This window comes from Rhinolophus sinicus, chromosome 8 (assembly GCF_057876585.1).
Source record: "Rhinolophus sinicus isolate RSI-liver-muscle chromosome 8, RSI-T2T, whole genome shotgun sequence".
Classification (NCBI taxonomy): Eukaryota; Metazoa; Chordata; class Mammalia; order Chiroptera; family Rhinolophidae; genus Rhinolophus; species Rhinolophus sinicus.
This window is the reverse complement of record NC_142508.1, coordinates 78714481-78785720: the sequence shown is the minus strand read 5'-3', so window position 1 is coordinate 78785720 and position 71240 is coordinate 78714481. Positions and strand designations below refer to the sequence as shown.

At 49.1% G+C, this 71240-nt stretch overlaps 1 protein-coding gene across 2 annotated transcripts; it reads right to left on the bottom strand.

Moving 5' to 3' along the window:
- Positions 1 to 30073: 30073 nt before the first annotated feature.
- On the bottom strand, positions 30074 to 69535 carry N4BP1 (NEDD4 binding protein 1). Of its 2 annotated transcripts, XM_074314945.2 has the most exons (7): positions 69216 to 69531; positions 50373 to 52066; positions 43144 to 43274; positions 41496 to 41592; positions 39226 to 39333; positions 36171 to 36278; positions 30074 to 34428 (listed from the first exon to the last, which is right to left on the bottom strand). In XM_074314945.2, the coding sequence occupies exons 1-7, from the start codon at positions 69411 to 69413 to the stop codon at positions 34092 to 34094; spliced, it is 2673 nt and encodes an 890-aa protein (XP_074171046.1). In that variant the 5' UTR covers positions 69414 to 69531; the 3' UTR covers positions 30074 to 34091. The 2 variants fall into 2 exon arrangements, with proteins under 2 accessions (XP_074171046.1, XP_074171045.1); XM_074314944.2 differs by lacking the exons at positions 39226 to 39333; positions 41496 to 41592; positions 43144 to 43274 and having other exon boundaries at positions 69216 to 69535.
- Positions 69536 to 71240: the final 1705 nt, after the last annotated feature.

Sequence of the window (71240 nt, the reverse complement as noted above, 5' to 3'; positions counted from 1 at the left end):
GGGGCACAGACCAGGCAGGCAGGGCACCGAGGCCCGAGGCAGTGAGTGAGGACGCTGGTCTCCATTCCATCCTCTTCCCATCATCTGATAGCACCACGAACATGTGGACTGGAAGGCAAGGCCCCTGCCTCTGCCTAGCCCCACCTTTCCTGTTCTTTGAGAGTGTTTTTTGTTTTGTTTTCTTCTGTTTTAAAGAAAATACCCCGGGGCGGCCAGATGGCTCAGTATGTTAAAGCATGAGCTCTCAACAAGGTTGCCGGTTCGATTCCCACGTGGGCCAGAGAGCTGCGCCCTCCACAACTAGATTGAAGACAAGAGCTGCCACTGAGCAGGATGGCTCAGCTGGTTAGAGCGCGAGCTCTCAACAACAAGGTTGCAGGTTCAATTCCCGCAAGGGATGGTGGGCTGCACCCCCTGCAACTAAAGATTGAAAACGGCGACTGGACTTGGAGCTGAGATGCTCCCTCCACAACTTGGTTGAAAGACAACAACTTGGAGCTGATGGATGGACCCTGGAGAAACACACTATTCCCCAATATTCCCCAATAAAATTTATTTACAAAAAGAAAACACTGCTAGCAAGAGGGAAGATGAAGAAAGTGGCTCCTGAGGAGGGTGGCAAAGAAAGACCTTCCCCTGCTCAGCCTTCGAGGCGAGGTGGAGAGCAAGAAGAGGGGTTAGTGCTTGACGGTGGACGTGAACTCTCAGTGACCACCTGCGAGAATCAGATAGACAAGGCGGAAGCCCCCAAGGGTTGCTCAGCCCAGAGTTTCTGCTCCCAGCCTCGGTCTGTCAACATCCAAGTTGCTTAAGAAAGGGCCCTTTTTTGTCTCCCATTTCTGGCTGATTCTGTTTGACGGAGGACCACGCTGAGCAGAGGTGGGATGGCTTTATCTAGTGGAGGAGCCTGCTCTGAGAGTCCCGTAACTGGTGACTTTGTATGAAGTTGACTTGTGCAAACATCGTCCGTCATCGACAACCAACCCTATCTCATCGGATTAAATGGACTCTTTTTTGCAAAGAAGTATTTGTATGAATATTTACCTTGTATCTTGTAAAATCATATGGAAATCAGATAACGATGCTGAAAATAGAAAAAGTGAATCCCCAGAGAGAATGTGGCTGAGACAGCTGTACCTACTTCCCAGGCGGCCTGGCAGGCCCAGGGAACCTCCTCCTCCACCCTCGCCCCCAATCCTTTCTGTGTGACAGCGCAGGGCCCAGCAGAAGCAGCTGGCAGACTCCATAGGCTACGCATACACTCACACGGACAGGTTTTTAGATTTAGACTCCGCCCGCTTTTCCCCCACGAGGTTGTTTTTTGTTTGTTTGTTTGTTTTTAACTTGCTAAGAAATCCAAAAGAGGCAGTAAGCAGTCGTGCGGTTGTAGAAAAACTGTTACCAGTAAATATTAATGGAAGATAATGGGGAAAATTACTTTGGTTGTTTTCTAAGTGGTGTGCCTATTATTAATCATTTTATTCATCAATTTAATTATCAAATATTTATAGAGCGCACACTACACACTATATTGCACCCTATGCTAGACAACCAGGGTTATACGTGTTCAACTATACATCCATCTATTCATTTAACAAACATTATTGAGTTTGCTGGGTGCCAAGCACTGAGTCAGGGCGTGGGCATGTAAACGGGACATTGCTCGAGCCCCCCACGATTTTGCCTTCCTTGTAAGAGGAAATAATGAAGGCCTCACTTATTCGGTTGCTCCTTTCTGTGTTAATTTACTCCATATTTCTTCCTTTTTAAAAAAAATCATTTTGTGGTCTTTTTTTTTTTTCTTAAAGTTTTTATTGGGGAATATAGAGGAACAGTGTGTTTCTCCAGGGCCCATCAGCTCCAAGTCGTTGTCCTTCAGTCTAGTTGTGGAGGGTGCAGCTCACTGGCCCACGTGGGAATCGAACCGGCAACCCTGTTGTTCAGAGCTCACACTCTAACCAACTGAGCCATCTGGCTGCCCTGTGCTCTTTTTTATTGAGGTATAATTGACATATATTAGTTTCAGGTGTACAACATGATTTGATATTTATAAACACTGCAAAATGATCACCACAATATATCTAGTTAACATCTGTCACCACGTAGTTACACATTTATTTTCTTGTGATGAGAACTTTGAAGATCTCTGTTAGCAACTTTCAAATATGCGATACAGTATTATTAGCTGTAGCCACTATGCTGTATATTACCTCTCCCGGGCTTATTTATTTTGCAAGTGGAAGTTGGTACCTTTTGACCCCCTGCACCCATTTTGCCACGCCCACCCCTTGCCTCTGGCAGCCATCAATCTGTTCTCTGTATCTATGAGCTTCTTTTGTTATTGTTTTATCTTTAGATTCTACATTTAAGTGAGATCATACAATGTCTTTCTCTGTCTGACTTATTTCACTAAATATAATACCCTCTAGGTCCATCTATGTTATTGCAAATGGCAAGATTTCCTTTTTTATGGCTGAATAATATTCTATTGTATATGTGTACCACCTCTCCTTTATTCATTCAGCCACCAATATCTTGCTGTTTCCATGTCTTAGCTATTGTGAAAAATGCTGCAATGAATGTGGGGTGCAGATATCTCTTCATGATAGTCTTTTAGTCTTTTTCAGATAACTACCCATAATTGGAATTGCTGGTCATACGGTCGTTCTATTTTTAATTTTTTGAGGAACCTCCATACTGTTTTCCACAGTGGCTGCACCAATCTGCAATCCCACCAACAGTGAAGGGGGTTCCCTTTTCTCCACATCCTCGCCAGCATTTGTTGTGTCTTGTCATTTTTTTTTTTTTTTTTAATTTTTATTGGGGAAGGGGAACAGGACTTTATTGGGGAACAGTGTGTTCTTCCAGGACTTTTTTCCAAGTCAAGTTGTTGTCCTTTCAGTCTTAGTTGTGGAGGGCGCAGCTCAGCTCCAGGTCCAGTTGCCATTGTTTGTTGCAGGGAGCGCAGCCCACTATCCCTTGCGGGAGTTGAACTGGCAACCTTGTGGTTGAGAGCCCACTGGCCCATGTGGGAATCGAACCAGCAGCCTTCAGAGTTAGGAGCGTGGAGCTCCAACCGCCTGAGCCACCAGGCCAACCCCTGTGTCTTGTCTTTTTGATGATGGCCATTCCATCTGACGTGAGGTGACATCTCATTGTGGTTTTGCTTTGCATTTCCCTGATGATCAGTGCTGTTGTACGTCCTTTCATGTGCCTGTTGGCCATCTGTGTGCCTTCTTTGCAAAAATGTCCATTCGGATCTTCTGCCCATTTTTCAATTGGGTCGTTTGGGGTTTTTTTGCTATTGAGTTGTGTGAGTTCTTTATATATTTTGAATAGTAACCCTTTATCAGACATAGGATTTACAAATATGTTCTCCCATTCAGTATGTTGCATTATCATTTTGTTGATGGCTTCTTTCGCTGTGCCACATTCATTTCTGAATGTCCCCTACTGTCACTAAGATGTAGGTGTGAGCTATTTCCCTGTCCTCGGGAGCTCACAGCCTGGACACACCCCAGAATCGCTTCCCAGCTCTGTCACTATGAAGTCACTCACCATCCATCCACCAGAGGGAATGAGGGACACACATGGGGTGTGAAACAGCAGCCAATAAGATGGAGCAATTGACCAGTGAGGTGCTCGGTGACTGGCCTGGGCTTTGGCCCCGAGGACCTGGGGACCTTGGGGAAGGTGGGCTTTCCATGGTGGCTACTCTCCAGTGGCACCCTATGTACCCCCTTTTCTCACCTCCATCACATTTGCAATTGTTTAAAGGCAGCAATGTAACAGTGTATTTTTTTTCAGAACAGTGTCTAATACATAGCTGGTGCTCAATAGATATTTGTGGCCTGACCTCTTCTACCAGTTTCACAGAGCAGCAGAGTTTTCGTGGAGGAAGGGGGCTTTTGAACAGCATTTCAGAGAAATTCTGAGGAGCCTTGGTGCTCTGGAAGAGGAGGCACTAGCATTCAGAAAAGTGCCAGGTGTGTAATAAATGCTCAAAAGAAGCATTGGTGATGATGATGGTGATGATGGTGAAGGTGGTGATGGTGACTAGTCAGGAGTGGTTAAGAGGCTGGGTTGTCTGAAGAAGACGGAGGTTGGAGCCAATGGGCTTCTGAGGATGGCGTCCAGCTCCGGAATCCTAAGGGATGCTTCTGAAATCCACGGACAAACCTGTTTCTCTGCGTCTCTTTTGTCCAAGGGCCCTGTCCCAGAAGTCCACACCACAGGGTCATCCAGGAGCCTGCCAAGGTGGGACTTCACCTGGCAGTTCATGGTGGGGACTCCAGGCTCTGGGTTGCTGAGGGAGGCGGGAGGCCAAAGGCAACCATGGACAGAGCACCTGGCAGCACCCACCAGGGCGTCCTAGTTCCCTCTGTAGCTGGACCGGGTTCTTCCCTGTGCGGCTACTGGAAGAGTGGGTGGGGCTCTATTTACCCTTCAAATGACATAAAGGAAGGGGGGGCTCCTTGTTTTGCAGGATGAGCAGGGCGGCTAGCTCCACTGCTATTTATAGTTGAAATATCATTTTGCTTTGTTCCCCTGGCCCCAAGCATTTCCCTTTCTCACTTCCTCCCTGTGCATAGTCTTCCTTTAGTTTAAAATCTTGAATTCCTGATGCCAGTTTCCCCATAAATTCCCAAGGGCCATGGGAAAGTAACAATTTAGTCACATAATAATCCAAGCCCACAATCCCTGAGGGCTGGCTGTGGCAGGGACACTGGTCTAGGCACTTCTATGCATTCGCTTGTCTAATCCTCCAGTTCTTGAGGTGCATGCTATTAGCATCCCAGTTTTACAGATGAGGAAACTGAGGCTCAGTGTATATAAATCACCTCTCTAACGGTATCAGGTGGTAAGTGGCGAAAACAGGACCCCATTTCTTAACCACAAACACTTCAGTGTCCAAGAAAGGCACGTCCTATTTCTGGAAATTGAACTGAAAGAAAAGACAGGAAGAGCTGTTCCTTTGCAGGTGACAGCTAGTCAGAGGACAAGATGTTTGCTGGTGGCTGGAGAAAAAAAAATTTTTTAATGTAAACAAATGGGCTGAAACATCGCTTCAATTTTAGCTGTAACTACTACAAGCGAGACAGTTTTCCCTGTTTGTAACCGCCCTCATCCCAGGGTGCAGGAAGCAGATGGTGGCCAGGAAACAAAAATCTCTGAGCGCTGGAATGAGAGAGCCGAAGTAACCGGTGACGGATCTGCCGGTTCCCATTTCCCAGTGGCCGCCACAGCTCGGCCATGTCCGCGCCCCTCACACAGGGCCTGGCACGCAGAACAGCTCTGTGCAGCAAGGCCACCTGCAGAAAACACTGATAACTTGCCCAGACAAGGGCTGCAGCCAAGAGCTGGAGAGCTTTGGGTTTGCTTATTTGTTTTGTGTTGTTTTAATTATTAAGGAGGGAACCAGATGAAGAGACAAATATCTGGCACAGAACAGTCCAGAGGGGATCCCAGGGCCTCAGCAGGGAAGAGCTCACCCGGACCTGCTGTGGCTCCTTTTGCAACGAAGCCCAGACGTGCTGGACACCTCGGGGGAAGGATGTGATGAGGCGAAGGAGAAAAGGTCCTTTTCCTGGCTTTCGAAACTCAAAAGCTAGTGCCTTTAGACAAATAAAAAGGACACATTCAATGCTTAAAGATGGAGGTGGGTCCATGACGAGTAAGACCTACACCCTTCCCCCAAGGCAGTGGGATTCCGGGGTTGGGGGAGGGGCAGGGGCAGGAGGGCAGCCCTGCAGTGGATGCTAATGGTCCTGGGAGTGGCTCTGACCCCGGTGCCCAGTATACACCTCAGGCTGAAGGCAAAACTCCCAGCAGAACAGGGGAGCCAACACCCAGAGCACCCAGTGCCACTTCCTGGGAAGGGCCCTAGGGAGGCAGCAAGACGCAGAGAAAGGGCTGGGGCCCAAGAAGCTTCCAAGAGTGGGCTCAGCGGAACGGTGCAGGCTCCCCACCGGAGAGGCCCTACGCCTAGAGCACTGAGGAGGGGTGTCCCCATGGCAAACTTGAGGACACAAGGGACACTAGGCCCTCCATTACATGCCCTTGATAAATGCCCCAGAAATTAGAGACGGCCCTGGGGAAAGGGGTGAGCACCCCAAGTTGCCTGAGATGACATTTCTGTCATCTAGCAAAACAGGCTCGGAAGAAAATTAAATTGAGATATAAAAAATGTCAGTCCCATTTCACTCCAGTAGGGAATCCCTGAAAGCCCGAGTTTGGGGTCTGAGAGCCTGGGTAGTACCTCGTATAGAAAGCACCTTGTCCTTCCAGAGAGAGCACCATCACCTTCCGCGAAACCCCGGCTTTTGTATCTCCATGAATGTCTCTGGGGAACAGGCGACAGAACCACAGGTCACCTCGGGAGGCCGGCTCACATCACTCAGAATCCCCTGTGGTCTGGGGGAGGCCTGCTCACGTCCAGTACAAGGGGCTTCCCAAGGGACACCCCGTGGGCTGCCCTGCCACTCACCCTCCTGCCTCTGTTCAGTTTGGAATTTCGAATCCTGGACAACAGATGTTTGGTGCTCAGGACATGAGTTCACAGGCTGGAGGCCGCAGGTCTTAGCTTGCCCCCCAGGGCCCGCTATTACCTGGCCCCCACCAATTGCTCTGGCTTCATGGCCTGACGTGGCCCCTCTCAGAAGAGACACTCTGGTAGCGACATCTCAAACAAGGGGCTCAGCAGTATGACCTTCCCGCACGTCTCTGCCCCCATCCCTCACCCCCACCCGTCACAATCCACCTGGCCCCTGGCAAGCAGCCCTGATATGTCAACCTTTAGCTCAGGCATCACCTCCTTCGTGAAGTTTGCCCAGGTAAAGCTAACCACACCCTTTCTCTGTGACCTCACTGGGCCAGGTACAGACAGATGTCTGCCCTGGACGCTCCTGCAGCATTTCAGTGAGCTTGCAGGTTTTCATGTCATTTCCTTGCATTCCAAGACTTTTGGGTTTTAGGATGAGAGAGAGAGGGAAAAGACAAGAGAAGAGAGGGAGCAGAGGAAGGGGAAGGAGAGAGAAATGGAGGGGCCATCGAAGGAGGCTGGTGTTGATTTTGCCATGTAAAAGGTATTTATGGAAATACCCCAGTTCCCCTACCATCACCATTATTTTATAAAATCAAGATACAAAAGTAATAGGATGGTCATGACCACAGAATTCAGGATGGTGCTTCAAAGAAAGGAGTCTTGACAACTTGTACATTTGTGTGCATCCGTTGGCCTGATTCTTCTCATTTGTCCTTAGGCCACAGGGGAGGACTGACTTTTTAGAACTTCTGTCCTGAGTGTGACCTCTGTGATCTCACAGCTCCGGCTGCTGCAGTTTCCCTGGCAACCAGAACCCTAGAGGTGGCCTTCACATGCTGCCTGAGCGGCCTGTGTGCTCCAAGCAGGTGACTTCTCAGCAAAGCCACTGGCTCCGGGCTGCGGCCTCCGGCTCCTGCAGGGGCCGAAGATGTGGGCAGAGCCCCAGGCAGCTGCCCGCAGGCATTGCCTAGTGCTCAGGGGAACTCCTCCTGCCAGCATCTGTGCTGCCGCTGTCTCTTAGCAACTGTCAGTGGTGTCAGCACTAAAGGGCAACAGCGAGGCTGGATCGCGTTTCGGAGCCTCTGACGTCTTCAGATGGGGTCCTCTTTCCCTTGCCTATTGGGTGCCCCTGAGCCAAGGCCAGGGTGCAGGCAAGGGCTCGGCAGTTCAGTGTCGAGCCCCCTCCCCCAGACAGGTGGACGCCGAGGCGGCCTGCTCCTCCCAGGCCTTGAGCCGGGCACCAGAGCATGTGGTGCCAGCTCTGGGACACTCCTGGTTCTAATCCACCCAGGATCCTGGCAGGTGCCAATTCTCTGCCTTGGGGGAAACGACTTCAGGGCTTTGGATGTAGCTGGCAGGCGAGTGCCCAGCTGTAAGGGCCCACGCGGCAGGCACCTGTCCCCCGAGCCGGGCCAGTCTCTAGTCCTTCCCTTGCTTTGGACCCTCCAGAAGGGAGCTGAGGGTACTGGGGAAGAAGACAGGCTTGCAGGACAAGGTGGCCTCAGAATTTCAGAGCCCCGTTTGTGAGTGTTTAGCGCCCTGAAGTCTGAAAGCCTCTTCCTTCTTGGGCAGGTGGAGGAAAGTAGACCTGCTGGGTGGGCAGCAGGGCTGAGAGAGGCCTGAACTAGACCCTCTGCCGCCCCCAGGACCTGCCACTAACCTCTCAGTGAGGGCTGCTCTCAGTGCTGCGCTGTGCACACTTTCCAGGCCTGCACCCTCCCCCCCACCCCTGTGAAGAGTGAGACGGTTCTGTTAGGCCCATTTTTGCAGTGGAGGAAACTCAGGGTTAGAAAGGTGGTTTGTGATCCGCCCAGAGCCAGGGCCCAAAGCTGGTACAAACAGAGCTTGGTCTCCTTGCAGGTTTAATAATCGTTCCACGAGAACCCAAAGCATTGAGCCGTTGACAAGCCGGTTGCTGTAAGAGAAGTCATACTGTGGGTGTGTTCATTTTAAATTTTTTCATGGAGTCATGTATGTACTCATTCATGCATCACCGATATTTATTAAGTAGTTGCTGTGAGCTCAGCTCTTGGCTGAAGTTTGGGGGGATTCAAAGGTGAGGCAGCCCTCGGGGCTCCATGGCACAGCCCCCCAACACCAGCCCCAGACTGGAGGGGATCAACTGGGAGCAGAGGCTAAGACCCCAAGAGAGAGTGCCCTGTGGCACCGCCTAGACCTGTGGCCTCGAGGGGGAGCTGGGTACAGCCAGGCTCACTTCAACGCACCCCTCTTTTCTCCGGGATCCTGGCTCTTTCAGCCCTACCTGTCCTTATACAACAACAAAAAAAAACACCTTTGAACAAGCTTTTATTTTGGAATAATTTTTTAATTACAGAAAGTTGCAAAATAGTATATAGAGGTCCGGTGTATCCTTCATTGTGACTTCCTTGATATTTTGGTCTTAACTAACCTTGTCGCGTTGGTCAAAACCAGTGAGTCTGTGTTGATGCCGTGTTATTCAGCGGCCTACAGACTTCACTCAGATTCCGCCAGGTTTCTCCGGATGTCCTTTTCCTGTCCTGCTGTCCACCCCAGGGCAATGTGGTCTGCACCAGTCTTTATTGCTTGTGGGCCAAACATTGACAGTTTTGAAGAGTCCTGGTGCGGCATTTTGTAGCATGGCTGTCAATTTGAGTTTGTAAGCTGTTTTCTCGAGATTAGACTGGATTATATCAGTTTGGAGGGAAGAACAGCACAGATGCAAAGTACCCCCAATTACAGGACATCAAGGGTACATGTTAGGGACTGAGTTGCTTGTCCCCCATATTCATATATTAAAGCCCTCACCCCCCAGTAGGACGGCATTTGGAGGTGAGGCCTTTGGAAGGTAATTAGGTTCAGATGATGGGATCAGTGGCCGTATAAGGTTAGATGCCAGGGAGCTTGCTTCCTCTCTCTCTCTCTCTCTCTCTCTCTCTCTCTCTCTCTCTCTCTCCTGAGAACAGCAAGAGGGCAGTCGTCTGCAAGAGGGCTCTTACCAAGAACCAAATCCTCCATCACCTTGGTCTTGGACTTCCAGCCCCCAAAACTGGGAGAAATAAATGTCTGTTGTTTAAGCCACAGTCAAGTATTTTGTTACAGCAGCTGAACTAAGACAGTACGTGCTGACACGATGACTTATTACTGTGATGCAAACCTTGATTACATAAGGTAACCTCTGTCCGAGTCCCCACCACAAAGGTACTGTGTTCCCTTTCTGTACCATACGCTCTGGAAGTGCGTCTCTAACAACAGCCCACATTCATGGAGAATTAAGTTTACCTGCTGGAGGGACCAGTCTCTACTTAGGTAATTTGAAATTCTTCTGTATGGAAGACTTGTCCCTCAAGCAGATTTTTACGTTTGTTTCCATTAAACCGGCGTTTCTACTTGTTCTCAGTGCAACAGTTGGTTTAATAGAAGCTAGTTTTTGTTGTGGCTGGAAACAGAAGTGTGCTGCATTTATTTTTCAGAACTATGTATGTTTAGAGACAGTTATTACTAGTGATTAACTCTGGCCCTTATGGCAAATACATGGCTGTGTGTATGTGGGAGGCTTTCCCTTCTGCAGGCTGAGATCATCTGCATATTTTATAATAAGCATGGACTTTATTTTACAATTGGTCAAATCAGTGATCCTTTATCTATTTTGTAAAAATAACAAAACAAAACAGGGGACTTTGTGTTCGCTCCAATGACCTATGACTCTTTCTCTCAGTGAAGGGAAAAACTGAGTTCCCTGTCTGAACCATTGAGCCCCGAACCAGAACTTTCCCCATAAAATACGCTGTTTGGATGTTTTGGGCACTCTTGGGGCAGCACACATGATGCCAAAATACCAGGGTCTGGAGTTCAAATTCTGGACCCACCTCTTACTGGCTTGTGACCTTGAACAATACGTATCTCTCTGTGCCTCTGTTTTCTTGTGGGAAAACGGAGGTAACCATGAAATTTACCTCTGGGACTGCTATGAGCAATAATGAAACAATGACTATGTGACACTTGCTCCATTCGGGTTAACGATGGTGGTTACTAGGGGCCACGTGCAGGCTCAGAGGGGGCTCAGCCTTGAGCTCAGCCACTCCGGACCCTTCTCCGCACTGTATCTCCTGCTTGTTGTCATGGGTCTTTCAGGTCTAACGGTCGCTATCATTTCAGTTGCTAAGCAATAGTACAATTCTGCATATCAGCTAAGCATTGTAAAATATGTAAGTAAAATGACGGAGGCAGGAACAGGTCCAGGCCCAGGAGGCTTGCTTGTCACTCTTTGTTCTGTAACAGTGGAGTTTTTTTCTGTTTTTAATCAAATAAACAAGTCAGCCAGCAGTCTTCTGTCTCCCTACGATGTCTCACAGCCTGGAGTTGCGTCCGATTCCCCATGAGCCTGGAGGCAAGCCCAGTCGCTGGAGGGGGTCCACCTGTGGCGGCTAAGGATGCTGCTGTGTCAGAAATCAGCAGGTGTGGGTGCGGGCAGATGATGACCCACACGCGCGTGAGCGCCAGGCGTCAGGGGATCGACCCGATACCACATGTGCTGTGGAAAAGCACCGAACACCCTTTGTGACGTTTCCTGGCTTAGTTCACTGGGAGCTCGTTCTGTTCCGACTCTGGACACCAATCATGTGTTGTTTGGAAGCGTTAGATGTTCCAGCTCCAATAAGGACCTCAGTGACTGTGAATAAATGAAATGTGTTTGTGTTTCCAAGTCGTGGGTCGAAATTTTATAATTTTCTGTTTCCCCAGCAGTGTCTCATTAGCACGGAGCACCTGCTTCTTTGTTTGCTGGATTCTGGGCCCAGGCTTTCATCAAAACGAACAAGTTTTCAGGCCACAAAAGGAAAGGAACACTGAATGTTGGGAGTCAAGAAACCTGGGTCTCTCCCCTCTGCCTGTGATGACTACAGGCCTCGTACTAGGAGTTCTGTGTACATGGCCTCGTGTCCTCCTCCCCCCAAATCGGCGGAGATCACCCTTATTTTGTACCAGTCCTTGGCTTGGTGATTGGATCCAGCCTTAGTATGTACCCAATTGATGTCCCCTCCTGAAGGCATGCGTTTGCTTTTCCTCTTAAGAGTTTACAGAAAGTAAACATAGCAATCGTCAGTATCTGTCCCTTAAATAGGAGATTTTAAACCAAAAGATTGCTTGTTGCATGTGAATTCTGTGCTGCCAACAGAATGGGTCCTGCCCGAGTCTCACCTGGCCCCATCTCTCTTCTTCTCCCCTCTCCTCCCCTCCCCTCCCGAATAGTTATTAGACCCAATAGTTATTATTTTTATATAACAGCTGGTGTCCTCCCGTCAGCCAGAAAGGGTGGCAGAGGCTGGCGCTCTGACGGAGACGAGCCTTGGGTCCTTGATCCCATCTGTTGCCTTATGCTTCTTTATGCTTCTAGCTTCTCCAGAAAGCCCCCTGGCTGCGTATTGGTCAGTCCAAGTCCGAGAGTCATTCCTCCCGTAAGTGCAGCAAGCGTGAAGTGCAGGGCAGTCAAGTTTGGTGGAATCAGACAGCAGGAAGAATCTGTGATTACAGCTTGGCTTCTACAACTTGGGGTGAAACCAAAAGTTGGCACAAGGAGTAGGTGATTAAAATAAAAGTTTCAAATAGAAGCCACAGGTGGAACAACACATCTCTGCCCTTCGTCTTTGGTGAAAACATTTCCCCAGTTTTCTTTAGATTAAGAGCGAGACCCCCTTCCTCATGATAGAGGCAGCTGACATGCCATCCTGGGTGCTTACACTGGCAGCCAGCAAGCCTGTGTGTACATTAGGAGTTTAACCCAGTTCTTGCAGACGAGCATAAGCACCTTTTGTTAACCACACTAATTGCTTAACTACAGTCCAATAAAAAACTATCAGGACAGGGAGAAGCTTCAGAACTTCTGAGGGTCTCATCAAACAACTTGCACAAACGCCTCATAGGGTGCTGGAGATGGAATGGTGGCGTCCCCCACCACCACCACCACAAAGCTTCTATGTTGAAACTAGTCCCCATGTGATGGCGTTTGGGAGGTGGTGAGGTCGTGAGAGCAGAGCGCCATGAATGGGATTGGTGGTCTTAACAAAGGGACCCCAGACAGCTTTTTTGCCCTTCATCGCGTGAGAACACAGAGACACCGTCCATGAACCAGGAAGGGGGCCTCACCAGACACTTAATCCACCAACACCTGGATCTCAGACGTCCAGCTTCCAGAACTGTGAGAAATACATTTCTGGTGCTTATAAGCCACCCAGTCTACGGTATTTCTGTGAAAGCAACCCAAACAGACTGAGTGTCAAACTAACGTATTTCACCCTGTGGAATACCTCGGAATAACTCGTATAGAATAACTCGATTTTCTCATTAACCCTAAACGGTAGGCCCTTTTATTACCACCATTTGACAGTTGAGGACACTAAAGCCGAGAGGTGTTCAGTGACTTGCCCGAGATCACACAGCTAGATTGTGAAGGAGTTAATCTGGCCCAGGCAGCCACGGACGGGTGAACACAGATTGTCCCTGGTGAACTGAGCACACGGGAATGGAGGCAAAGCCTGGGCACGTCTGTCACCACGTCCCCAGGCCTCAACCTCAGGACCACGGGGCCGAGATGCTGCAGCTGGGGTGCAATTAGTCCCCGGGTCCCACTGACTCTGTGTTGGCCAAACACAGAATGAGCCCCTTGCCAGAGCTGTGGCATTGCTTGGACTCCAAGGCTGGGGGAGTCACTTTGGGTTGGAGGTCTGGAGGACAGCAGAGGTTTGGAGGGGTTCTCAGCTACTAGATGCACACACCCAGGTAACACGATTATGGGATTGGCCGGTTTCCCTCTGGCTCATCCCCTCTGTCCTTCCTAATGTTCGCACACCGCAAGCTTGGCCACTGCCAGCACTCTTGCTGGGTCCTTATCATTTCTATACATTTCAACTGGTTTGCAACTAGCCACTCAGAAGCCACAGTATTTCACACAGCAATCCCCTTTGGACACGGGCGTGGGAATCAAAACCGTTCACACAAAGTGCTAGGAAAGTCTGTGGTTTTCAGAACTAAATCCGCACCGAAGCCCTCTGCTGTCCTCCATTTCTGTGATTTTCATGTTCCTGGACATCGGCCAAGCGCGTTGTCAAAAATCACGCCAAACAGCATGAAGGTTGTAGACACATGAAGTTGTTTACCTTTCCTTCCTTGGGGCTTCACCACTGGCTTATTCTTTTTGTTTCATTTTGCTTTAGAACAAGTAACAGGTTGTGAGAAAACAAAGTGGCAGGTCCCAATGCAACTCTTATCTTGAAGATACCAGATCTAGGCTACTTGGGTGACAAATAAAATAGTATCTTTTTCAGAACTGAAAACAAGTGTCCAAACAAAGCGGGTACAGGAATGTTCACAGCAGCACCACTCATTCCGCCAAAGGGGGAGACAACCCCACACATCCATCAGCAGACGGGTAAACCAAGTCTGCTGCACACATACGATGGAATATTATTCAGCCTTAAAAAGAAATGAAGTGCTGTTACAAAATGGATGAACCTGGAAAACATTATGTTACGTTAAAAAAAGGCCACGTACTGTGTGATCCCATGTATATGAAACATCCAGAATGGGCAGGGGTTTGGGGGAGGGGAGAAGGGGAAGTGACTGCTTCATTTGTATCAGGTTTCCTTTTGGGGTGATGAAAATGTTCTAGAAGCATGTGGTGTGATGATTGTACAACACTGTGAATGTACCAAATGTCACTAATAGTAAAATTTATGTTGTGTGTATTTTACCACAATTTAAAAAAACAAAAACAGAAAAAAACCTTTCCTCGAAAGCGAAAGAAAAAATCTGTTTCAGAGATTTTTGGGTACTACTAGCTCAAATTAACATTTACCTTAAATTCCCCCAAAGGAAAATGAGCCGATTGAGATGTTGGTCACACAGGTGTATGCATGTGTCAAAATTCCTTGCATACTACGTAACACCTGTGCATTTCCCTGTATGTAAATTTTACGTTAATTAAAAGGAGACCATCGAAAACAACAGAAAATACAAGTACACGATACAACGTAGAGAGGGACCCTGTTCAGCAGCCTGGAGGTGGCCGCCTCGCCGATGTCACAGCGCTGGGGAACCTGCTTCCTGGTCACAGGAAGTCTGAACACAGTCTCACCAAGGTTCTTTGGCTGTAGAATGGTCAACGACAAACGTCCACTGCACATAAAAACATTTACAAAGTTACATGGTTAACTAGCCCACAGCTATCTGCTTTGCTATGTCCCTACATCACCACTGCCTGCTATAGAAAACCATGTTCTTACAGCTGACAAACACATCAACGGATATTTTTCTCACATTTAAATTAAACGCATCCAGTAAAAAGACTGTTCTCAGATGCAAATATTTCACCAACTAGTTACTGAACGTAGGGTGCATAGGATTATACCATGAGCACTCAGTACGATTCCCTACTGTGTTCCTATTTCACATGAATGAGATTCCTCTGTTGTTTTCTCATCTTTGACAAAGATTGTGAAAGTTTCCAGTTCCCAGGCCACATGGTCAGTTTTAGTGCTTATCTCCTCCTTGCTCATCCTTTTATACCATAGAGATGGGGTTACATGGGGTTTCATAACAGAGGAAAAGTGAGGAGTGTCCTAACTCAAAAGTAAATTCCTCTTTAAGAGCTTTTCAACGATAAGAAAGGAGCGTGTCACACAGCTTGAAGCTGTCACGTCCATCCAGGTCTCAGTTCTAAGCCAGGGGGACCGACACACATGCTTGTTAAACGCAGGGGTCTGCAGACACCGAAGCAGAAGCCTACACTCCCAGGGGGTGACCTGTGCTCTTGGGAAGGGCACTTTCCCCCGGCAAATGGCTATAAAAGGCTGTACTTCCAGACTTTTTATGTTTTAAGATTTTATTGGGGAAGGGGAACAAGACTTTATTGGGGAACAGTGTGTTGTTGTTTTTTCCCCAGGACCCATCAGCTCCAAGTCAAGTCATTGTCCTTTCAATTTTAGTTGTGGAGGGCGCAGCCCACCATCCCATGTGGGAGTCGAACCGGAAACCTAGTTGTTGAGAGCTCACGCTCTAACCAACTGAGCCATCCAGATGCCTGGGAGCTCAGCTGCCGCTCATTGTCTTTAGTCTAGTTGTGGAGGGCGCAGCTCACTGTCCCGTGTGGGAATCAAACCGGCAGCCCTATTGCCCAGAGCTCGCGCTCTAACCACCTGAGTCACCCAGCCGCCCTGTAATTTAACCAACTGATGAATCCACAGTCCCAGCGTCTCACAAGATGCAACTCAGACTTAGAGGAAAACAATTTAGACCCGTTTCCATGAGGTACCCTCTGATTTCAGCGCCTGATTGAGTGTTTAATGGCTGAGAGTAAACACGCAGGAAGTGGGAAACTGCGTGTCTCCCCCCAGCCCCCCTACCTGGGTCTCCAGTGATTTCCACCAGATTCATTAGCAGAATCTAAAACAAAGAGATTTACAAGTGTATTTGGTCTCTCTTGGCTATTCTGGTGGTCGCCCAACCCAGAAGATATCCTTCTTTATATCCTGCTGTTTTGCACAAACTACACATTGAGTAAGGAACAAACGTCTGGCTTCTAACTCCACCCAAGACTCCTTTGAAATCCATCTTTGCATTTGTAGTTCCTCAGGCCCTTCTCAGGCAGGGTCTTCTCTCCTTTGACCCACTTTGTCACATTTTCTCTCTACTGTCCTAAAGCGTGCCGACCCTCCTGTGCCCTCGCCACCCTCACCCACCCAAGGGGATGTTTCAAGGCTCCAGTGTCACAGGGGTGGACAGAACTTGGATGCTGCCCAAAGCCATCGGTGCCTGATGTCCCACCTGGAGCCAGAAAGCTGACCTTCCTTCCCGTGACCTCATCTCACTGACCTCACTGGAGTCTGAGCTCCTGCCTCAGTGTTATTTTCACCAAGCCTCACAGCCAATGGGCCCAAATGGGAGGGTTCTGGTTCGTTTGAGTTATTAACCCATTCCGTGTTGCTCGTGAGCACTGCCTGAGCCAAAGGAACAATGATGGTGGAACTTCAGATGCTGTGGTTGAGGGTCAGGGGGAATTCAGCTCCCACGAAGCACCCCACCCCCATAATGAGGAAGCGGGCACGCCCGACCTGGGAGCTGGGTGGCAGGATGGCTGTCCTGTTAGCTTCATAACATTTATGGGAAAGGGAGTTTCTTTGCAGTTGTTCCAACAAAGGTCTCAGAACCAAATCCCATTGGTCTGCTTTGAATCATGTGCTCAAATCTGTACCAATCACTGTGGCCACTGGGAGCGTTCTGATTGGCGCTGCCCGGGTCACATGCCCACCCTGGATTACACGGACTGATTGTGGGTGAGGGAAAACAGGGTTGTAGTTCTCAAAATAAGGGGGATGAACGTGAGAGAAAAGAACAATGGCTTTTAAAGACGGCTACTTAAAAAAAAGGTGAAGACAAACACCGAGAACATAAGTCACTCATGAACCCTAGGCAGATCAGTCTCTACAGTCCATTTTGTAACTTGCTCTTTGTTACTTATTTATGGAGCATTTAGTGTATCCAGTGCTCTAAGCTCAGCGAGGGCCGCACAGTAACACCGGATCAAAAAGCAAGCACATTGGAAAAGTTCTTGATGCAAATGACCGAGTCACCCCAGGAATATTTCATCTATGTACCCCACTCCCGGGGCCTCAAGCCCTGCTTCCCACCCGTGCTCCAGCCCAGCCCAGCCTGAAACTCTCCTCCCACAGAAGAGATATCTTCCTAGGAAGGCATTTTCAGGAGCTTCAACTGCCAACTCGCATCTCTGAGGCTGCACAATTCAAGGTGGGAAAGGGGTCCCTCGCCTTTGCTCCCCTAAGGTGTTGGCTGCCTGGTTTACGGCAGGACCTTTCCTGGGTCACTTGCATTTTAATCCCAGGACCTGGGGAGTCAGGCAGCAGCCCTGCAGTGGAGGAAATGCTGTAATTCGATGTTATGCAGACCTGAGTTTCACTCCCAGCTCCGCCACTTAAGTATGTGGCTTTGGGCAACATAATTAACCTTACCAACCCCCCAGTTAGTTTGAAGATTAATTTTTAAAAATGAACATACTTCAAATACCCATCAGGGGGTTGGGTTTCAACTAGGCACCCGGTAAACATAATGTCACATTATGATTAATAAATATTATTTATTCACAGTGGAGTGCAGTAAGATCGGGGACCTGCTTTCTTGGCTGACCTTCGCCGAGTCCCTGCGTCTCTCTGGACAATGTGCTCTGAGAGCCTGGGATTTCCAAGCGGAGGCATGATGGAAATGCGGTGCTGCAGAGTGGCACACGGTGCATGCGTGCCCGTGTGTGTGTGTGTTTGGAGGGAGTATGAGTGTATGTGTATCCCTTTTCACCAGTTGGAGATCTTACCCTTGAACCCAAAAGCCCACACAGGCAGAGAGTCTTCCAGCTGCTGCCACCATGTCCCCATGGTATCACTTCCGTGTTTGGGAAACCGAGAGGCACGGAGACCAGCCTGCAGGGAACAAAGGTTGGGTTGGCAGCAAATGCTGGTCACTCCCTCTCCTTCCTCAGGCTTCTCGGCTGGGGGGGCGTGGGAGTGTCCTCAGCAACTCTATCTCGTGGAAAAGGGAATGGCAGGCTCAGGCCATACTGTGCAGCGCTGGCTGGTCGCCAGCCCTCACCCTCAGTGTGCCCCAGCTAAACTGGATCCAGCTGTTGCCCAGGAATCTGATATTAACAAACGTGGTCCTGGGGCAGCTGGCCTAATGCAGGAAACCTCAGACCCCGAGCCTGAGTCTTCAGCCGGATGCAGGTTTGGGAGGAGCCACCCAGCCAATGGGGTCCAGGTGGTGGCTGAAGAGCAGTTTGGGGGCAGAGGGAAGGACGCTGCTCGTCTTGGAGGTTAGGGAGTACAGGAGTGGGGAGTATGCTTTCAAAGATTTCTCCAGTGACAGCATGGAGGCCGGTTGGACCGGCTCTGGGAGCACAGCAGGGCTGAGCAAAGCCCACCCCAGGATGGGAGGAGCGTGAGCCCTTCTCCAGGAAGAGGGAAAAGGGCTGATGGGGCGGGAGCTGGTGGAGAGCCAAAGGAGCCCAGGTGGACTTCCTTCAGCGCTCTTGTGACTCTGGAATTATCTGAAGGTATTTATTGTCGGCCTCTCTCTTCCCCACCTGACGGGAAGCCCCAAGGAGCCAACGACGCTGTCCTTTCTGGTACTCTTCATCGCTCTGTCCCCAACACTCAGGGGCTCAGGATTTTTGAATGGATGAATGAATGACAGGGGCTGTATTCATTTCCTAGGGCTAACTGAGCCTCCCAGGCCACCTGGTGTCCAACGAGGGGCGATCATGGAGTTCCTTTTTGGTCCCTGTCCTCCTGATGAGGTCTGGCTGGGAGGACTAGCTACACACGAACAGCCCTGCAGGGAGCCAAGGGACAGGGTGCCAGCCCAGCGGGGGCCACCAAGCCTGGGGTAGGCTGTGCCCACACGCACCGTCCCTGCAGAATGCCGCCTGGCTGGCTGCTGGCAAAGTGCCCCTCAGGTTGCACCAGTCCCAGCCCCGTCCCTGGGGACACCTGGGCTCTGGTTCAGGATATGTCAGTAAGACGGGCTGGGTCTCTGTGGGCCAAGGCACCTCTCCTCTGTGGGCCTCAGCTTCATTTGCATAAGAGAACAGTGATTACAAACCAATGTGAGTGCACGGGGTCGGAGAGGAAGCCTAGAGCAGAGTCAGGGCAGGTCTGGGGTCAAAGCTCCATTTTTTGACTTCTCAGCCTTCTGACTGGGCAAGTCACGTAACCTCAGTGAGGCAGTTTGTCATCTGTGAAATGGGCATGATGTCAGCCCCTCCAGGGCCCCTAACAATAGCACTTACCTTAATGCTGGTCACTGAAGCAGCTTTCCTAGTGATTCATTTTGTTATTAATAACAGTCCTTTGTAAGCTCTGAAGGGCTGCAGACATGCTCGTCATCAGTTAATAGTCAACTAAAGGCTTTGAACTTGAGTCACTTAGGAAGGAAGCCTGGGGGTGGGCATTCCCCTACAAGGCTCCCAGTCTGGCCTGGGAAGTTAGCTACGTACCAGGAGGGCCTATGGGAGCCAGATTCCCTTACGGGAAGGCCAGGTCTTGCTTTTTCCCCACATACTAGATGCCACCCCTTCCAGAGGGGCCCACCCCTCACACCATAATCTAATAGTCTAATCATGAGAAAAACATGAAACAAAAGACAAATCTCAATTGAAGGACGTTGTGTCATATGCGTGACCAGTTATTCTTGAAATTCTCAAGGTCTTCACAAGCCAGGGAAGCCTAAGAAACTGTCACAGCCAGGAGGGGCCTGAGCAGACACGATGACTCAATGTAACGTGGTGTCCTGGGTGGGATCCTGGAACAGAAAAAGGACATTAGGTAAAAATGAAGGAAATCTGAGTAAAGCATAGACTTCAGTTAATTACAATGTGTCGACATTGGGTCATTAGTTTTAACAAATGTATCATACCATACATACTGAAGTGGTTAACAATAACATCCCCTGCTTGCGGGTTACGGGGGTTACGGACTATTTGTGTCCCCCCATTCATATGTTGCTAACCCTAACCCCCAATGTTGTGGCCGCAGGTGGTGGGGCGTCTGGGAAGTGATGAGGTCCAGGGTGGAGCCGTCGCAAAGGGGATTAGTGCCCTTCCAAGAAGAGCCGCAGAGCTGTTTCCACTTTCTTCTCTCTGCCATGTGAGGACACAAGGAGAAGATGGCTGTCTGCAAACCATGAAGAAGCCCTCACCTGATATTGGATCTGCCGGCAGCTCAATCTCAGACTTCCAGCTTCCAGAGCTGTGAGAAAGAAACGTCTGTTACTTAAGACCCCGGTCCGTGGTATTTTTGTTACAGCAGCTCAAACAGACTCAGACAGGCAGAGGGGGGCACCGGGAACTCTCTGCGCCATCTTTGCAAATTTCCTGCAAATCTAACTCTATTCTATTTAAAATAAAGAGTTCACTTCTTTAAATGCCTGTTTTCAAAAGAATAAGAAGCTTTTCATTACAATGGTAAATGTCCTGGTTATGTGTGGGGGGGACAGTTTAGATGTTTTTTATTTTCTTCTTTATTCTTTTGGATCATTTTTGGTATTTATTATAATAAATTTTTACATTTTAAAGAAGTAAAGGAAGGGCAGGGGGTAGCAAGGGAAACAGAGATGGGGTGAGAGAAAGGAAAGGAGGAAGGAAGGAAGGAAGGAAGGAAAGAAGGAAGGAAGGAAGGAAGGAAAGAAGAAAGGAAGGAAGGAAGGAAGGAAAGAAGGAAGGAAAGAAGAAAGGAAGGAAAATGAAAAGAAGGAAAGAAAGTCCAAGCACATTAGGCAAGCAAAACCCAACCAGGTCAGTCTAGGGGTGGGAGGCAGGGAGAAGTGGGTCCCTTCTTGTTAAATGTCCTCAGAGGTGCCTCGTGCTCCCCCACGCCCACCTGGGTTCTTCTCCAGCCCAGTGCAGGTTTGCCGAGGACCTGCTGATGGGCCTCAGCTCCAGCATCTCAGTCCCCACTACAGCTCCACCTGTGGCCTCACCTTCCCTGGGAAAGCTGCCCCCCTGGCTAGTGGATGACTCAGGGGTGTTGAGAGGACCAAAACATTCCATCGCCCTGGCCTGGGGCTTTTCAAGTTTCCCCAAATCCCTCTCCGAGCCAGTGACTCACCCCCAACCCCCACCACCCAAGAGAGGCAGCTCAGAGCCGTGTCACCTACTGTTGTGGGGGAGGGGCGTCTGGCCTTTGGTTCAGACAAGCCAGGCTTGAACCCCCACCCTGCTCTGGGGAGTGCAAAGTCCTCCTCGAGGTTTGGGCAGGCTCCTCACTTTCTAACAACTGGTTGTGGCCTTGGCTCTTCTGTGTCTGCTGTCCCTTCTGTGCCTTGGGGACTCCGAGAGAAGTTCAGCTCTGTCAGTTTCTATGGAAAATAATAAAAAGCCCTTCTCAGCCTGGGTTCACGAAGACGGGCTTGTCTGATGCCTTATGAGAAAGGGTGGCACAGTGGGCTGCACCCCAAGCCCTTAAAATAATCAAGGGCCCTCTGGGGGCCTCTTTGGGCCCTGCACCACCCCCTTCCAGAGCTCCCAGGTCTGCTCCCTCACTTTGCTGGCCAGGGGGCTCTCCCAGGTCTCTGTTCTCACATATACCACCCAAGACCCTGGACATGCACGGCAGACAGCCCGGCCGTGGGTTACTGGCACCTCTGACAGCGGCAGCCGTTTTCTTCAGCCGCGCATGTGGAAGTGAGCCACACGAAGTGACCAGTGCACGTGTCATAGGTGTTTAACCTATGTTATGAACCTGGGTGATGAATTTATAGCAACTGAACACACCCATGTGCCTGGCACCCTGACCAGCACGCAGAGCCCCGCTGCTCACCTCCCGCCCCAGGGAGCGCTGCGGCTGCCCGCTCTTCCCGCCAGGGGCGTCACAGCGCCGGGCTCTGGGTCTGACCTGTGTCCTCATTGCGCTTTTGTAGCTGTAGATCTCTATTCCATCATGTGACTGCGTCACGGTTGCCCTTTCTGCTCTTGATGGGCATTTGGGTTATTTCTGCTTTGGGGCTGTTGGTGGTGATGGTGTGTCTTTCGGTGACCACGGGCGTGGATTTCTACCGGGAGTGGAACGGCTGGGTAGGAGGGCAGGCGGTGCTGTGTCCAGTTTCCCACAGCGGTCCTAACAGCCTGCTCTCCTGCCATCCGTTATGGCAGCGAGTTCCGGTTGCTCCAAGCCCTCACTGGCACTTGATATTTTTTTCTGTCAGTTTAGCCTTTCTGTTGGATATAGCTGCAGTGTGTTCTCAAATTTATTTTTTCCTTTTAATACCTGGTGACCACAGACATTTCCTCCACCCCCAACCCACTGCCTCTGCCAAGCCTTTATCTGTTCTCTGTATCTATGAGTCTGGTGTTTTTTCCCAGATTCCACCTACAAGTAAGCTCAGCGTCTTTGTCCTTCTCTGTCTGACTTATCTGGCTGAGCATAACGCCCTCAGGGTTTATGCCCGGTTCCTCCTCTTTCATGGACAACTAACATTCCATTGCACATACTCATGAACACCACACTATCCATTTGTCCACCGGTGGGCGCTTACGTGGTTTCCATGCCTTGCTTATTGTGAATAATGCTTATACCTGCGCTTTTCAAGAGCAAACACACACTTTGGTTCAACAGCATCGTCACAGGTGAGCTCTAATCAGGAGTGGGCACCGTGCCATTCACTTTCCATGTTACTGTCAACACCGCTTTTGGGAGCAAGAGTGAAGCCCATGGTGGCCGGTGTGGCCTGGCCCTGCCTCACCTCACACCACGCTGCCCCAGCTCTGCCCACGGCCCCCCTGGGCCTCTTCCATTGTCACTCCTGCCACAGGGTGCTTCCTTACCTGGAACTGTCCTCACCTCCCCACCTCCCGGTAAATCCTCTCACCCCTCAGACGGCTGGTTTCGTGTGGTTTCCTCGGGAATCTTCCATGCCCCTGATGAGGTCACGTCTCTGCGCTGCCCATCCTCTGGCACACGTAATTTTTCACTTCTGCACATGTGTTCGGTGTCTTACTTCCCCCAGCCTGGAAGCTTTGCGAGGGAGGGGACTGCATCTGGCTTTGCTCTCCATTGTATCACATAAATTACTCTCCTATCAACTAGGATTGGGTGAAGCACCGAGTGACAGGAAACTCAAAATAATGGTTACATAAAGAAAAGCACATTTATTTTGTCTCATGTAAACCAAGCCCAGTGATAAGGGGTCCAGTGGCTTACCCAATGGTTTGCACGGGGCCCCAGGACGATCGGAAACCTAGACTTCTGCCACCCTCTCCCCTGGACTTGAATGTCATGTCTGTGATGGCTGCTCCGGCTGTCACTGCCAAACCCCAGCAAGCAGGGAGGAGGCCGTGCGGGTCATGCTTCCTCCGTGTGGGGCTGCTTCCCAGAAGTTGCACGGACCACGTCCACTTATCTTTCTGCCTCCCCACTACGTGTGCCAGGCAGATGGGGAGATGTCATCTATTCTGGTGACTGTGTTCCCTGCTAAAAGTTGGGGTTCTGTTTCCGAGAAGGGGAGAATAACTAGCAGTGCCTGCCGTAGCCCTCACTGAATATTTCTTGAATGGAGAAATGATTTCATTTAATACAACAGTCCTTTGAGGTAGGTGTTATTATCCCCATTTCACAGATGAGGACACTGGGGCTTGGAGAGGTTTAGGCAACTGCGCAAGACAGTAAATGGGTGGACCTGGAACACTGGGACATCAGGCCCCAAGCTCAGGTCGTCTGCTGGCTTCCTGTGGCATCCTGAACACTGTCGTAGCCGCTCTGGGTCTGCTTCCCATCTGTACACTGAGCCTGTGGGCCCTTTCAGCTCTGACCATCTGCGTTCCCACAACAAATCTGAGGTCCAGCACTGGGAAGAGCCAGAACCTTCTGGTTCCCAGCCTGGGGCACCCCCAGGGTATGCGGGAAGTTCAAGGCTAGCTCCGTGGGGGGCCTGGCCCCACTGCTGTCCCCGAGGGCTCCAGCCACCCGGGGACGACCTGCCCCTGACATCAGGCTCCCACGATGTCCTGCTTACAAGGAGTTCCTGACAGCCCACTGTCCAGGATCCCAGCAGGGCCCCTGCCCAGAGGCTGTGCATGAGTCAGGAACCGCTGGGGACACCGACCCGTCCCTAGGTGTCTGGTCCCAACCAGCTCCTCCTAGCAGGGCCCGCCTGCCTCTGTCTGCCTTGCACACGAGCACAGGCAGAGCACGCTCCCTGCCGTACCAACGCATCTGCCTCCACGGGAGACACACGCCTTTGTGTAACCCACAAGGAATCTGGCCTCCAGGTGCAAAACTGTCTTGATGACGGTCTCCCCAGAACCAGTGAGTTCCTAGACAGGGCTTTCCCTGCTGCCACATCACGTGACATGGGCTCCCACACATGTCGGAACCCCTCTGCTGGGGGAGGGACTCAACTCACCTCCCATCGTCCACTTAGCCACTCGCCAAGTATTTGTTGAGTACCTACTATGTGCCACATTGTGCTATGTGTAGGGCATATATTATAGTTATGAGGAAAGTGAGTCCTCGTGGCCTAGAGAGGAAGATGGTCATTATATAATCACCTCAATGAACATTTGATTACAGCGGGGACCCCACCCAGTTCTATGCACTTGTTTTCGCCACAGAGATTGACTAAAGGCTTTCTATGTGCCAGGCTCTGTTCCATGACAGCGTTATCAGAAAATCCCAAACGAGGCCAGGGGTCAGGTTGCCAGAGCTATTCTGGAGGATGGGAACTAACTAGGAAGGTTAGGAGGGAGCCCAGGTTGGGTGCGTGGGCGGGAAGAGTGCTGTGTACTACACGGGTACAGGTGCTGGAACTCAGCAGGTGTCTTCAAGGGGAGCCGTGGGCCAAAGCATGGAGAGTAGAGTGGACCGGGGGGTGGTGCCAGTTCCCTGTGCCATCTGCTAGTCCATTTCCACTGGTCAAATGTAGCCCCCCAGCACGTCCTCTTCACTTCCTGCCTTTGCGGCCCCAGAGTCACCTGCATGGGCCTGTCCATGAGTGGGGAGGGGCTGCTGGGAAGTGAGCATTACAAGGCTGAGGATGGGACTTCGGCCCCGGCTGTCACCCCCTCATTAGCTCAGTGTCTTACCTCCTGGGGCCACATCAGAGCAGCAGTGACTCTGGCACACGGAGGCCAGGGCTGGGACCCGGTGGTTCTGGCCTCTGAGCAGGGCTAACACTACAACATCGGAGGGCGGTTACGTCGGTCAAACTGGTGTGCAGTTTCTCACAGTGCTGGGCACGTAGCAGGCGCTCAAACACGAGAGCGGTACCAGCTCCCAGGGCTGATGGGTTGGGAGGGTGTGGGAGGTGCTCCCGGGAGGACTCCTGGACGAGGGGGCCTGGAGCTGACGCCTGCAGAAGGACTCTCACGTCCGTGGGTCTCACGGCAGCCAGGCCAGGCCAGCAGCAGGTTGGAGACTCATTTGTCTCACATACAGGGACACTGACACCCAGAGAGGGTGAGTGCCCAGCCTGAGGGATCCCCAGCAGAGCTGGGATAGAATGGGCTGTCCTTGACCTAAGAGGAGATGGGCTTGTGGGTGGCAGGGGTGGGGACTTCCTCCCTCTACCCCTAGAACATTCCCCCAGAGAGCATGGGCCTGGAAGCGGGAGTTCCTGCTCTGCATAGCTGGATGCCATTGCCAAGTGCAGGGAGTCAGGCAGCCCAGCACCCTCCCCGCAGAGGATGAGGGAAGGCAGGCCAGCTAGACAGCCATTCTTTACATGTTCCCACTGAAAAATAAAATGAAACCGTTTTTTTGCTGCTTGCTTTTCACTGGTCCACCAACTGCTTTTCATGTGATTCTGAAAAGGTCATACAATTTTTAAAGAAAAGGAGAAAGTGCTCTTTTCCTTGGAAAGCTGTGGTCTTCTTTAGATTTGCTCTCCAGACATGCCTCCGGGATTCCCCTCGGCAGGAGCTGGGCGATTAAACACTGGGGGACGGGGGGACTTGAGGCTTCCGAAAATGCCAACGCCTGCTCCTCAGCCCCTGACTCAGACATCGGGTAACTGGGTCTTCCTGCTGTGTCTCTGTTTTGTTCAGGGGACTGGTCTGCCAGGGCAGCGTCCTGAAAGCCCATTAGAAGTCAAGGCTGTGGTCCGTGCGGGGAGGAGGGGCCACAAGGAGGGCGCTGGGTGCCGGTGTCACAGTGTGCTGGCTTTGGGAACGTCCAGAGGGCTGCCTGTTTATGATTTGTATACTCTTCTATATGTCAACCACACTTCAAGACGTCAAAGAAAGGAAAAAGGAACTTGTTCACCTTGATTATTGCAGGGCTGACAACAAGCGTTTCCTTGTAAAACAGGGATGACCACGTGTACGATGGGGAAACCGAGGCTCAGGGGACGCTCCAAGCCCGAGTGGAGGCTATACATTAAGTCAGGAGTAGGAGTGACTCTCTTGCCCCTAAAAAAGCCAGCTTCCCTTTTCCCCAAAGAGGAACAAGTGCGTTTTCCTGACACCAGGGAAGGCCCTGGAACTGTGGTCCCAGGTGGCAAGACAGATCCAGGCCTGGGTGCGGGAAGGTCTGAGGTGGTCAGTCACCTGTGCAGCGGCCAGCTCTGGGTGGACGAGGGCCTCTCCCCACCAGCCATCCCGGAGCCTTCTTGGAGCCAGGGTTCCGGGAGGAATGGAGGGGGGTAGCAGGTGACGCCGGCAGGCACTGCCCATTGTCCCCACCTCCCGGCACTGCCATCTGCCTGTGGTGCTCAGGCTGACCTTCAATTCCAAGGGCCTGGCATGGGGGATAAGCCGGGAGCTGCTAGACAACTGGAACCCACTCCCAGGGGAGTGACACCCGTCTCTGCTGGGAATGCGACCTGGGCCTCACCTCAAGGGGGATGGTGCGGGGACGCAGGACAGCAGGCCTCTGTGCTCTGCGCTTGTCCTGCCCTTCTCAACAGAGTGCTGAGCCCCTGGGCCCCCTGGCCCCCTTCGTGTTGTGTGGGGCAGTGACTGGGGTCTGCAATGACCAGTTTGGTGTAAAGAAGCTTGCACGCTCAGTGGGGGCCAGTCACTTCCCTCCCCCGTCCTTTTCATTCAGGAATTCCTCGGATGCAATGAGACCTAACTGTTGCCGGGAAGTGAGGACACACAGCTGGGCTGGGGGGGTGGGGTGGGGGCAATACCTAGGCCAGCCCAGCAGGGGTGCAGGAGCTGGAGGGGCTCCTCTGGCCGCCCCTCAGTGCCCCCGCGTCCTGCCTCTGCCTCCTTAGACTTGAGAAACACCTCAGTTCAGGGGGGGTCCTGGGGAAGGGCCCTTACTGGAACTAGGTGCACCCTAGGGGGGCACCGGCCAGCCTGGGAGGCTGGAAGGTGGTCTCAGGACAGTGCAGGACTTTCCACGGGGCCAGGCCCATTCCTGATTCATCCTGGTTACCAGACCTCGTTATAGGGTGTTAGTTCTCAACCTGAGAGCACATTGGGGTCACCAGAGAGTTAGAGAAATTCTGGGGTGTGCTCAGGGGATGGGTATTTTAAAAGCTGATTGTCCGGGTGACTAAGGCACAGCCAGGTTTGGAAACCACCAGCTCTAGGGCCAGCAACACCACTTCCATTCCCAGAGAGGCTGAGTAGCTTTCTCAAGGTCACACAGCACTAGGTGCCAGGGCAGGGCCCATGCCCTCATGGCCAGGGCTGGTTTGGAAAAGGGGCCACTCTGGCTGTCCCTTGCCCCCAGCACTGCCCCCTGCACACAGCAGCTGTTGAAGGACAGCTGGTGAACAGGGAAGTGCAGGGCTCAGAGGAGCTGGAAAGAGGAAGCAAGCAGGCGACGTGGGTGGTTGGGGCAGGTTCCTTGTGCACAAAACGCTAATCAGCACAGATGCCCCGCCCACCTGCGAGCAGAGGTGTGGCCTGTCCTGCCTTCCTGAAGGGCTGGCAAGGGCAGAAGGACCTGCTGGCCAGGACAGAGACACTGGTTTTGTGAGCAAAACAGCATCTGCAGCTCCTTGCTGCAGCCTTTTTTGGTGGCTGAAACCTTAGACTGATCCCGGAGCCAGACAGGCGGGCAGACAAGCACATTCTTTTCAAGGGAGGCCTCCTCCTCCTCGCTCTGGGAGCAGGGAGGGGGAGGGCAGGGCCTGCCCAGGCCTGACCCCAGACGGGGTTTCAGGCAGTGGAGCCCAGCACGGCTCCCTGGGGACTTGCTGGGGGTGGGCAGGAAAGCCCCCAAGCGTCTGTGCTGCGAGTCCTGGGGGAGGAGCCGGGAGGGGGCGGACTCAAGTTGCCCCAAGGCTTTCGGCTCCAGCACTGGCTGTGGCCTGGGCAAATCCCGGCTTGTCCAGCCTCAGTTTCCCCAGTGACTGCCACCAGCCCTGGAACCAGAGGTGTCAGAGGACTGGAACTGGAGTTGTGAAAAGGCTGCTTTCAGTTTTCAGAAACCATCAAAGGTCATTTCACTGATCTCTCTACCCAGTGAAGTGGAAGGTCGGGGTGATGCACACACGGGCTCACTCCAGACAGAGCTTCTGTGTTGCGGGCCAGTCCACTTTCTCTTTTTAAAAATGTGCTCTCGGCATCCTCCCACAGGAACAGGGCTGGACGTGGGCCCCTGGACTACGCAGGAAGGTGGGAGGTGGGAGGTGGGAGGCTTCCTTCCACAGCTCCCCTCTGCAAGGTCAGCTGACACCCTCCACCTGGGTCTGGGCTCCGTTCTGCTCACTGATGGGGGGAGGGGACTGTCTGAGGCACCATTCTGGCTGCCAGGTCACCTGCGGGGGCGGGGGGAGTGTGCCTTGGGGAGGTGGGTGGCATGGCTCTTGAGTCCTGCACACACTGGCAGCCCTGTGCCCCAACCCCTCCCACATGGAGCTGGAGAGCTATGGGGTTCAGAGAGCGCTGTCGGCCCTGAATCGGCTTTCCCACACATCCTGGGGCCAGGCAGGTTGGCTGGCTTCCTTCTGGTTTCCCCTGGCGATGACACCTGAAGGCTCTCCTGGGCGCCATCCTTAAAGGAGCAAGGCCCCCAGGTCCTACTGGACTTCCCCAGCCTGGGGGAGTCGCAGGCACAGGATCTGGACGATGAGATCTCTGACCGTTGGTCAGGGGAGATGTGGGATGACCCGTGTCCACAGGGCTGCAGACCGGGCCACGTGGGGCCCTGATCTGGGTGCTTCCCGGTATGAACACAGCAGGAACTGCTATTCTTAGACCATCCTGCCTGCTTCGCAGGTGCCGACCAGGCCTGGTCTCTGCCTGGCTAGGGAACTGAGCTAAGCAATTCACATTAGGGCGTTTTAAAGACAACCTCCAGAGAAGTGAGGCTGCTGGGAAGGAAGTGGCCTGCTTGAGGGGGGGCTGGAGCCCTCCCCAGGTGGAAGGAAGGGGTTCTTACACCATTTTCTGACTGGGTGGGGTGAACACTCCCCAAGTTGTTTGCACACAACTTTGGGATCTGTCTACAGATCCGAGGAGCCTCCCCCATTCAATCTGGACGTCTAAGGACAGTGATACAAATGTTACCCTTGATTGTAGGAGGTGTAAATGCAACTTGAGCCAGCTTAAGCAAAAAGGGAAGTGTGCTAGGATGGGGCATCTAGGCATGTGAGGAAGGGCATGGGTGTGACCAGGTCTCCATGACAACAGGAACCTGGAACTCATGCCACCAGGAATATCGCTGTCACACTTCTGTTTCTCTCCTACCATAGACCAGCTTCCCCTGTGGCAGGAAATGGCCTCTATCAGATCTGGGCGTGGGACTGACATTCCTCATCTCCCACCAGCAGAGGGGAGCAGCTCTGACTGGATCTCTGCGGCCTGGCTTGGGACAGGTGTCTGCCCCTGGCCAACTAGTGGGTAGAAGTCCAGCCCCTGCTTGGCTCAGCCTGTCAGGCGCCTGTGCCTGGGCCAGAAGGTGCCAGAAGGTGCGCTGCAGGCTGCAGCCTAGACGGGAAGGGGAAGGGAGCGAGCCAGGCAGACCCCCCCCCCACCCCCCGAGACCGACCACAGCAGCGCAGCGGCTTGCCGGGTGCCACAGCCAAGAAAGCACTGTCCGCAGGTCAGTTGAGCAGACGTTTATTGGGCACCTGAGTGCAAGGCACTGGACTAGGTGCCACGAGAAATACAAAGTGAACACATACGGTGCCTGCCCGCAAGGAGCTCACAGTCTGGAACGGGAGGTGACACAGTACACGTCAGCCGCAGGGGTCACAGAACACGGCGGGGCCAGGGTACAGCGTGGCCCCAGGGCTGGGCCTCTGAAGGGGGGAGCCGTTTGGGAGAAGCGGTGTTTCTAGCAGAGAACACGGAGGCAGGAGCCCACAGGTGACCAAGAACACACGAGTGGCTGCAGGGAGCGTGGGGGTAGGGCTGTACAAGTGGACAGTCAGGTGTGGCTGGGAGGTGACCGCCAAGGATCCCAAGCTTGGGACGTCTGAACTTGATGACCTGGCCCAGGGCCACTGAAGACCACTGGGTAAGAAAAGGGGACCAGACGTGTTCCTGGAAGATGGTTCTAGCAGTGCCGGAGTCCAGGACGGAGAGGGGCAGCTGGGTGCGCTGACTGGTCAAGGGCTGATGCCCTCATGGAGGTCACGAGGGATGACTGGTGGGCAAATGGCAAGGAAGGGGCAGGGGTGGACGAGGGGAGCTGTGGCTGGGTGGGCGGGAGAAGACAGGAGGCAGATGCAGGAGGGGGTGTGGGGATGTCCTAGGGCTTCCAGGTGGGGCTGGAAACGCAGCCTGAGGGGCAGGGCCAGCGCAGGCGAGAAGCCCCTGCAAAGGGGCAGCGGAGTAGAGAAGAGCGGCGCCCCCTAAGGGTGAGTGGTTTCTCAGAACGTGGGCCGGAGCCTGCAGATTTCCAGGCTTTGCTCCAGGGCTACTGAATCAACACCCTGGGGTAGCGCCCAGCAACCTGCATTTTTAATAAGAGCCGCCCTCCCCACCAGGAGGCCCACAGCTGGTCCAAAGTGTGAGAACCCCCTGTCAAGAAAGGGAGGTGTTAAGGAATGGCCTTGGGGTACAGGAAGGAAAAGGAATGAAGACCATTTAGGAGGGAGATCTCAGAAACCTCAGCAAACAGGGGAAACAGGTCAACGACATGAAATGCCATGCTCACTGGGGGTGGACGCTAAGGACCCAGGCTGTCAATGACTAGACCACCGTCCACGCTGCAGTGGAGGCCAAGTCTGCACCCAGGGAGTGACGGAAACGAGCAACGGACGGACATGATACTTGGAGGAAATCGGCTGATTTCAGTCTAAAGGATCTGAAATACGCAGGGAATGAGGAGGTAGATAATGAAGAAATGACTGAACACACTAGTTAGGAGAGGAGAGGAGCCCTGACACAGGGAGGAAGGAAGGAAGCCAGAGACATGGACTTGCTGGGGCGACGTGGGCGTGGGAAGGCATTCCCGCGGGAAGGCCACCTCTCGGAGCCGTGTGGGGGGCAGGCTGGTCTGAGGTGAGAGGCAGAGGGCCTGTGGGTTGGGAGGTGCTGAGAGCACCACGGAGGGCATGGTTCCCACGCGTGGGCTGTTTTCCACAAGTGCCACAATGTGCTAAAGTAAGCAGACTCCATCCGTCCTCTCACTGACAGCAGAGGCAGCAACAGGCCCAGGTCCCCAGTGACACGGCCACGCCACAGGCCAGCCAGCCAGACCACACTGAGCTGTCACCCGGGACGGCTGAGGCCTTCCTACTGGCTCTCAGGCCGACCCTACCAGGTCGCAAACACAGGCTACCTGACATAAAGGCCAAACGAGTCTCCCAGAGGAGGCGGCCTGGGGCCTGGGAACCCACCAGCATCACATCACACCTCTTCTCCTTTAAACCTGGACAACGTCTGCTGAAGGAGGGGGCAGCCACCTACCGCACAGGGCTGCAGGACACAGCCAGTGCGCATGGCAGCCCGAGGAGTCACAAAACGAGGGGGCTTTGCTGCCGACATTCCCAAGGGGGCTGAGAAATGTACCCCGAAGGCAGACTCTGGAGAAGTGTTTATGCAGCATCTACACTGAGCCTAGTGCTAAGGGGAGGCAAAGAACAGGTAATGACGCTCTTTTCAATGGTAGGAACATCGAGGTTTTAAATATTAACTAGATGAATTTCAGAAAAACCTGTGCATCATGTTTCATATTATAATTTATCAAGGTGAGTAATGCTTTTCTGTACCCCTCCCACTTAGTCTCCTGCATTCTTCGTCCCCACAGAGAAAGAGGAAAGGGGCAGGGAGCAATCTCACAAATATGAAGAGCCTCACACACGCCAAAGGTCAAAGGTCAAGTCACTTCAAGAGCCTAGAAAACTCCCAACCCCTGGGCCTCGCCAGGTCCCTGGGCCTCGCCAGCTCCACCTGGCATCAGCGGAGACTTGCCCCCTTCCAGGAAGGCCTGTGGCTAAGTCTTGGAATGAAGGCACGCCGCCTGGGTCCTTCTCTGAAACAGAAGAGAGCTACTGGATAGCCAAGGCTGCCGGACCAAACCCAGGCCCAGAAGGTCGGTCACTGACGCAGCCCTGGCCCTGGCAAGTCTGCTGTGCTTCTCAGTGTCACTGGTTCTGAGGCCGAGGCACAAGGCTGTGCCTGGCGTCACTCCCTGGCCCACCTCATCTTCTACCTCCACGTCCACAGCTGGGGGACTCAGGCCACCTGCCCCCAGCGACTGCTGACACTCAGCTGCACGTCAGGATGCACCCAGAAGGACCCAAGAGAAAACACTGTGGAGTAGAAGGTTAGCCACCTGGAGACTCGGGTGCATCCCCGGGGGGTGCAGGTACCAAACCTGCCGACAGAAGCCACCCAGCTCTGCTCACGGCACACAAAGTCCCCTCAGCGCTGGTTTCTGGGGGCTGGGAGACGGGATCCACAGAGCAGACATGGACTGACCGTGAGCAGCCTGGGGAGAGAACAGATATAAAATACAAAGCCCTTTGAAGGTCCAGAGGACAGTAAAGATGTTAAGAATTAATTGCCCAGGAAAAGAACTTCACTGACACAGAATTTGGGCAACACTGAAAACACAATACTAAGATATCAATTCGGAAAGGCTCACAGGAAGGGCAGCTTAGGAGGACACTAGAGACAAACGCAGGAAAAATAAATACAGGGCCCTGGGCCCCCACGGAAGCTACTAATGCTAGTTATTGGCTTGGGTCATTTTGAAAATAGAAAACCATTTTTTGGCAAAGCTGCACGAACTTCACATGGGGCGCTTCCCATGGTTGTGGACACAAAAATACTGTAATAGTGGGGCTGTGGAGTAAACTCCCCCAACACCACCATTATCTTCAGAGGAAGGTGTGCCTTCTAGTCAGGTCAGGAATGAGGTCTCAGCCTGGCGGAGTCAGAGCACTAGACCAGGAGTCTGCCCTCCCCCAGCCACCACACGGCCCCCTCTGTGGGTGGGGGGGAGAAGGGTGGTGCTGCATGAGCTCTGAAGTCTTTTCCAGCCCTGCTGGTCTGGAGTCTAACTTTGCCCTGGGCACTGAGGGCTAGGCACAAGGTGCCATCTAGTGGCACCCTCGTCCACTCTCACAAATGGCTCCAAAGAAAGACCCCACAGGAACAAACCCAACTCCTACTGACTTGAATTCCAGGGGTGAGGGCAGAGGAGGGGGTGGGGGGTGTACACTTCATGTTAGTGGATGCGACATAGTCATCTCAAGAAAATATACTTTAAGAGGTCTTGCTTTCCCTAAGAAAGCAACTCTTTTTTTTTTTTTTTATTTAGAAAGGCTAATTATATCCATTTGTCAATATTTTTAGCTTTAAGGAAAATAGTTTAAAAAACATAAAAATGTAAATACACGTAAGAGTAACTGCTATTAAACAGTTCTGAACAGGCAGAAAAATGTACTTTCCTTTTACAGAAAATGTTCAATCTGTAATAGCAGCATAATTTATATATAGAAAAAAGCTGGCTTTGAAAACCCAGATTTTTATACACAAAACATCTGTTTGTTTTTTCTATATACAACAGCATCACCTCCACTGGGAAGTGGGTTTCTTCACATTTTGTCACCCCCGCTGTCACGCGGACCCTGGCTCGAGTGTGAGCTGCAGCCGCGCTCAGCGCCGTCAATCCAACACCATGGCGGAGAGCGCGTTCAGATCTTTCATGTACGGATGGGCCCCCAGGATCTGGTCGATTTTCAGTCTCTGCTCTGAGTCTGGGAAGATCTTCAGGAGGGCTTCCCTCAGCTCACTGGTCTCCGCCGACGACCTCTGGGCTGGCAGGGGCAGGCTCTGCAGAAGCGGGAAGCGGGGCTGCTGAGGAAGCCAGTGGCTGGGTGGGGGGCCCTGCACCCGCGCTGCAGGCTGGTGGCTGGTGCTGGCGGCCTGGGCGCCAGGGCCTCTGAAGCTGGGGTCAAACATGCCCACGTTGGGCAGGGCGCTGAGGAGGGGCTGCATGTCTCTGTGGATGGAAGCGATTCCTGGTGAGCGGGGGTACAAGACAGACACAAACCCTGGAGAAGCCCCGCAACCGACCGCAAGGCTCAAGGTGCTTGGCTTCCGCAGGCAGGATGGACGGCTGTGGCCCAGGAGGGGAAAGCTCCCACTCCAAGCCCAGGCTTGGTGGGACTGGGAATGACAGCTCTGCACGAGCTACTCCACTCCCAGGCCTGCCGGCCACCACGAGGACCGGCCCCTTCCAGCTGTCTGGCTCTAAACCAGGGTCTACCACAGCCACCTGGGGCTTTCCAAAGCTATGGATAACAATCTCTGGAGATTCTGGTTCTGTGCGGGGCCCTGGGTGACAGGTCTCAGAAAAAGGCACGCCCTTTGGGCAGACAGCCCCCACTGAAGTCTGGGTGAGGCACAGGCACCCACAACCTGTATGCACATGGGTGTGTGTGAGTCTGTGTGTACAGGGCGTCTGTACCATTAAAACACCTCCCACTTGACTCTGGCTTGCAGCTGACAGATGGGGCTGGAGGAACACTTCTGCCAACTCCAAAAGCTCAACTAACCTCCAAAGTGAGTCCCTCTGTGAGGGGAGTTCCCACTAACTTCTTAATCAACGAGTTAACTGCCTTGTAAAGAGCCACTAGCTGAGCAGGCAGGACTGGCCCTGCGGCCAGGCTGCCCAGGTTGAGGGAGGAGCTGGAGAGCTTGCCATCCATCAGGTCGGGCCTTAAAGCTGGCCGTGGATTTCAAGTTAAGACGTCTGGAAGAAAAAATGAGACGTACTGACATCCAGCAGGTGATAAAATGGCTGTCATTCTCTGGGGGCAGGCAGAGAAGCAGGACCTCGTCTGTGTAATAAAACCGAGGGCTCAAAAGAGAAAGGATTCACAAGCGCAGGGAGCTGAAATCAGGCTGGCCTCCTGTGCAGAAGATACCTGTGTGTGAAACCAGCCCCCACAGCCGAGTCTGAACCTAGAACCCGCAAAGCATCTCCTTATAAGTGGGAACAACCTGTTACAAAGTCTCGCTGCCTTAAAAAGCCGGGAGAACCGGGCCCTTCCTCCTAGCTCAGATCCCACCGTGACCCCGTGTGAATATCTGCTGGGAAATACACAGAAGTTTAGCCTATTTTAGTTTTTAAAAAGAGAAAAGGATCTGCCAGGCACACAGAGGACTTTAGCTAACAAAGCCCATTACCTGAGAATTCTGGAAACAAACACTCTCAACGTGTCTTAAACAACAAAACACTCAAATCACAACGAAGAAAACCTAAACTACCCATCAATTTCAGATAAACAACACAGGCTGCCCCCCTCAGTGGAGGTAGAACGTAACAGAGAGCTCCCCAGTAGTGATTCCTGAACAGTAAATAAATTCACAGAAGCACAGACAGCACAGTCAATTCACCACGACTCCGGAAATGAATATAACAAGATATTCACGCCCACGCCGTGATCCTCAGCGGCATTCCTCAGTAAGTGGCCACCAGCAGAAACCTGCTTTCTTTTCAGACCCCCAGAAAAAGTTTGGCTCCCCATCCTCTCTTAGGGTGAACACCAAACAGACCACAAACGAAGACTTCGTCTTTTGGGGTGCTTAGTTTCCACATATGACATCAGCACTAAATCTACGGCTATATCTTTAAAAAAATAAAAAGCCATTTTTAGGCTTCAGAGACAGCACTAAAGCACAAAGAACTTAACTGAAACAAACTTATATAAATACAAGATAAGCTGAAAAAGGAAATACCTAAGGAAGACTTCCTTCCGAAGAAATTCTTCCAGTCGAGGTCCACTTCTTCCCAGAGGGTCATCAGGAACCATAAAAATGTCCCCCACAAAGGTATACTGGAGCAATCTGCAAGAGAATGTCGCCCGGTTGGAGAAGCCGCGAAGCTTTGATGGCTGCAGAGCTGAGAGGAAGCCTCTCAGAGCAGCCATCCAGTCCCAAAGCCCCTGTCACCTATAAAATTGTAACACTGCTTAATTGCCTAACGGACAAAAACACCCCCAAGTTAAACCATGTTCATTTCTCTTTTGGACACAGATAGGGTAGAGTAAGAAACTTTTATCAGTTGTCTGTCACGTTTCCTCTCAGGACTTGCAGACTTTTATCTGGGCTTGGGAAACAGTTCTTCTCTTAACAGGGCTGTTAATATAACTTAAAAAACCCAGACTTAGAGTCAACTTAGGGCACAACAGGTGCTCAACAAAGATTTACTTTTTGGGTAAGTGTGTCTGACAAGAGATCAATTCTGAGATGTCCTGAATGAAATCAGAGGCCGGAGAGTGAATAGCCATTAACAGCTGTGGGCCAACCGACAACACAGCACATTCCTGGACGTGCGTCCAGCTTTGCAACAACGTCTGGAGGGCCACCAGGCGCCACTGCATCCCTCTTACGCATGACCTTTCAGGATTGTTGCCCCCAAGCAGCCAAAGTAGTGAAACCTCTTCCTTACGGCCTGTGTACCCATCCGGCCGGTGTACCCATCTGAGAACTGCCCCGCTCCACCTTTCCCCACCCCACCCCCGATCTGTAGCCAGGGTAAATTCTTTCAAAACAACTTGTATCTTTCTTCCCCAAATATAACGTATAAAAGCTCCTGTCAAGTCCAGCTGCCTTCGCCTTTGAGCCCCGAGGCTGGTGCTAAAACAGCACGCCACCCCAGGACCTGGTCCTTTTCTGGCTAGCATACGGCTCAATAAACCCTTTCAGAAAAGCTTTGGGCCTTGACAGTTTTTTGTTTAACATGCCCACTGGCAAACCCACTGAACACAGTCTTTTAAAAAAGGAAAACAATATGATATATGAAGAAATAAAATCTGAGGTCAGCTGAGTATCATTTATCAAGTCTGGGAAACATACAAGAAAAAAGTCCAAGTGCTCGTGTTTGCTGTGCAGACCTCTGCTTCTGCCTTGTTCTGTGGATTCTGAAAGCAACGGGCTGCTGCGCAAACCTGCATGTGTAGTACACAGACAGGTGTCTAATAAACACTGACACCGAGCCCAGGGCACAGATCCAACAGAAACATGTCCGAGAAGATTCATGGCTGGTTAACTATGCCCAAAGGTCAAAGGCCAATCCTAGTTCGGCTTTCAACAGCAGCTTTTTAACAACATATGGGTCAAAATGCATATAGTAATTAACTCTTACCTGAGTATTTATAGCAAAAAACACACGTTTTCCTAAAACCCTTTAATGATTTAACATCATGTAATTATCAGACGGGGGCAACTGTGAAACCCCAACCGTGGTAAGCAGGTTATCTGGTGACACTAGCCACACAGCTGGCGGTATGCCCATCTATGTTCTAGATTTCTGGCACACGTGACTCGTCACCGGCACAGACAGACTACTGCTTTTGGGTGCTGGTTAACAAAAAGTTCTAGAAGCCCGTGTTCACTGATCTTAAGGCAGCACATTCTGAGTATCATCACAAATAAAAAACTTATAGCACTGAAGGCTAAACTCTTGACTTTGTTATTCTGGATGACATGCAAATAGTTTCCAATATGGATGATTAAACTATGATGTATGATGGTAAAATGCTCAAGAAAAGCACCCAAATTAGAAATACCCCCCCCCCCCATACATATTTGGTCATTCAGATGACCAATATATTATTTCTCACACAGATTTGGTCTTGTCCACAGTTCCTCTCTACAGCCCCTAAAACCCCTGGAATTCCCCAATGCAGAGTGATTAAAAGTGTCTTGTTATGTTAACGAGGTGACTTTGTGAAGCACCTAAGGATGATGGAACTGGTTGCCAGGAGAACCAACCAGGATTCCAAGGGCTGGAACTTCAATCCCACCCACCCATTTCTGGGAAGGGGAGGGGCTGGAGATTGGATCCATCATCAATGACCAGTGATTTAATCAATCAAGCCTGTGTAACAGAGCCTCCATAAACCCTGAGAGGATGGGGTTCGCAGAGCTTCTGGGGGTGACCACATGGGAGAATGGCGTGCCCCTCCCACACACATTGCCCTGTGCATCTCTCCCATCGGGCTGTTCCTGAGTTATACCCTTTTACAATAAACCGGTGATCTGTTAATAGTAAGTATTAATAACATGTCCTGTGAGCTGCTCTAGCAGATTAATCAAACCCAACGAGGGGGTTGTGGGAACCTGCTTTACAGCCAGTCAGTCAGAAGTACAGGTAACAGTTGGCATTCTGAGTGGAGGCGGTCGGTGGAACCTGGTTGGTCAGAAGTACAGAAGAGTCGGTGCTGTGGATGGTGTCTGTCTGAATGTGTCTGGGGGGAGTGGGGGAGGCGGCAGTCTTGCGGGACTGAACCCCTAGCCCATGGAATTTCGGGATAGACAGTGTCAGAACTGAAATGAATTCTTGGACACCCAGCTGGTTTCTGAGAATTGTTTGTTGGTGTTGGGAGGCCCACACCCCCACATTTGAATTGGATCCAGGAACCCAATTTACCAACAACCTTCGTAGCTCACAGCTGAGTAGAGCAGGGAGGCCCGACGGCCTGCCAAAGTCCCGAGCTTCAGTGCAAGGCCAAACCAGGCCTTTCCTGCCGCATGGGACAGGGCAGAGCGCGCCCTTGCCCCCGCCGGGAACACTGACCTCTCAGAAGGGACCTGCTGGCTTGGCGGCTTGGTGCTGGGTCTGCCCACTTACCGAGAGGGGCCCACCGTCCTACCGTCTGGGAGCATAGCTTTTGAGACTTTGGTTCCTGCTTTCGGCAGGACAAGGTAAACACAAAACAAACAAAAGCAGAACAAAGCCAAACAAGAAACAACAAAAAACATTTTTGACCAAGGACAAAGAAAATATTACCTTTTTGTAATAATTTCTCTCCAAGAGACTGACTCGGTCACAAATTCTCTGAAGTTATCATTTGTTACAATTATGCCACCAGTTTTGTCCGCTAAGTGTAGCAGAAACCTATGGTGATACAAGAGAAGTTAAACAGGCAAGCAGGCACTGCTGGCTCACAGACGCTGTGGTAAGAAAACAAGAGGGTTGTGTCTCCAGAGCAAAATCACCAAAGAATTTAACCAGGGCTGGCTGGGAAAGGGCTAAGCCCTTGACAACTGAAGCTCAGTCTGAAATGTTGAATATCAGTACGATTATAAATGAAGATCTGGTTTTCACACAATCTAATTCTCATTTTTAAAATGATCTCAACCATATTTATACATTTTTCTAGAAAACCTGTATTATCAATAAATAGTGGCAATAGGATAATGCATGTGGACTAGAGCAGAGAATGCGAGATGGACGACAAGCCTGTGGAATCACCATTCAGTTTGTAGCTGTTAAGCGACAGTACTTTGGTTCTAAGATTACCTGCTTGGTACGCTCAGCCCTGCAATTTTTTATTGTACTATTATATTATTTTTATTTTTTTGAATTTTTATAAAAATTTCATTTGAGTCAGAGGATAAACCAGGAAGCCAGATCTCAACAGACTGAGAAAATGCTTCTAATTTTTTATTTTTTAACTTTATAGGTTCATTTTCTGCTCTGACTTAAGAGATGTCTAGAACTGCAATTCTATCTAGCCCAAGTGAGAGAGTCACTCAAAGGCAAGTTGCGAAAGCTACAAGGTGATATTCACGGCTGGAGGTTATTCATGTTCAAACCCTCTTCATGACATTCGGGAGGAGAGTGTGAGTTTTCTCCCTCAGACAAGATGACCGCATCTGTCTAAGGCAATGCAGACAGACATAATGAAACAATAAAATAAGGTAATCACTGGAGTTAAAGCTGCAAACAACTGCTTATATTAGCACTACTGAGTATTTAAAGGGGGTTATAAAAACAAGAAGCCTCATTAGTTTCAGAGATCTTAGGAAACCTTAGTGAATATGATTTAGTATTAATGAACATTCACCGATGACTTCTAACTGGCATGAATTGTAAGTGGTGAGGTTTACCCAGAGGCACTAAGAAAAGCAGGCAGTGAAGCCTCTGATGCCTGTGCTATGATCAGGACATACATTCGTGTCGCTGAAAGCCCAGGGAGCCATACGGATTCGGCAGAAGCTTAGGGCGAATGCTTGCACATGCATTTAAGTCCTGCTGGGATGAGAACAAAGCTGCAGGGGTAGGGGACCTAAAGGTCCCCACCGCCTTTCTAGCTGAGAACTCAGGGCCCCCAGGGTCAGAGCTCCCTCAAGAGGTGCCCCTCTCCAGGGCTCTGTGCCCCACACCCCTGCCCCACCGCTCTTCTCCCTCTGCTTCCCCTCAGTGTGCTGAAGAAGGGACGGGGCTGCCCAGAAGAAGGCCCTTTAGAGCTTTTGCGGAATCGCTATTGGCTGTCATCCCAAGTCCCCTTTGCCCTGCCAAGCCCCCCTTTCCACCTCTCACCCATCTGACTGTCATTCACTAGCTTGGGTTACAAGCTGAACACTCTTCAATGTGGGGAGCGTTCTGGTGGCACAGCAAGGCCACACCACTAGGGGGCTGTCAGGGCCACAGGCAAACAAAGGGTGAGCACAGGAGAGAAGGACCGGCAGGCACCGCTTAGGTTCCTGCAGGTACCAGCAGCCACTCACTGCACCGCACGAGGGGCTGGGAAACCAGGTCAATGCCACTGGCCATGCCTGGAGCCCTCTCGTTTTCCACCACAGCACCTCCCCACCCCTTCTCTAGATCACAAACTCCTTAGGGCAGGAAGCGTGTCTGAGTGGCATGTCCCAGGACTCGGCCGGTGCTCAGTAAAGCTTTTAGAAAACAATTTAAGGTGCAGATTAAAGCCTGCTGTCTCAGGTGCTTTCTGAGCAACATGGCAACCCCAAAACTGCAGCTTATTCCACATGGTCAGCTGAGAGCATCTCCTATCATGTGGAGGAAACACTTCGGGCCCAGGTGCTACGACGACAGGCTAAATCACTGGCCGAAAATAACCAGGAGGAAGGAGGTAGATGTTTGAAGACCACTCGAGACTGCCAGAGAGACCAGAATATCAAAACTCTCAGCCCTCTGAATCGAGCAAGTCCTGTAAGTATGAGGGTCCAGACACAGGAACCTGCCGGGTGGAGCAGGTGGTTGGCTCCTCTGCACCCCGCACCCACCTGAGAAAGGAAAGCGGCCTTTCATACCTGTCGTCATGAGAAGCAATTCTCTCTCCAAAGACCATCCGAGCAGGAGTTAAAGATAATATTCCGAGCTCCTGGAGCTGGGTTAAGAAGTGCTGTTCTGTTCATGGAATAAGTTGAATATATATTCAGAAAAAGGCGACCTTCCCAGATGTTCAAATAAATGAAAGTACCCCCAAATATTTCACTAGGAGAGCTGTGGGAAAACTGCTTTTTCTACTGACTCAGGGAGACTCAATTTTACTAACTCACTGGGAAAGGGGAAAAAATAAATTAAATAAAATCAAGACATATACAGAGTCCAGTGGAATGTTAAAAACTCACTTTAGCAATTTTTTTGAACATAAGAAAGTTCAACTCATTTGCTTCTTAAATTGACAAACCTACATTTAATGAATCCTACTATCAAGCCCTTTTTCACGGCCACATTGTAAGCAGTAGAGGACAAAGTCCCAGAGAGGGGGCGGGGGTGGGAACGGGGAAGGGTGGGCGGAGGCCATCAGAGGGACAGGCTGTGCTGCCCTAGTCCCAAGAAAGGCCCGCTGTGTCCTGCCACCATCTCCCTCTAGTTGGCATCCTACCCAGCCTCTCTGTTATCTGCACAAATATGTACTGACTTTCATGGGAGTGCATCGCAACAGGAGAAAGGGAGGGCCAGAGCCACATTTTAGGAAACCAATAATGGGCAAAAACGAAGCTAAAAGCTCAGGGTCTGAGATTCCTACCCTTGCACCCACTACCTCGGTCCTCACCACTGACTGAAGCTGAAACACCCAAACGCAGTGTTTTATTCTCCTAGAAATGCACGTACCTGGGGCATACAAGACTCTTCCAGGGACCCTACTGCAAAAATAACTACAAAACGAGGGGATCCACCTCCTTCCTCAAGTACCCTGTTAGGACAAACACGTTCTCCAAAACAGGGAAGTTCGGATACGCAGGAAACGCGTGGTTTTTACCATTCCCACCTCATCAGTGCCTGAGTCTCACTTCCTGTTCAGCGTGTTGGGGGAATCCTGTCCTCCTGTCCTCCTGTCCTCTGTATTTCTAGGTCCTTCAGCTACTCTGTGTGAAACTGCCTAAAACAGCCCTTTCACTGGCCTTCCTACTCTGACCTGAGAAACAAACCTCAAGTTTCTCTGGAACATTTCACGATTCATCGTATGTTCAAGCCTTTTGTGTGTGGCCTGTAGGTCAGCCATGCAGTACCATAGGGTTAACAGAAAGAATTTATATTAAGTCATTAAGCAGACCGTTAAAAAGGCATTCTATTTGAGGGTTCCAAATTTATCAAGTGACCATTTTCAAAAATAATATTTAAAGAGGCAGAAACCCAGCCTAATGGAAAAACAAAAGGTCAAAAGGTTTTTTTTAAAAAGACATTTAATCTACTTTTTAAAAAGTCAAAGAAAATTTTTGTGATACATAATAAACTCCAATATAACTTTCTATATAAACAGTTGTGTTAACTTTCCATCCTTCCCCTGGGTATTTCTTAGGCCATAATACTCTGTACAGCCCATTTTTTACTGGGTGCAACAGACTTACAATTTTGTTTTTAAAGCTGCTGCCACATGGCAGTGTGTGTGGTAATTATAAGCCAACTCATTAAACATCTGATTAGAATCCTGGAAAAATCAGTTGGCCTCACCTGTGACATTAGGATCACGCCGTGTTCTCCACTGTGGGACAAATACAGTAATGTTTCTGTTCCCAAGCTTCCAGAAATACTCCACTGCAATTGCGATTCCACGGCAAGAAAAGAACTTTTTCAGACCATGGCTGTAAGAAATAAGTAAAGCTGATTTCAGTTTCAAGTGTTAAGTTTCACCATGAAAAGGTGAAAAGGTAAAATCCATTCAGAACAAAAACAATTAGATCAAAATTCTCTCTCCTACTCTTTCACATCTGGGGGCATTAGGTTGTAGTTTGCTGCTCTAGGGGCCGAGACAGAACCCTGTGGAGGAGACAGGATTCTTAGGAGCGTTAGGATTTGTTACTATTCTTCGTGTCTTTTGTTTAGCTGGTTGCATTGTGTGCTATTGTGGTAGGAGGCAGTCTGGGCTTCCCGGTACTACTTGTTTCTTGGACTTTTTATTTTTGTGTTCTTAGATGAGGAGCCCGCTCTAAAGAATCCTGCCTGGTCACTGGCCTCCAAGAGTCTCCCGTGATTTTATCAAGACACTTGTGGCTGAAGCGGAAGTAGCTGCGATCCTGACTTGTGCGAGGCTCCTGGCTTCTGCGAGGCGTGCTCACCAGCAGGACTTCCAAAGACTGTGGGCTGCTCCGGCTCCAGGAGGCCCCTCCCCTTGCTGGGGACATGCACAGCACACTCAGTGTGCAGCTTCCAGAAAAGCAGTGGAGGGCAAGACTCAAACAGAAGCACCTGGGGGCAAGGCAGCTAACTTGATGAAGGCAGCGGGGAGCAGGGGGAAGGAGCCCAACAGGGGGCAGCAGAGCATGAGCTGCAGCGTTTTCTGTGAATGGCCAGGCGGGCTTTCTAGGCCTGGCGGTCTCTGCGGTACCTCAGCTCTGCCAACCGGACATGAATGAGCGTGGCTGGGGTCCATATTTACAACAACAGGTGGTGCCAGATTTGGTCCCTGGTTTACGACCCCTGCTACCGAGGATGAAAAACGACCCCACCCAAAAATCTGATTAACACATTTCAAAAGCAATGAGAAAAAGTATTTAAATTTTATTTTCCAGCAGTTAAGTAAGAATGGAGGTTGAAAAAGTGTTTTTTAAAACTTTGAAATTTTGCAAGTGGTAATCCTTGTCTACCAATGAGTATTAGAAAATAAAGAAAATCAAAACTCCAAAGCGTGATGCGACGGTGTATGCGATGAATGCAGTATCTTCGCCCTTCAGTGATCACCTATATATCAATGACATTAAATCCTGTGCCTTCTGTCTGCCTTCTCTCCATGCCTCGTGTCTCCACGTCCAAACCACACGGTGGGCACGTCCTTCACTTGGAAGACCTGCCACCTCAGGTACAAAGACCGTGTTTCCCTGAAGGTAAGACCTAACCGGAAAACACGCCCAGCATGTTTCAGGAGGACATCCCCTGAACATAAGCCCTAATGCGTCTTTTGGAGCAAAAATTATTATGAGACCTGGTCTTATTTTCGGGGAAACATGGTAGCAGACTCTCCTAAATCCCACGCACCCCGAAAGCTCCAGTTAGACTGACCCTAAAATGCAGCCACGGGGCCTGATCCCACTCGGCCCCTCAACAGAACTGTCCTTATGGACAGACCCCGCGTCTGGCATGGAGGTCCCCCCCACACCTGACTAGCCCGGAGGGGTCTGGCCCCTGCGTGTCACCACACGGGGTGTCGCCCAGGTGGTCTTGCGGCTCCATCTCCCGCGCTCTGAGCCTCTCCTTTGCGTGCCCTCTCTCACCCTCCCCGCTCCTTCCTCAAATCCCTCCGGACTCAGTGCCAGCCTCTCTTGCACGCTCTCCAGACACAGGCCCTCCACCAGCCCTCTTCCTTCCTCGTCATTTCTGTCCTGCACCGTGTGCCAGCATCACAGAACTCAGGAAACGGAATGGACTTAGATTCCCATGAGATCAACGCAACTAAACACCTGATGAGGTGGCACGACCTGCCTGGGTGGCACCGTCTGAGGGCGGGTGAGCTGGCATCCACCACAGGCCTCCTCACTCCTGGTCAGCGCCCCGCCCACGACTCCAGTGGCACTGTCCCCAATACATCTATATTCTCACAGAAGAGCACTGGGCTGAAAACGCTGCGAACGTCTAAGTAGCACGCAGAAGAGGGAGAAACTAAGCCTATTCTCCGTGAATCACAAATAAGCGAGGACACAGGCAGCACCACATCCCAGAGAACATACGCAAGTAAACACGCCCATTCTTGATGAAGTAACTCAGTAGTGGTTTGTTTATCTAAAAGCATCCAAAATATGACAAGAATGTAGCAGTATGACATTTGTTACCCCCCAAAAAACAAAGAACAAAAAGCTGGCGTTAGTTTGTGTGTGTGTGGGGTGGGGGTGGGGGGTGGGGGGGGTGTCTTTTTTAATCTTTAAAAAGAATAAATTATTCTAATTGCTTAACAGCTAGGACAGGCCTAGAATTAACACGACAACCACAGCCTGAAGAAAATACAATTTATACGTTTCCCTTGGTTCTTAGAAAAACCAAGGGGTGCATGTAAGTCCTGGAGAGAATAACACGTGAGAGACTCGCACTAAAAAGGTTTGTAAAGTGCCTCCTTAGCTTATTTAGCAGATACAAATGTGTACTAACTTCCTCCTCCCCTGAAACGCTTCTGGGGTGGCAACAGTAGGACGTAGTGACCCAGTTCCACGCCACTGGTTCACTGAGGAAAAAGGAGGGAAATGCAAGTTGATGAAATTCTACTGCCCCGGACCCCTCACAAGCTTGGAGGGGAAAACATGAGTTTCGAGAAACACTAGCTCTAAGCTAAATCCCAAAATGTCATCCTCAGTGATACTCTGAAAAATCTTTAGAGTTGTTTGGGGAATAAAAACAGCAGCCCAAAATTCTGGTGGAGAACATACAGATTTACCGAGAAAAGAAAACCACAGAGACAAAAAGAATCAAGTGAAGCCAAATTCTTGTCCTCCAAAGAATACAGGGGGTCCGGACCCAACGTACCCCAACCGCCGCATGCTGAGCAGGCAGAGAAGTACTTGTCTCCATCGTCTCCTGGCCTCTGCATGCGGCGTATTGACAGGTAAACCTGGAATAACTGTTTTGCCGCAGAGACAAAGGTGGCTACATACTAGTAACATAGTAACACTGCCCTAGCTTCCGTGAAGGCGAAAGCGCCGGCTCCCAGCTCCAAATGCAGACTGGATGGATATTGGGCCCTGAGAGGCCAGGTGTACAGGCTCTCAAGGGAGATTTAAGCTCCCGTTTTCACATAAGAGCAAACAAGTTATGCATCGTCTGGCTGTTTTTCATATTCTAGCAGGCAGTCAACTAGAAGGAAGAGTGTCCCAAGCAGAGAGGAGATACCTGATAAAAACTGATGGCAGCCATAGAACCGGACAGGGCGGTGTGGGGAAATAGTGAAAAACCCTTTCTGCATTACCCAGGAAAGAAGAATTTTCTTCTACAGCTTCCACTTAATAAAAATAGCTACGGAACCCTGATATAGAAAGACCAGCACGAAAAATGGCTAATACATAGTTCTGGCAAATGAAGGGGCCAGTGTCAACGACATGGAAACTTCTCTGCCCAGATAAGTCAGGTGCTCTTATGCTGCAGTTTCAGACTGACGGAGCCCCAGCGTTAGCTATCTGGCCACCACTAGCTGTACACCGCAAACAATTTCCATTTACTCATCACTTGACTCATTCATGGTGACAAAGGGAAAAACCGCGTTGAGATGTGTGTGCTCAGCAGTGCTGTGAGGGTGTTCGGGAATTTCTCACGGTGCATGGACTGCAGACATCGTGCTGGGTGGGCAGAGAAAGGCTTTACAGACACCCAGGGGCAGGTGCACCTGAGCCTCTTCCGGGGGGTTCAAACCAACAGATGCTCTTGTTTAATAAGGACTCAAATGTCCTTTCTAACTACTTCCCCAACTAGCGGGGTGAATGCGTGACGTCTGCTCAGTGGACGTCTGCTCAGCTGTGCTTATGTAACTCAAGGTTTAGGATTCAATGGAGTCAAAGGCTGATAATCCCAACCCTAAGCTCCACCCCTGTGGGAAGAGGCCGGGTCTACACGCATGACAACTCTGGGAAGAGACAGCAGGGCCCCAAATCTCATTTCTGTGTCATCTCGGGCAAAATTTTTAAGCCACTTCATGTTATGTAAGTCACACAATTTTTACCTCACGAAATTGGTGTGAAGTTTATGTTTTAAAAGGTAAAGTACAGTACCTGACATGTAACAGGTAATTCAGTTTTAAGATTCCAAGTACTTTTGGAGTTAAAAATATGGCCGCAGTTACAATTTAACCTAAATTGATCATTGGACTAGCAACTGCAATCGCAAGCTACACACGGGCAGTGAAGTCGTTTAAAAACCCTCATGTTTAACATCCTAGTTTTCACTTCACCTAACAAAGTGTTGCTGCGGGGCTGCCAGGCCGGTCCCTGGGGGTAGTTCAGAGAATAGGACACACAGGGTCACTTTCTTCATGGAATTTATAGTCTGAAATTCACATTTCATGTTGAAGCCGTTAATTTAGAATTAGGGTTAATCTATTTCCAACTTTAAAAAATTTGAGATGAAATTCACTTAAGATAAAATAATCATTTTAAAGTGGACAATTCAGGGGCATTCAGTACATTCAATATACTTTACATGATACGTGCAACCGCCACTTCCATCTCGTTCTGAAACATTTCCTTCACTCCCAAATAAAACCCTGTACCCATTAAGCAGTTTCTCCCCAGAGGAACTTAATTTTAATTACTGGTATTTTCAAATCAACCTACATCAAATTAAGTCTGTCTTCTTTGCAAAAGTGTTGCTCTCAAACTGAGACATCTGTGCATTCAAAGAAAATTGAAACTCTCCCAAAATAATCAGTTTTCAAAAAAATGAATGTAAGTCAGCTTGTGGTTTCCCTTAGTGCACTGATTCAGAGGTTTTCAAAAAAGATGGTACTGTATGTACCCCAGGGGGTTAGGAAACGTGGGAGTGCGTGGGGCCGGCACATGACTGGGGGAGGTACTGCGGCCAAAGTGGAAAGGATCAGACATGCAAACGTCCTGGCACGGGCAGACGGACGGGCAGACAGACGCACCACTCTATATTCCAACACTGGCCCCTCTGAGAACTGCACTAGTTACGGACTTCTTCAAAAAGGTTTGAAAAAAAGTGTCACCATCACCATTCATTCTACGTTAATTTGCATTTCTTATTCTTTGAACACCAATTTGGGAAATTTTTCCATATACAGAAAAATGAAAAAGGGTTGATGTTACTCACAGCTGTGACCTAAATTTTATACCATCAGTTGGCTCAAGACATGGCATCGATGAGGAACTGGCCCCGGCCTGGACTGGGGGTGACTGAAGCGGCACTTCACATTTTTGTTTAGATAATGCTGTGCAGCTGTGGGCCATTTGCCGGGTTTCCCCCAAACACACCCCCAAAACACAAGGTGAACTGACAAGAAACAGTACTATTTGGACATGAAGGCAAATATATTACACATTTTTACTACCTCTCCTCAAACATTAACGTGTGAAATGCTGCCATTTTTCTTTCTTTTTTTGACAGCAAAGGATAGCATCAATAATTCATTCGAAAAATAAAAATCAATAGAACACTTATTTTAAAAAATAGATACTGAAATATTTACAGATGAAATGACATTATCTGAGATTGCCTTCAAAATGTTATGGGTGAAAGGCACTGGGTGGCGGTATAGATGAAAGTGTTTAAACGCCTGAAGGTGGGGCACCCGGTTTGCTCAATGGTTAGCGCCCAGCGCTCATAACACCAAGGTCGCCAGTTCGATTCCCACATGGGCCAGCGAGCTGCGCCCTCCACAACTAGACTGAAACGACGACTTGACGTGGAGCTGATGGGTCCTGGAAAAACACACTGTCCCAATATTCCCCGCCCCAAAAAGCCTGAAGGTGAGTGACGGGTACATCATGGAAACCCCAAGTGACTCCAACATGGGATTCATTATATTACCTTCTTGTGTGCTTATCTGAAAATTCTAATAAAAAATTAACAAAACAAAACAAAAAAAACAAGTATATAAACACATATCTCAATAATGAAACTGATTTTCAATCTCATCAAGGCGTCCTGTACAATGAAGGCATTAAGTGATCTTTTAGAACTCCTGGGAATGAGGCCACATGAACACTCAGCAATTCAGAAAAGTATTTCAACTTCTCTCCTTCATTCCTTCCATGTTCAGGTGCCCCATTTCTTGAATTGCAATCTTCAAAATCAGTGGAGTGACTGATTGAGAACTGGAGGGAGACGTTACCTGCCAGTTGCCGAAACGGCATGCTAAAGACGTCCTTTAGGAGAGGGCGAAAGGCACCCACAGATGGCAGCAGTTGAATTTGGCAGGCACAGGCCTGCCGAAGGTCAAACCGCTCGCCCCTGGTGGGGCAGAGACCCCACTCGACCCTCACACTCTTCTGAGCACAAAGCCAACCTCCTAACAGAGGTATAAAATCAGAACCCTAACAGGGTTCTAGACAGGTTAAACAGAAACGATCACCTAACTGTTTTGACTAAACACAAGCATAGAAACTCTTAGTAAACTCAGAGGCCCATAAAGGAGCGCAAACTGATGCGGCTCCTTAGCAAAGAAACTGCTCTCACTCGATCAACAGAAGTACCACACAAGTACCGCACACCTACCGTGTTTCCCCGAACATGAGCCCTCGCGTGATGTTTCAGGATGACATCCCCTGAACATCAGCCCTGCTGCGTCTTTGGAGCAAAACTTAATCTAAGACCCGGTCTTATTTTCGGGGAAACATGGTACTGTCACAGCACACTACTGGCTACACACTGGGCCTATGAGAGCGTAACAACAGGAAGGAAAAGCCCCCCATTTTTTTTGCCTTAAGCTCCATCCTCGTATTCAGAACCCAGTGGTGTTTGTGGGGTTAGGAACCTAATGATTTCAGTCTCCATACTGTTTGTCACTGTAAAAGCACACACTTTCTGTCGTCTCTTGCCGTCAGGAATACAGGTTGAGCAGGTGGGGCAAAGCCTGAAATTCTAGAAGACGGAGTAGCACAACTTTTCCAACCAGCCGTCCCCGCAGCCCACCCGTTTAGGCTACGGACCAAGTAGAGAGACACACAGGCTCGTCCCTGTAAAGGCATGGATGACAGTTCCGCCGTGGCTCAGAGCCCTGGGCAAATGGCGAACACTGCAGGGGGACTTACGTAATGGCGACATTGCTCCCATCGATGACGATGTGTTTCAAATCCGTTCTTCCCGGCTCATTCTTTAGCTCCAGTTTGTAGGGAACTTTCAGAGTATCTCGAAACCTCTGAACCCCTGTAACTGATGAATCAATGTGATCAGAGGGTCCTGCCAATCTTGTGTCAGGGACCGGAGGTAACAGCTGGGGCAGTGGCATCGGTGCCTGAGAAAGGGGTGGACAATTTGGCTTAGACTGTGGAGAGCTACAACATCCCAAACGGTTTTCACAGGCAGATTTCCTATTATTTGGAAGCAAGGGTTCTCCTTGCTGCTGCAAACCATTTTCAGGAAAAACTGGAATTCTGGGCTGGTGACTTGAAGCTCCTCTTGAAACAAAACTGACTTCTTTGGGACTTGAAGGGGCAACAGAGGGGGAAAGGCCGTCAGTTTCAAGGTCTATGTTACCCAGGTAGCTTGGATTTGAACTCCAGATTTCCTGTTTCTGTTCTATTGGCACTGTCCTGAAAGCATTGATTTTGCAATTTGAGGTACATGGTTTTGATTCTCCTTTGAATGGTAACTGAGAAAATTTTTCAACCATATTTTGTTGCGTGTGTGTTTGTGTTTTCTTTGGAGTGGAATCCATCGCAAGCTCATTTACGCTGCTACAAACACCTTTATTTTTGGTTTTGCTGGTCTCTGGATACACAGTACCAGGTAAAAATTCTCTGTCTTCTTGGAATCGCTTGTTTTCTTTTTCAATCTCCTCCAAGAGCAATAATGGCTCAGTGGATGGCCCATACTCCCTAATGACCTTTTCAACAATTTCTTGGGAATAGCCCATGGTTTTAAAAAAGTTTACAAGCATGTTGTACTCCATTTCCTCAGTAGTGTCTTTTACATCTGGACTTAAATTGTCAGGATCGGCAGAAGAATCGGATAGGTCAATGATCACGCTTCCAGGCACCGCCTTGCCATCATGCAAAAGCTCTCCCTCCGGAACATTTTCCAAAGAAAACTGTTTCTTGGTATGCCTTTCCTCTGAGTCAGAAAATCGCCTTTTGTGACAAACTCTGCCTCTGCAAAGTGCCTCTTCATCTGGGTTTAGGCCATTTATTGGAACAAAAAGTACATCTTGTGAACTAGAAAAGACTGTGTCCATTTGTTTTGTAAGCTCAGAAACAGGAGTCCCAGCTTTATTTCTTGCATCTTCCTGCAAAACAATTTCATCTCTGGACACAGTCAGCCCTGTGGCAGCATTCTGGGTAAACTCTGTTCGTTTAGAATCTCCGATTTCAATAACATCCTCATCTCCGGTTTCAAACAGATTCCCCTCGCCTAGTGTGAGTGTCAAAAGTTCTTTTTTCAAAGAAGTGGGCAAAATCAGCAAGTCCATTGTATAATTGTCTGCACGGGCTTCCACGAACTGTTTAAATTCCCTTTTCACCTCTGACTCCTTCTGACTGCTGGGCAGGTTCTCGTTATTCTCAAAGAGCTTTACAAACTGTTGGATGTGACTCCGAGCCATGACCACGGCTTCGGCACTCCCTCTGATGCCCAGGAGACCAGTGTCCAGAACACAGAGATCGGCAGACGTGTCCTGAATCAAGCTCTTCAGAAACAGGCTCTGCGCCCCAACAAAGATGCAGTGCATGGCCTTGGGGTAGCATTCTCTTTCTTCTAGTTCAGGTTCACAGATTCCTTTAATATATTCCTGTAAGGCGAAGACAAGAAATTAGATCAGTCTACAAAAGCTCTTTACAGCACATATTATGTTACACACGTAATTACAAATGTCAAGCTACACAAAAATCAAAAACATGCTAATAACTTTGGGGGGAAAAGGCCATGATCTACATAAAGGATTTAAAGTAACATATACAAGTTGCTTAGTTGTTTTCAGAGGAATTGAAAACATTGCAGCTAAGTCTAAAAGGCAACAATTTGTAACATTTTCAATACCAAAGTGTGGGGGGTTGCCCAGCTGCGCAGTGGAAAATGACAAAGCTGGATTTAATTATGCCCATAAAGAGCAAACAGTTTTGCTAGCTACCAGACATTTGTTACTATTATGACATAATGAAGAGATAAGATAATCAGGTCAAACAATGCACTCCAGAACAAACGTTGACTTTGGCTTCCCTATTATTGCCCTTTGTTTCCAGAGAAAATAAACTGATTTCTTGAAGGCATTAAAAAAAAAATTATCTGAAGGAAAATAAATAAATAAATAAATAAATAAATAAATAAATAAGTAAAAACAAAAAACCCCCACAAGATCCATTTAACAAATGATTCTTTCCCAGCCGGCTGGAATAACGTATATCCTATACAGCTTGACGTCTGTTTTCTAACACCAGACTATTGAAATGTGTACAGGAGCGCTGGCCAGTGCTGCCACTCTCAGGTTTAATGCTGGGGTTTCTGGTGAAGTCCTGTATGAGGCCTGAATGAGGCAAGAAAGGGGCCTGGGTTCTTTAGCAATTAGGTTGCTGCTAGAGGCAGAAAGTGGGAAGCAAGCAAACGTGCACGCACGACAGGAACGTGGAACATACTTTGTTAATAACCTGGGCAATCGCCAGCTCCCAGGCCCAAGTTCCAGCCATACAACTGGCGACCTGGCTCAAGTTACCTAACCCCTCTAACTCCGGTTTCTTCACTGTGAGAGACGAAGTAAAGCAGTCTTAGGTATCCGAGGGAATTCAATGGGACAACAAATGCAGTTCTGACAACAGCCTTGCACATACAAGCTTACTAAAAACTAACAATTGTTACTTAAATCATCGGTAAAAATTTTCTGGACCGGAGATTTGTGAGAAATGAGCCTGATCTATATTTTAAAATTAGAATGCTACCCAACACGGTGCTATTTAAAAGTTCAACCTGTGCAGCACTGGTTACAATGAGGCTTTGCAAACCTGTACCTGCTACTATATACACTTGCTACTAAAACAGCCACACATCTTCAGTTAGAATTGAAACAAATGTGCACACATTCCATTTACACATTTACAGCTACAAAATCCCTATGAATGGACGAAACACCAGAAACAGAAGAAAACGTCAGAGGGAAAGCTCAGCCTGACCGGCATGATGCTCCCTCATGCTGTGTTGCTTCCCTGTGTTTAGGTAAACCTGGAACGCCTGTGGACTTGGGGGTTAAGACACCTCGCAGTGGAGAGAGGAGCCCAGCTTTGTACCGAGCAGCCTGCCAGTGTGCAACTCGGTAGCTGCAGGAAACAAAGCACAGTGACCATCCTTCTTTTACCCTGGATGCGCAGGGGTTAAATATTGATGTCAGCATTCCCGCAAATCTCCAGACAGACAACATTTTGCTACCACCTGTTTTGTTGGCACTGTCCTGAAAGCATAGTAGCGTACACGCTGCATTTAGGTTGTGGTTTGAAGTTGTTGTTTTTTTTTCAAACATTTACTTTGAGGCAATTATAGGTTCACAGGAAGTTGCAAAGGTTCTGTGTCCTCTTCTCCGATTCCTCCAATCATTAACATCTTACATAATTACAGTACAGTTATCAAAATCAGGACAGTCTACATTGATACAGATGTGTGTGGCTGGTTCTATGCCATTTTACACATGTATACATGTTCATGAAAATACCACTTCAATCAAGAAACAGAATTATTCCATCATCAAAGGTTTCCTACTTGTTACCGTACTTTCATTGCTCACTTTCTTCTGCTTTTCCAAATTGCTTTTAGCTATTTTACTTCCTTAGCCTTTCCATATAAATTTTAACGTAATCTTGTTGAGCAACTGTGTTCAACTTGTACATTGATTTGAGGATGAATGACATCAGCTAAATGAACATGGTACATCTCTCGATTTCTCTAGATCTTGTCTTCCTTTCATCAGTGTTTTCCAGTTTTGAGCATCCAAGTCCTGTGCACGTTAGATTTACACCCAACTATTTCATTTTTGGAGTGACTGAACATGGCACTGTAGTCTAATTTTGGTTTCTATGTTCATTGCTAATAAATAGAAATATACTTTTTTCGGTATATTGATCATGTATCTTGCGACCTTGCTGAACCTATTCCTAGTTCTAGGATTTTTTTCTTGTAGATTCCTTGGGATTTTCTATGCAGATAATTATGTCATCTACATTTTTTTCCTGATCTATATGCCTATTTTATTTTCTTGCCTCACTTTCTAGCTAGAACTTTCAACACTGCTGATGAGCAGTGGTGATAGCTGGTATGCTTTGCCCTGTTCACAATCTAAGGGGAAAAGCATTCAGTCTTATGCTATTATATATATTAGATTTTTTAAAAATAAATGTTCCTTATGTTGAGGATATTGTCTTGTATTACTTTTCTAGTAACATGAACATGAATGGCTACTGAAACTTGTGAAATACTTTACTGTATCGATATAAATCCTGTGATTTTACTTCTGCAGCCTGTTCATATAGGTTACTCTGATTTGTGAATATTGAGCCAGTCTTGTATTCCTGGAATAATCACCATTTGGTCATGATGTATACTTGTACATGTTATAAATTTCCTTTTCAGTGGTGTGTTAGCTACATCCCACAAATTTTGATGTATTTTCATTCAGTTCAATGTATTTTTAAACTTTCTCTTGAAATTATTCAATATTCAAAAGTGTGTTGTTTAGTTCCCAAGTATTTGGAGATTTTCTTATCTTTCTGTTATTGATTTCTTGTTTGATTCCTTTAGGTCAGAGAACACACTCTATGGTTTCAGTTCTTTTAAATTTGTTTTATGGCCCCAAAATACGGTCTACCTTGATATATGTTCTGTGTGCACTTGAAAAGAATGTACATTCTGCTCTTGTTGGGTGAAGTGTTCTATAAATATCTATTACAATCAGGTTGGTTGATGGTGTTGTTGAGTTTTATATCTTTGCTGATTGTTTGTCTAGTGGGCCTATCAATTCTTGAGAGAAAAATGTTGACATCTCCAACTGTAATTGTGGATTTGCCAACTTCTCCTTTCAACTCTCTCTACCAGTTTTTGCTTCATGTAACTTGCAGCTCTATTGTTAGAATATGTATATTTAGCATTATGTCTTCTTGGTAAATTAACTTTATCTTTGTGTAATGACCCTCTTTGCTCTGAAGGCTACTTCATCTGACAGTAATATTGCTAGTCCAGCTTTCTTTTGATTAATGTTTTCACAGTATACATTTTTTCCTCCTTTTAATTTTAACTTACTTGTATCATTATATACGAAATGAGTTTCTTGAAGACACCATATAGTTTGGTTACATTTTTTCTGACAATGTCTTTTAATTGATGCTTAGACTATTTATTTTTAATGAAATTATTGGTAAGTTTGGAGTTAAGTCTACCATTTTATTTGTTTTCTGCTTGTTCCCTACTTTTAATTCCTTTTCCCCATCTAGCCCTCTTGTGCATCATACAAATATTGTCTAGTATGATAATTTTTAATGCATTTTTTACTCTATCTCTTTATATACTTTTAAAAGTGGTCATGCTATCAACTACAATGTACATACTTAACTTTCACAGTCCACTCAAATTCAATATTCTGTCATTCCAAGAGAAATGTAAACGTTACCACCTATGCGCCTCATGTTTTGTATTTTCCGTATCTTACATTTTGAGATTGTGGGAAGCGTTTCAGGCCTGGGGAGAGACCTGCCCTCCCAGGGCTCGCGGACAGCCTGCTAGGAGCATGCGTTCCTACACAGGTTGCCTGATGCAGGGCTGTGCGCCAAGCCATCTCACCTGAACTCACACACCAAGCCAATAGTTCCCCTGCCCTGTATCAAGCCAGGGCCAGGTAACAGACAGCTAAGGACAGCGCCGATGCCCTAGAGCCCACAGGAATCGTCCCAACTAGCAGATCCTAAACGGTTTACCCTGCCTTGCCTTGCCTTTCTCCTGCTCCTGCTTCTGCCTCCTGACCAAAACCTGATGCTTCGCCTGTGTCCCTGCGTGGCGAGGCGTGCCCCCTTCTCTTGGGAAATGCAAGTAATCAAAATCTTCTTTCAATCGCACTGACATCTCCGTGCCACCACTCACCATCTCCACAACTTAAAATCCCGTGGGTACAAATTTTAGAACTCTACCATCATACAGGTTCCTTTACTCTTGGTCCCTTTCCTCCTTGCCCTCGTTTTATGTTAGAGTGATCTCATACATTACACGTACATACATTTGAAATCCCACCAAACAATGTTATAAATTTTGCTTATAACCATTAACTCATTTTCCATATGAAGAACGTCTCTTAGCAATTCTTTTGGAGCAGGCAATAATTTCTCTTTAGTTTTAATAATTTCTCTTTAGCTGGAATGCTGTATGATGCTTTACTTCACTTTCATTCTTCAAGGATAATTTCACTGGATAGAGAATTCTCAGTTAACAGTTCTTTTATTGGGCCACTTTTCAGCCTCCATGGTTTCTGATGAGAAATCTGTACTCATTCTAATTGTTGTTCCCCTAGAGGCTTTCAGGATTTTTAATTTGTCTTCAGTTTTCAGAAGTGTGGTTATGACGCATCTGGGTGTGGAATTCTTTGAGTTTATTCTGTGTGTGTTCACTGAGCTTCTTGAATCATGATACTTACACCTTCGACAAATTTGGGAAGTCTCCAGCCATTATTTTTCACCACACTTGCTCCTCCACTCCCGTTCAGATTAGATGGCTTCTAGTGTCCGATCCTCAAGTTCAAGGACTCTTTTCTGTGTCATCAACACTTTAAAATCGAGCCCATATAGTGAGTTTTTATTTAGCTTATTGTGTTTTTAAGTTCTAACCTTTCCATTTGGTTCTTCTCTTTGTATCTTCTATTTCTCTGCCGCAGCTTTCTGTTTTTCTATGAGTTTCAGAGCACTTGCGATCGCCTGCCTGCTGTGGAATTTTTATAATAGATGCTGTAAAGTTTTTGTCAGCTAATTCACCATCTGTGCCCTCTTGGTATTGGTGTCTGCTGTCTTTTGTCATCAGAGGTGATATTTTCCTGATTCTTCATATGCCAGGTATTTTGTATTATATCTATTTTTTAATATTATGAGGCTCTGGGTCTTGTTTAAACCCTATAAGGAATGTTGACACTTTTGACCTAGATTCAGGCTACAAGGTGCAACCAGCTGATTGGAGGAAAAGGGCTCTAGAAGCATTCTCCCAGTAAAGGAGGCTCAGTGAATACCTAACATAAAGGAACATTTGTAAAATACGAGGGGTGTGTTTAAAGCAAATTTCACAACTACATGAAAACAGGGCAGATAAAAATTCCAGGAAAAATTAAAAGCTGTACCAGAAAGAGAACATAATGTAAAACAATATGTGGCTTTGCAGTGAGTAGTATTTACATAAGTCACAATTATATTAACCCTGTTCCTTGCTTTAACTAAAAAGAATATATCAGTCTTCGTCCATTCAGCCCACCATAACAAATACCACAGACTGGGTGACTTATAAACAACGGAAACTTATTTCTCACAGTTTTGGAGGCTGAAGTCCAAGATGAGGGTGCAGCGTGCTCAGGTGAGGGCCCGTTTCCAGGCTGCAGACTTCCTGCGTCCTGACTTGGTGGAAGAGGCAAAGCAGGTCTGTCGGCCCTCGTGACCTCATCGCCTCCCAGAGGCCCCGCCTCCTAACGCCATCACACTGGGCATTAGGATTTCAACATAGGAATTTTGAGGGGACACAAATATTCAGACCATAGCAACTGGGAAAACGGGGGTAGTTTCCACTCATTTATCTTACAGTGAATAATGCTTAAATTTGATAAGAAATAGCAGTATAGTATTTATAGTTACTTAGGTAACCATCAGAACAAACAGTTAAAAACAGTAAAAACTAGTTGCCTCTAGGAAATTGGGGGGCAGAAGCAAGGAACTATTAGAAAATATCAGAGGTACTTGATTTTTTATCTTAACTACGTGCACATATTATTTTCATATACTCCCTACTTCGTAGCTTTAATAAAAAATTAAAAAGTAGACGCATAACATGGTGTGAAGCTGTATCAAAGATGGGACGGCCCTAATTGTAAGTTTTGCTTGATTCTTGTTTGCGATAAGGAATCAGCAGTTATGAAATACTGTGAGTGACTCATCTTTGAAACAAACTTTTTCTATTATTTGTTACTCCTCTGATTAGTTTAATGGAAGAATATTCCATAAGAGCTGCCCCCAAACGATTGTATCTGTAACTAATTAACTAGGATTTAGGGTGTTCCCAACCCGATACAACCAAGAGAAAATGTACAATTAAACTAGATGCTGAGACAGATAACTGCAAAAATGAGTGAACAACCCTGAGTTCAGTGTTTGAAAATAGACTTTATTTTTAGAAAGTTTTAGGTTTCGTGGCAAAATTAAGCAGAAGGTATAGAGATTTCCCACATGCAATTTTAAAGTGACAATCACAAAAGTCCCTATGCTTTTATCAACATTCGTCAATTTTACACATTTGAACCTACAGAAAATACGTAACTCTAAAATTGTCCATCTGATGTGTTATTTGCAAAGAAATCAATTTACTTTTCAGAGCTTATACAAGCTTTTCACAGCAAGTGATATTCTCTGAGATACATGCAGATACTATTTAATTATCATCTTTCAGAGAAAGAATCCAGTTCAGGCTGGATCCTCAGAGACGCGCACAGCTCAGGAGATCCCCTGCCTGAGTGTCAGCGCTAGGAAGATGGGCAGAGAGGCGCCCAATACAAGCTGACACTGCTCCTCATATAACTAAAACTATTACTGCAGGACTCACTGCAGACTTTTGAGGAAGTTATGCTAATAGCACACAAAACTGTGTGCGTGTACGCATGCACCCCCAAAAGAAATAGGCCATTATCCCTTGAGAATCAAACTCAATTTTTTGTTAATAATTTACTCTTCAGAATTACTAAGTAGCAAGAATTGATTTTTATACCTCCATTCAGAAGTGAACAACCAAGTATACAGGTATACATTATAAATTACCTTCTAGGAGTCCTTTGGCCATCAGTTGTACTGATAAGATTCTGTGGCTCCAAATAGCTGTCATTTGCATTTGGCTGTATGTGCTACCTGAGCACTGGAATGTCAGTCAAAAACCATCTACCTATCCTGTAATATTCACATTGTTACTTAATTCAGGCTTTTAAGAAAAAAAGGGAGGCGACACATACTAGATACAATAACTTCCCTTTCATATGGCAAAATGAATGCCTATCAGTGTACCTTCTAAAACCTCAGCTCTTCTCAACTTGTAACATTTCACAAATCCAGAGAGCACAGCGAAAACCAGCAAGGACCCAAGCGGTCGTCCCAGACTCTGCAGGACTGACCTGGGCAAAGGATTGTCAGCAGCACCGTTCACCACCTACTAGCTCTTATGGGAACACGTGAGGGGCTTTGCCAGCTTGTCTCCCAGGTCAGATGTGGTTTGAAGCAGCCGATTAAAAGCGTAGAAGGAAAAGCATAGGGCGTTACCTGCAAAGCACCCGACAGCACAGGTTCAAAAACAGACTTAAGGAAGACATAAAGGCTAAAAACCACAGCGACTCGCGATAAGCTGTCCTGAGTGCAGCTCTAACACACGCTGGCAGCTGCCAGGAGCATAACCGTGCCCTGGCACACTCTCACAGAAGATACCCCGGTGGCGCGCACGTCAGTGAGCAAGGGGAAAGCACCAGGCAGGAGCTCTCAGTGCCGCCCGGAGAGACCTCTGCAGTGGCTCCCACCGGCCGTTCTCAGTCGCAGCCACACTGCAGTTCTCTACAGAAGAGCTCGTCCAGTTAGCAGACTCTTCATAAATGGTGCTCTATGTTATCTCTGAGAAAAGAACGGAGGGTTGGTATGATTTCCAGACACTGCCACATGACTCCTACAGAATATGTAGGAATTAGAAGCACCACATAAGCCTTAGAAAAATCAAACTTTTAAACATCAGTCTACAAATCGATAACAGGTATGTTTTAGGTTTCTAGCTGGCCGTCTATATTAATAACACTGCTATACATTTAATAAGAACCAGATCAGCCTTTTTTCCAATGCACTTCTAACATTTGCTTTCTTTTCCATCTTTCTTCTCAGTCTCATTTCTGAAATGTCTACCAAGTTCGTCCCAGGAGGGGCGTGTCCTAAGTGCCCCACAGGAAGGACCTCCCGGCCCGCTGGCTGAGTGGGCTTCTGGAGACAGGACCAGGGGCCACGCTCAGTACCTCCCCGACTCCACACCACCACACTCCCACATTTCTGAAATCCTACAGCTTCCACAGCGACCTGCACTCCCGGACGCTGATTCTTCACGTCCACCCAAACACTGCCCGCAGGCCTGCAACTTCATTCCTGCCTCTCCTCTCACTCTTAATAAAAGACGGGGTTTTATCAGAGTCCAGAGGCCAACATATGCGCATCTCTCCGACTGCCCGTTTTCACCTACAAATTCTACCTTTCGGAATTCCTTCTTCCTTCTGTTTCAAAGCCATAGTTCCTTTCCCAGGCCTTGCTTCACCACTGCCTTTTTAGCCACCCTGTCCCTCTGTTCACAAACCTGAGTGGGCTTCCCGATCCCACAGAACACTCCCTGCAGCCCCACTGCCTGTGCACAGGGCTACTCCATCTGTCTTTTCATCGTCACTTTTTGAAACGGCAGCCCAAACTCCATTTATTTCAGTCGACCCCCTGAAATCTGGATTCTGCCCCCATTCAACCTGAAACCACTTTCCTGAAAGACAGTGAATGCCAAACCGAGGCCCCTCCCCTTCCCTGCCCTCTCCTACGCGAGCCCGACACCACCGACCAGCTTCTCTCCGCGACAGTGCTTTCCTCTCCAGAGCTCCCACTAGCTGTCTGTGACTTCCCTTCTTTCTGACTACTCCCGAAGTCCTTTGCTGCCCTTTACTACTGCACCTTAAATGTAGACTCCCCCCAGGGTTCTGTGCTGGACCTGCCCCTCAATTATACTCCCACACTCTTCCAACTCCCACCCGAATTTTCACTTCTCTAGTCTTTCGTCCTGGTAGGTTGCAGACCCCGGGCACTTCTACAAGAGCCTCAAACTTTTAACGGTCTGGACCAGAGCTGAGCTCTCCTTTAGTCCACCTTCGGTCTAAGTTCCTTTCAACGTGACAGTCACCTCGATTCAAAGCTTTCTTTCCTTCTCTTCGTAGTGCGATCCTTCACCAATCTTGTTCCACATAAACACTGGAACCACCTCTAACCTTCTTTCTGCTGCCAGCCTTGTCAGTCCCACCTCACTCCCTTGGAACAGTATGAAAGTTATGTCTGAAAGCACACCCATTTATTTCACTTCCTTCCTAGACCTTTCCACAGCTGCTCACTGCGCAGGCCCACACTCCAGTCCTCTGTCTGTGGTCTGGACTCCAGCAGGCTTCTTATTTTTGCTGCCTAAGCTAACCTTTCCTTCCTTCCACTCTTATCCAGAAACACATTCCAAGAATGGGGGAGGGCTTCGTGGTGGGGGAGACATGTTGATCTGTTTTCTACACACAGTAGTATCTTATTATTTAAACGACAGTACTTAATACAACTTTACTAGACAGCGTGGGGACTGGCCTTAGTCATTTAACGGTGGTTCTCAACCAGGGGTGATTTTGTTCTTGGGGGTACTGGCAATGTCAGGAGACACTTCTGGTTGTCATGACGGAGGGGGTGTTCCCGGCACCTCAGGGCTAGGGACCGTGGATTCTATGTGTACAGCCCCCACAATAAAGTATCCTCTGACCAAAATGTCAGCGGTGCCACTGCGGGGACACCCTAACCCAATCAATAAATGCCTAACAAATCCACATCAAAACAGGAATTAGAAGACTGGGAACACTGGCTGTATTCCAGTCAAGTATCAATGGTGTGGATATCACTTTAAGGGAGAAAGTGGCCCAAATGACCAAAAAAGGATGTGTGTTCTATTTTAATAATCTGCATACAGTTAAGAAAAATGATCACCTACTTCTAAGTGAGGCAAGAGGCGGGCCTTTGATCGTAATGGAGCATCTCTTCGGCCCACCCAAAGATGAATTCTCTGGGAAATTAACCTTTGTTAATTATTTATAACCATTCACTGTTGCTTAGGGCCTGGACTGTGATGCTACATGTTAAAATGTCGATTTTCGTCCACCCAAGATGCCCATTATGTCTGGTAGAAAAGATGTCCCCAAAGGTTATGGTTTCACTGTTCTGTGAGATATTAGCCAATCTGTACCTAATCAAGCAATTTTATCCCACCGCTCTTTTTTTCAGTGCTGATAAAAACTCACCCTCAAAGTCTGCTGGCATTTTCTAGAAACATGGTGATACCGCTTCCTTCTTTCCTGATGGGAACAGACCCAATGGCTGGAACTGCGGTAGTTACTCTGTGACCATTGGAGGGAAAGACCAAGAGAACTGTGGAGACCTTCACCCTGACAGCTCCTAACCCCACTCAACTTGGGATTGTTTAGCTTTAGACTTTTTACTAAGTGAAAGGAAACGAAACTCCTAGCCTGTACAGCCCGGCTTCTGTTACGGTCGGTAAATCCATTCCCTAACTGATAGAGATGCACTGTCTGCACTAGCCTACGCAGTATAACAAAGTAGTAATTCCATTATCTTAATTTTTAAAAACGTCAGGATTAATAATGAAATATATTGTGTAGGTTCAAAAACGGGTAAGGATCCCAGGTGACTGGCAGACAGTTTCAATCAAAAGATGCCATAATCACAACTGACTTTCATGCAGAAAAGTCAGATGTAAATTCACACAGCTCTTATTCATCAGCTAATATGATTAATTCCATCAGCACTAAGGCCGAACAAAACCTCGAAAGTTGAAAGGAACCTCTTAAAATAACAATTAAAATAATTGTTTCTTTAAACAAAAGGATTTTCTTGCTGTTTCCATGACATAACTTATTTTTGAAAAACCAGTTCTTTAATTACTGTAAGGATTCCCCCCACCATAATTGTTTTTGAAATGTAAGACCACTAACTATACAATTACATTAATTTAGTAAAAAGCCAACGCAGAACAAGCTATCGTGGATTTAATTAACACCCCGAAACACTAGCTGTACAGAGAGGGAAGAGGAAACGAGTCATGAGCAATCGCTTTACCCCGCTCCCCATACTCAGTGTGAGTACGCCTTATTTCAACATTCTGGTAGAACCCCAAAATATTAACCATAAAAAGAAACGGAACAAACCACTGTTTCTTAAGATGATTTTCACAACGGTAATGAGTTAAAATATATCATTCTAGGAAATGCAAAAAGGCCACCAACCTCCTTTCTGGTAAAATCCAAACAAAAACTCTGCGCCCCAACCCAGCATTACATCTACGAATTATTTCCTCCATGAACAAGTAAGTCCACCGTTCAAGAGTTCATGACACCAGGTACCCAGTTCTTCTAACACAAAAGGAAACGAAACAACACCGCGTGCCACTTTAATCCTCTGCAGTCAACGCAGTAACAGGCCGCTTCCACCGCAGCTGCATTTCTTTATACCCTTATCCTTCTCTTCCTCTAAAACACAGGAGTCAAAACTCAAAGTTGGATCAAGGACAATCACCCTCTCTTCCCCTTTTTCTGTTCCTCACAAATTAAAAGTGGACTGGACGGTAGTTCCCTTGGCACAGCTTATCAGGTGTACTGGACGGCACTGTTTAAGGCTGATCAGTCCTCCAAGCTCCTCTCCGGAGAAGTTCTCCAGACTGGTGCTCTGGGTAGGTCACTGGCTGTGCCTCACGGCCACCATCTGAGCGGCAGTTGTGGTTAGCAAAGTCAGCACCCTACGTTCATGGCGAAAGCCTGCAAGCAGCCGGCCACGCCATTTACCTCCAATTCCCCGGGAGGGAGCTGGGTGACCTCAGCACAGCAGGACTTCCAGATGGCTCACACTTCCATCTCCTCCCCTCCTTACCTCTTTAAGACGAAAGGAAGACTTCCACGTCACGCAGGACCACTGAGGCACCACCCGTGGCCCTCAGAATCGTCCCGAATCCCCCACATCCAAGATTCTGATCTCTGAAGTTCCGCTCCAGCTCCAACGCTAGCCTCCTCCAGGACTGACTGCACGTGGCCCGCCTGCGCGATTCCCCGAGTCTCGGAGGCACGCGGTTCATTACGCGCCTTCTGCCTCTCCGGCGGCCTCTCCAGTACAAGAAGGTAAGTCTCGTGTATTTTTGGACTGTCCTAGCCCAGGTAAGACCGCCCATTCAGGACAGCCCCTGGTTCCCTTCTGTCTTGCTCACTGGCACCTTAGGTCCCTTCAGTTCTCATGTGGGTTTCACCAACGCCCAGAGTGGGGGAAATCATTACCTACTCGAGAATTTCTGGATCAAGCACTATAAATTCACGCCCTCTAACGTTTCCTGGCCCTTCCGTCAGTCCCAGTCCTTTTCCAAAGCAGCTCCTCCGCACCTTTCCTAACAGCCCGTCTTCAGGCTCTCACCCCGCCTTGCTCGGCGTGACTGGCACCCTACTTTACTGAGACAGCACTGCAGGCCATTAGGCCTTCAACTGCCCTCTTCTCCAAATAGAAAACAAAACAAAACAAAAACAAACAAAACACGTATCTTCACTCATCTGGTCTCCTACTATCTAAAGTAGAGGTTCTAAAAAGGCAATCCACAAGTGGAATCTGTCCACTGAGATTTTTCTTTAGTATCCATGGTTTTTTTCTTTTTTAATAGAATATGTATACTTAAAAAAGAACATATTAGAAAGGGGGTTATCACTTTGCGAGAGGTGTAACTATTACACTGCTTTATACACCTGAAACTAAAAAAAAACCAGAAAGCAAACAGGAAAAAAAATAACGTGAAACTTTTATTCAGATATAATTCACAGCACTCATGGTTTTTAAAACATAAATGAATTGCCTCTTAAGAAAAAACAGATTGCACACTGTGAAATCCAGACTCCTGGCTTCTCTCGGACCATGAGAAGATCAGACATCACTGGCGTGTACCGTGTACCTGGCTATACTAAGCATGGGCATGTGCCCTCCCATAGGGCGCCAGCACCTTATTTCACCAGTTGCTTCCCACCAACTAGCCACTTCCCTACGCTGGTCTCCCCACCTGGTCCCGGGAGCATGTGACTTTGCGGCTCCTTGATCTAAAGGAAGAGTTCCAACTCTTCTCACTCCCCAGGCCTGAGCTCTCTGCAGCCTCATTGCTCCCACCACTACCTAACTTCCAGGAGCCCAGCCAGCCCTGCAGTTGCCGTCAGGTCTCTGAGAAGGAGGCACCATCTAGCCAGCACCTCCACTTCCCTCTGAAATTCAATCTACAACCTCCTCTGGCTCCAGGTCCCTCCAGCCCCTCTGGACAATGCTCTTCTGGTTTCCCTCTCACTTCCAGACACTGCCTCTCTGGCCCTTGTAGTAATGTCACATTGCTATGAAAGTTCCTAAATACTTACCCCCAACTTACCATGTTTCCCCGAAAATAAGACCTAGCCAGACCATCAGCTCTAATGCGTCTTTTGCAGCAAAAATTAATATACGACCCGGTCTTATTTTAATATAAAACCGGGTCTTGTGTCTTATATTAAGACCGGGTTTTACATAATATAAGACCCGGTCTTATTTTAATACAATGTAAGACTGGGTCTGACATTAATTTTTGCTCCAAAAGACGCGTTAGAGCTGATGGTGCGGCTAGGTCTTATTTCCGGGACAACACGGTACATCACTACAAACCAGCAATGGCCCACACTGAGTACCCAAGCCACGAGGTTTAAACACGGACAATGGGGGCATTTCTTAGAAACATACACCTGACAGCATCACTTCTGTCTTACAGTCCTGTCCGGACTCTCCACTGTCTGCTTGGAAAATCCATGCTTTTCAGCAGGCTCCACATGCCCCATGACCTGGCCCCCACCATTTCCTCCCGTCTCCCACACTGGAGGAATCTGTGATAAAACGGCACTATTTCATATCGCTGTGATTTTGCACTTGCACTTCCTTCCCTGTGGAAAGCTCAGTCCTCCCTTAGCACCCAGGTGGGCAGAACCCTGTCTGTCCTGTTACTGTAACACCTTGCACATACTTCAGCTGCTACATGTATTACACGGTACTGTCTGTTTCCAAGTTGGTCTCCCCACCAGGCGGTGGGTTCCTTGAGGTCAAGACACAAGTTACTGTACACCTTGGCACCTAAGTTTTCTTTAAATGTTTGCTAACTGGCGCCACCAACCAAAAGTAAACAACATATCTACCATACTTTCTGACACCAGGCGGAAACCTTTCCCCCAACTCCTACCTCCAAACCCCAGGGAAAACCCTGCCGCCCCACCCAGGTCTAGCTCTAACTTAGAACAATGTCCCTGCCTCGGTTGGGTCTTCCTGCCTCCAAATACAGTTGTAGACAAATTCTCCCCCATCCAAACCCCCACTGACTCCCTATACTGAACAAGGCGCAATGGCCTTGGCCTGGCATTTGGATCCGGGGAGGCTTCATCTCAAGACACCCCCCCTTCTGGCTTCCAGGCCTTTGCTGACAACCACCTCAGGCTGGGAATCTTCCTGGTTCTTCAAAGCCCCGCTCAAGGGCTGCTTCCTCCAATAAATTTCCCCTCCTGACAAAAGTGGTAACTCTTCCAGAGTGCCTTTTTATCATACAGTCTCTTGGGGCAGCAGCCCTTTCCACCAGGAGCCCATCTCACCTCTCTCTAGCCAACGGAACTTCCCCTAACAACTGACCTCCACGTTCTCCTCTACTCTAGCACTAGCTGAAAGGTAGTGAACTAACATTGTAAAGGCAGGAAAATAAAGTAAACAACTCGATGGGACCCAGAACAGTTGCTCACAGGTTATTTTAATCAGTGTCAACCAATTAAACAATTCTTCACCCTAAATCTTCCTTCCTCCAAACCCTCTTCCTTCCACAGCTTAACTTAAAATATTGGAGAGGTTGAAGTTTGCTTTCCTGTTGTTAATTTTTAAAATCACGTTAATGTCGTTCTCTTCCTCCAAAGAATGTAAAAGAAAATCCAAAATGAATTAACAAAACAGGAAAAGCCCTTGAGTGTGGCATTCAACTCTTACCCGGGAGTCTCAAGGAAAACAAGAAAAAAGAATTTCTTACATGTGGGAGGGTTGGATTACGAGTAACACATCATAAAGATAACCGGGCAGGTGACACATACTTCCAAGAGTCTGTAAGACACACCTTTTCCAATTAGTTTACGCTAAACTGTGTGGCAGGGACAGGCAAGAAAACTGGAGTTGGGAGGGTCTGGCAAGACTAGGCAGGGCCCTTGTGTTCAGCAAAAGAAGCACTTTTCGCGCTTTGGGGCGAGTTTTGAATAAAACTGAACTGGGAGCAGGCAGAGTGCACAGGAAGTGAAACCAGGCAGACTCCAGCTGAGGTTTACACTGAGAGCAGATCAAGCAGAGAACTGGGAAAAGAAGGTGGGGTTGGATTCGTAAATTTTGTAAATCACGTGAGGAGTTTAGAGTGAATGAGACAGACAACAGGAACCCCCAGTGGGAGAATGACTTTCTGTGAGAGGATTAGTCTAATGCAAGTAGTACCAGGAGGGAGGGGGGGGATGGAGAAGTCAACCAAGCAAGGGAGGGACACACCCCAAGGATGAAGGGCTTATTGCCGCCAAGGTAATGGAGGAGAGGAACGAATGCAGGTGAAGACTTTTGTAAGGAATAGGACTCAGTCAAGAGAAATGTTTTAGCCCTGGTGCGGGAGGGAAGAAATTGTGAAGCTGGGGAGAAGAACAGGAGGGGACTGGAAAGAAGTTAGAGTCTAAAAAATTAAGGACAGGAAAGCACAGTTGATTCACCACCTACAATGTTTTAAGTTAAGCTGTGGAGAAGAGTCATAGGGTTAAGTGTCCTAGCTCCTCCAAACATGTTAAAAGCGAGCATCCAGGCTTTTTCAAACAGGATTCCTCCCGCTTCCCCCAGAGGGTCCGTCATGTGGGAGACAGGTAGCAAGAAGGGCTGTGGAAACAACTTCTCTAGGTCTGAATCCTGGCTCCCACGCGTACTTGTGGGGAAAACCGAGAGAAACCTGGATTCCTTCGAGGGTGGGGGGAGGGTGTGCATTGTGTCGCTGATTTCTGGCCTGGGGAGGGAGGGGAGTAGCTGACGGGCCCAGTAGGTGTGAATCTAAATTGCTGATCCAGATAGAAGGTGAGTCACCTCACCTCCTCGAGAGTTTCAGTTTCCCCAGCTGGTAACTTAAAGAGAGAAAGAGACAGAGGAGGAGAATCAAATCTACCTCCTCGGATTTTTTTAGGGGCTGCATTCGCTAATCCTTCGGAAGTCTTCAGCATAACGTCTGCGGCGCTACAACCACGAAATACACGTTAGTTGTACAGAACATCATACAAGAAGCGACGCTATTTTTAACTGTTATTAGACAGCCCAGCTCTCGATACGCCGAGTACTGTACGGTTTTGTCAGACTCTCAAAGGGGACGGAAATCCCCCAGAGGCTCAGAAGCCGGCAGCGGGGGCCTGGGAAGGGCACGGCGGCTGCGGGGCTGGCCCGAGGCCGCGCGGGCCCCGCCACCAGGCCCTGCGCTCCACCCCGGGGGCGGGGAAGGTGCCGACCACGGGCGGCGATCGCGGCGCGCGCCCTCCGGCCGCCGGCTCTGCGCTCGCACACACACCACCCGCTCGAGTCCTCGGGGCACCCCCGAGGGAGGGGCTTTCGTCAGCGCCCCTTCACAGACGGGGAAACTGAGGCGCGCCCGATCGCACCGCTAGCCCAAGGTCACATGGCTCGCGAGCTGAGGACGCAGGTCCGCGGGCTCCGGAGGCTGCGCGCTGAGCCCCGCGCTTCGCGGCGTCCCCGCACGAAGGCCCGGCCGGGAGGGGGTGGGGGCGCGCGGGGACGGCGGCCCGGCCGGGCGGGCAGGCGCGGGGGCGGCGGCGGACTCACCTTGGCGCTGTGCACCGCCTCCTGCGCCCCGCGGAGCTGCAGCCAGATGCGCGCGGGCAGCGGCTCCTCGGCCCCGAGCGCGCCGAGCACCGCCAGGCTCACGCCGAACAGGCCCTCGATGCGGCCGCGGCTCCGCTCCAGCAGCGCCGCCTTCTCGGCGGGCGCCGTGAACTCGTCCAGCACCGCCCGGGCCGCCATGGCGGGCGCGGCCTCCCGCGGCGGCGCCGGGGGCCGGCGGCGGCGACGCCCCCTCAGCGTGCGGCCGCCGTGCCCGCGTCCGTCCGGCGGCGTCGGCCCTCCGGGCCCCTCGCCCCGCCCGCCGCCCGCAGGCCGCGCTACTCCATCCCGCCCCGGCCGCCGCGGCTGGGCTACTGCGGGCGCACAGCCCCGCCGCCCCTTCACCGCCGTCGCCGCGGGCCGAGCCGCGTCACCGCGCACGCGCGCCGCCCGCGCCGTCACTGAGGGTCGCCGCCCCCGGGGGAGGGGCGCGGGCGGAGGCGACGGGAGGTGACGTCACTCCGCTTGCCATGTTTGTTGAGGGCAACGCGATGGCTGGGGAGAGGGGCTTGCGCGGCCTTCTTTGGTGAGGGCGCAGCGCTTCCGAAAGACCTGTTGTTGGGGCGTCAGTTTCTGGGTTTGCAGATGGGGAAGTTGAGGCACGGAGCCAGAAGGCGGGACTGACCCAGGGTCACACAAGGGACTTGGCTTCCCTGCCGAAATCTTGAAGGCCGAACTAGGGCTCCAGCGATAGTTACCCAGCTTCTCATTAATTGATGGGCAGATGGTCCCTCCCTCCCTCGCGCCCGCTCTCCTTTCCTTCTTTCTCTTTCCCCCTACCCATCCCCCTCTCCCTTTCGTCTTTCCTTTACCTTGTTTTTTCCCCCCACTAAAAATGGTAATTTTAAGGAAAAAATGGGAATAATGAGTATTGAGAATTGAAAAGCAAAGAAATGATTAAGAAAAGTTGGGGAATGTGATTTCTTCCGGGAGGGGAGGAGGGGGATGTGTTATAGGACAGGTACAAAAAGTGGAGAATTAGGGGCTCATCCACGATTTCACTGTAGGGCTTGGGCAAATAGACCCTAACTCCTTTCCAGGTCTGTTTTCCCACCTGTGAAACCAGGGGTTGCACTCAGGTATCGCTAACATGCTTTGAGTCCATGAAAACAGATTGTGGAAGATAAAGTGTTGGTTTCCTTGCTCTGGGCTAAATGTGGCTATAGTAGATAGTTAGGGACCATCGGAATACTACTCAACTTCTCTGTGTTTTAATTACTCATCTGTAAAATGTGCTCAGCAGTTGTACTTCCTAGTGTTGTGATATTGAACACAGTACTGAGAAATAGAGTGAAGAAATAAAATGGAGTCGCTCTAGTCAAGCTGCTAAATTACAAAAATCGAGTAGGTTGAGGCATGAGGAAACAATTCTATTCTTGGTTTAACTAGCCTGGGAACTTAAACTTTCAAACTTTCCAGTCCTGCATCAATGCTGGTGTCATGCAGGGTATCAGGAGCGGTCTGTGGTCCTGCGCCCCACATAAGAACGCAGGATATGGGGAGGCCAAAAAGGAACACCCATGGAGCCATAGATGGGGGAGTCACACCACTATATTCTTGCTGGCAGCTGGAGCCTCTCGCAATCCGCCCTTGCTAGCTCAGCCACCATCTTCTTGCTAGCCCCCATTTTCTGCTAGCGTAGCCACAGCAGTTATATTAGTGGCCAAATGGCTCACTGGTGACAGTTGACAGCCAACTAACCACAGCTGATGGCCATCCAATGACAGTTGATGGCCATTTACTACCTGAGCCAGCACCTTTCCACGTGAGGCCGAGAGCCTGGAAACTGCACTCCTGGCTCTGTCCCCACAGCTGGGATATACTCATACATCAAACCCCCAGATAACCCTCTGATAGTCCTCTGAAGAACTAGGGAAAGAATGTTCATGTATCCAAACTATATGACATCCATTTTTCAGACCACCGGTCATCTAGAGGATTACCATCTCAGACCAACCCGGAGGCTAA

Coding starts and splice junctions, on each gene's coding strand:
- N4BP1 (XM_074314945.2), bottom strand. CDS start 69,413: ATGGCGGCCCGGGCGGTGCTGGACGAGTTCACGGCGCCCGCCGAGAAG. Junction 39,334..41,495: donor ATTGCTTCTCATGACGACAG/GTATGAAAGGCC, acceptor GTATCACCATAG/GTTTCTGCTACACTTAGCGG. Junction 36,279..39,225: donor AGAGAAATTATTACAAAAAG/GTAATATTTTCT, acceptor ATTCTCTTGCAG/ATTGCTCCAGTATACCTTTG.